Source organism: Taudactylus pleione, unplaced genomic scaffold (genome assembly GCF_031769625.1).
Source record: "Taudactylus pleione unplaced genomic scaffold, aTauple2 ptg000352l, whole genome shotgun sequence".
Taxonomy (NCBI): Eukaryota; Metazoa; Chordata; class Amphibia; order Anura; family Myobatrachidae; genus Taudactylus; species Taudactylus pleione.
Genome location: NW_028284753.1, coordinates 2,725,641 through 2,797,729, shown reverse-complemented (window position 1 = coordinate 2,797,729; position 72,089 = coordinate 2,725,641).

Below are 72,089 nucleotides of genomic sequence, written 5' to 3'. Positions count from 1 at the left end.
CTTCAAGTAGTGCTTTCCACGTGAAAAAGCATTTCCTAACCTGTACAGGGACATTGAAAAAACAAAGTTAGTTACTGGCCTACAAACTGCCACTTAACCAGCACAAATATATTAAGGGGTAAATTTAGTTTACTAAAGAGAGTTTTTAGAAGTGCATTTTAGAAGAATCATATTCTACTTACAATCACTTTCTAGAAGATAATAGCTAGAATCTGACTATTTTCTATGGACAAACAACATCACTTCTAATACGGAAAAAAAGGGGGATGGAAACTTGCGCACTGAGATAAAAAATATGGATATATGGCTCTGTAGCGAGCTGCAGTATATAAATGATAGCTGACTCTATCATAAACAATTTGAAGAAAAAGAATGAGGATATACGCGCTCAGCTATAGTTTACAATGATTGAATGCAGAATGTAAATTAAGCCCAAATGGATATGGTCAATAATCAGATTATGCTACTGAGTAACAAAATAAATGAAATAAAATGAGTGAATGTAGGATTAATTAATTTTACTGATATGGGTCAAAAGGAAGCAGTATTCAAATGATAAATATCTGCATGTATTATTTCATTACAAAAATGCCATGAAAACAAAACATCAACAGAAATAACAATTAAAAATAGATAAATCTGCCAGAGGAGCTCCCAACATAGAATAAATGCTAGCACACAATTCCTGATAGTTCAATGTCTCATAGACTCCTAGGTGTTAATTGGAGTCTGGTAACCCTGATGTTCCAAAAAATGGAAGTAATTATGAGGGAAATACAGGTAGGCTTGGCTGATGATGAATAGCGGCGTCCCGCTAAGATGTGATCCACTTATCAGTGCTGCTGGCCCAGGGTGATCTTGTCGAGGAAGGCAGTATGGGTATACGGCAATGGACGGTGGACCCCACACAAGCTGCTCAGCCTGGTGCTCTTACCAGCAGCATATCCATATTGGAGGTCTGCCCGCAGAGCAACGCTAAGGAAGCCGCTGTGAATGGGGTGGAGATTTCAAAGGTTCAGGCTGACTGACGCCGTCCCCCATGCACCCCCTCCTCAACTGGAGACTCACCTTCCTGCGCCTTGCCGATAGCAGCTCCTTCCTCTAGCTGGCACGGATTCTTCCTCCTTCTCCGGGCTTGTGTGTGTCCGTCCTCCTGTCTCTTACTTCCGGGTTGTACCACGTGGTGGTAAGGTGTACAGTCAATTGTTTATGAGTTGGTGGAAAGACAATATTTGGGGTCGGGCAGAGCTTGGGGCAAATCTCGTACTCTGGAGCAGATACATCGATGATGTAATCTTCATATGGCGAGGAAGTGAATTTTCACTGTCCAATTTTTTAACCGTGGTCAATAACAATAATAATTTTTTACACTTTACCGCAAATTACAGTAAAACAAAAGTCGAATTTCTAGATTTGAACATATTCATAGAAGCAGGGAGAATTCACACCAACACACATAGAAAGGCAGTAGATGTTAATAGCTTTATCCTGTCCAACAGCTGGCACCATCCCCCTTGGCTTAACACAGTACCCAAAGGGCAATTCCTTAGATTATGGAGAAATTGTTCCAAACTGGAAGGCTTTCAAACACAAGGGCAAGTACTTGCTGCACAATTTCTGGACAAACAATATGACAGAACGACAGTAGAAACAGCCTTTGAGGAGGCACAACATCACACAAGAAAAGATCTACTTGTATATAGACGTGACAATAATCCTAAGAAACCTGAAGAAATATTTTTTATCACACAATATTGTAGACAAGCTAAACAGATTCAGCAAATAATAAGAAAAAGATGGCCTATCTTACTTGGAGATGACATACTATCAGACTTGCTGCCACTACATCCCAGAATTGTATACAGAAAAGCACCTGATCTCAAATGCAAGCTGGTTCGCAACCATATCCCACCAGCATGTTCCAAACAGACCACAATTGACAATAATACAACGAGTTTAGGTTTCTTTTATTGTGGGATGTGTATAGGATGTAGGAACATGCGACAGCATACAACAAAGCCCACGATCAATTTTAGATCGAACACTACTAACAAAGAGTACAAGATAAAAAAACGGATCACATGTCATAGCAAAGGGGTGATATATCTATTAGAATGTGGATGTCGCAAGCAATACGTAGGGTGGACCACAAGACCCCTAGAAGTGCGTATAAACGAACATATTAGAAACATTAAAAAAGGATTTGAGGAACATAACCTTTCTCAACATTTTAAGATCTGCCATAACAGTGACCCCACATCACTGATATTCATAGGAATTGAGGAGGTTGTACCAAGCTGGAGAGGGGGGAATTATGAATATAAAATAAACGTGAGAGAACTGAATTGGATGTATGAACTCAGAACTTTTGCACCCAAAGGACACAATGTGGATAATGAAGTTAAATCCATAATTTGTAAAAAAATAAGCCATTAATCACGGATCAAGATTAATTTAATGACTAAGCAATCTCACATTAATGAGATATGGAATGCTTTTGTATATCATTACAGAGCATACCTTAATACATATCAATATCTATACTTTAGTTTATAATGAGTACCAATATACAATAAGGCAAATTTTTTTGAATAACATTTAATCTTCTTGCATGATACTTGTTGTCATTTTTATGGACTATGATTGTTTATGAGACCATTAACAACCATATTATGGAGGATGATCACCAAAGCTAATCCGTTTTGCAACAACAGCAGCATGTGATTATATTATCCACACAGACCATTTAATTATTCTGAATGTAAGTGGATCACCCACAACTGGAATTAGTCACACCATGAAGGAAGACCAATCAAAATGTACCTAATTTACATAAAACCTATCAGAAAAGGAGGAGCATTCATTTTAATCCCCAAGACTTCTGGTTCTCATTACACACATGAACTCCTGGAAAAAGGCCAACTAAGGCTGAAATGTGTTGGAGATCTATCAGCACTCAGATTCTGCCAGAACAGGACTTATCCCCACAGAGAGGCATTGCTAACACTCCACCAATTGACTTTACGCCTTACCACCACGTGGTACAACCCGGACGTAAGAGACGGAGTACAGGAGGACGGACACACGCAAGCCCGGAGAAGGAGGAAGAATCTGTGCCGGCTAGAGGAAGAAGAGGCTATCGGCAAGGTGCAGGAAGGTGAGTCTCCGGTTGAGGAGGGGGTACACGGGGGACGGCGTCAGTCAGCCTGAACCTTTGCCATCTCCTCCCCATTCACAGCGGCTTCCTTAGCGTTGCTCTGTGGGCAGACCTCCAATATGGATACGCTGCTGGTAAGAGCACCAGGCTGAGCAGCTTGTGTGGGGTCCACCGTCCATTGCCATATACCCGTACTGCCTTCCTCGGGAAGATCACCCTGGGCCAGCCTCACTGATATGTGGATCACATCTTAGTGGGACACCGCTATTCATCATCAGCCAAGCCTACCTGTATTTCCCTCATAATTACTTCCATTTTTTGGAACATCACGGTTACCAGACTCCAATTAACACCTAGGAGTCTATGAGACATTGAACTATCAGGAATTGTGTGCTAGCATTTATTCTATGTTGGGAGCTCCTCTGGCAGATTTATCTATTTTTAATTGTTATTTCTGTTGATGTTTTGTTTTCATGGCATTTTTGTAATGAAATTATACATGCAGATATTTATCATTTGAATACTGCTTCCTTTTGACCCATATCAGTAAAATTAATTAATCCAACATTCACTCATTTTATTTCATTTATTTTGTTACTCAGTAGCATAATCTGATTATTGACCATATCCATTTGGGCTTAATTTACATTCTGCATTCAATCATTGTAAACTATAGCTGAGCGCGTATATCCTCATTCTTTAACATCACTTCTAAAACTCACTTCTAAAAACTCTCACTTCAGTAAATTAAATTTACCCCTTAAAGTCCTACGTTGTATCTTTCTTGAGAATCCTGCACAAACTTCTGCTGGTAGGAGTGGATTTTCATTCCAGAAGGGGACCAGGAAGACTGCTTTCCAAAACAATTGACTGTAAAATAATCCTTTGCAAAGCTTCCGCATTGAACATTTCCCAACCTGTACAGGGACATTAAAAAAAACAGTTAGTTAGTGGCCTCAAAGTGCCACTTAACCAGCACAGATATGTGGACAAGTGTAAGATCTATGATTTAAGGCAGGGGTAGCCAACCCTAGTCCTTGAGAGCTAACAACAGAGCATGTTTTCCAGGTCTCCTCACAGAATCACAACTGTAATAATTAACTCCACCTGTGGATCTTTTCAAATGTGGTGCTGAGTAATGAATACACCTATGCACCTGCTAGGTGGTCTATAAAATGTGAACTGTTAGTAGCTCTCGAGGACCGAGGTTGGCTACCCCTGATTTAAGGCCTTACATTGTGTCTTTCTTGAGAATCCTGCACCTGCTTCTGCGGCTAGGAGTGGATTTTCATCCCAGAAGGGGACCAGGAAGAGTGCTTTCCAAAAACAATAGACTGTTAAATAATCTTTTGCAAACCTTCCGAAAAAGCATTTCCCAACCTGTACAGGGACATTAAAAAAAACATAGTTAGTTAGTGGCCTTCAGTTCAACTGCCGTTGTACCCACTGTCTACTTAACCAGAGCAGATATTGTGGACAAGCAGAACAGAGTAGCAAATGCAACTTTTAAGGTTTAAGTCTTACATTGTGTCTTAAGTGCCATGCCTGCTACTGGGAGTGGATTTCATCCCAGAAGGGATGAAGACATTGTTTTTTCTTCCCAACAGACACAGATCTGAAGAGATGTACATAACTAATGGCAGAAAAAAGAGGCAATTTGGAGGCCCTTACACAAAACTACCTTTGCTTTACTTGAGCTGCCCACCTTCCAGAGTTTTCAGCACAGCCGGGAACCTTGTCAGTGATCGTCCTAAGACTACTTCCCAAAAATGTGGAAAAGATGATGCCCATCAAAATGAACTACAAATTCTATGAGAAAGACCTTTACCGTCATAATATTGTGTGAAGAGGATAATGTATACATCACTCCAAATTATACCATCACCCAAGCCTATATCGTCATCCCATTCTGTGTTGTGTATTTATTACAGCTGCGCTCCCTGTTATATTGGGGATTCATTGTCCACTTTACTGAATGTGAGCTCCATTTTAGTCCATATCATCACCACACCCCCTACACATCTTCTGACCTGGGCTACAGGAGGAGCAGCTGCACTCTGGAATATGGTTGCATGGAGTTTCCCCTCTGCCTCGCTGATATTCAGGTAGAGGGGCCATGGGTAGGGACTGGGAGTAGGGGCACTATAATCAAAGAATGCAGTTTTAGCTGCTTTATTCCATTTTTTAAACCATATCCTCTAAATTCACCTTTGAAAATGTTTATGCAAATCTCAGCAGAGGTGTTTTGTGATGCCATGACTAACGCGCGCACACACACACACTAAAAACAGACTGATTGAATACATTTTTCATGGGTACGTGGGAGGGATAGCACCCAAACGAGGCAGCAGCCTCTTGATAAACAACACAGGCAGCACCCCTTACACACACAAAAAAAAAAAAGATTGATTGATTTACTGACTGATTGATTGAATTCATTTTTAGGGGAACTTGGGAGTGCGAGCACCCAAACGAGGCAGCAGCCTCTTGATAAACAACACAGGCAGCACACCTAACACACACACACACAAAAAAAAGATTGACTGACTGACTGATTGATTGATTGAATTCATTTTTGGGGGCACTTGGGAGTGAGAGCACCCGAACAAGGCAGCAGCCTATTGATAAACGACACAGGCAGCACAGCAGCCCTGCACACCTATGTTGCTGATAAATGTGGCTAACGCACACACAAAAAAATAGTTTTTATTTTTTCACTGGTGGTGTGGCTAACGCATACACAAAAAAAATGTTTTTATTTTCTCACTGGTGGTGTGGCTAATACGCAATTACGCACACACAAATTTTTTTTTTTATTTTGTCTTTGGTGGTGTGGCTAACAGCCACACACAGACACAAAAAAAATTGTTTTTATTTTTTCACTGGTGGTGTGGCTAACACACACAAAAAATAGTTTTATTGTCACACTGGTAGTGTGGCAGGCTAACACGCACAAAAAAAAAATGTTTTTATTTTAACACTGGTGGTGTACACACAAACATTTTTTTTTTATTTTCACTCTAGTAGTGTGTGGCAGGCTAACACACACACACAAAAAAATGTATTTTATTTTTTTCATACTGAGGGTGAAGAGCACCCCTGAATGAGGCAGCAGCCCCTTGATAAACACACAGGTAGCACAGCACCCCTGCGCACCTACATTGCTGATAAGTGTGGCTAACAGGTGCACACACACACAGAAATGAAAATAAAATACTTTATTTTTTTCACACTGGGGTTTAATAGCATCCCTGATGGACAGAGCACCCCCTGACAACTCAGCAGCACAGCCAGCCCCTACAGACAACAGCCAGCCCCTATGGAGTGGATAGGACAACAGCCAGCCAGCCCCAGAGTATATATATATTATGGACAACAGCTAGCCCCTATGGAGTGGACAGGACAACAGCGAGCTAGCCGCAGTATATGGACAACAGCCAGCCCTGCCCCCTATGGACATAAGCAGCAGCCCTTGACACAACAGTAGCCTATCCAGCCCCTATGGACATAAGTAGCCAGCCCCTGACACAACAGTAGCCAACCCCTATGCACAGCAGAACAGCACAGCACAGCTCCCAGCTCCCTCAGCACAGCTCCCAGCTATCTTCCTCTTCAATCTCCACAGCCAGAATGAAAAATGGCGGTGATCACGAGACCTTTATAGAATCCAAAACCCGCGAGAATCCGACAGCAGGATGATGACATTTTGCCTCGTTTTCAGATGTGAGTCATGCGGGCAAAACCGAGCCTACTCGGATCCCCTAAGTTTGGGTGGGTTTGGATCTCTGAGATCCGAACCAGCTCACCTCTAATCCCTAATGTGCGCCGACCCCCATGTTTTGGTTTTGCATCTGTATCTCCTTCAAGGTTTTGGATCTAGATTTGGTTTTGCAAACCACCCTCAAGTGTTTTGGTTTTGTTTTGGATCTGGATTTTTTAAATAAAAAATAGATAAAAAGTTTTAAAAACCGCTAAAATCATTTAATTTATGCAACCAAAAACCCGATATTTGGATTAAATATCCGAATTCTGAACAACAAAAAGATCAGACCCGCGACCCGGATTTACCCGGATCTCCTCAGGAAATTAGAACCACGACTCGGTTTTACCCGGATTCACGAAATTCGGGTGGATTCGGATTTCTGGAGAATCGAACCGCACATCTATACTCAGAATACCAATGCTGCAAAATTAATAATTTAAGCCAATATGTGAACATAATACATTGATAAGCTGAGTACTTTTTAGCCATTTATAGGCTTACCATACTATCCCTTAAAACCAGGACACTCTTGATTTACATAGGTTCTGTGGCTGGCTGACTTCAAGCCTGTATTTCACCTGGTTTTAGCTAGCCACATAACCTGTGTAATTCATAAATGTCCAAGTTTAAAGGCATACCACTGTAAGCCTAGTCATTTGACATGTATAGTGCAATGTGCAAATTAACCAAAGCAGAAACATTTAGTGAAGGAAATTTCAATAATCCACCTATTGTAACAAACAAGATACCATGCAATGTGTTTTCTTAAATGAGCAGCACACTGAAGGTTAAGGAAATCTCCTGATGTTAGAAGACAACTTCACTAATGTTATGTCTGTAATAAAGGACTTAATACTATTGCTCATTTTTAATATATTCTTAATAGATCAAATAGAAATACTCCTATAAACATTTGTACTGTCATTTATCCATAGCATCGCCTGTTTTACTCTGTTGAAGTGTCAGGATGTGGCCTGGGTTTGGCTGCTACTCACCTCCGCGCGTCCTTGGGCTTAGGTGTTCAGTTGCTGGGAGTGGAGGTGAGTGGTGACTGAATATTCTCCCCGGAGTCTGCTACGGCTTCTGTGCATGCATCCTGGTTCTCGGGGTGCCGGGCATGGGCGCAGCCATGTTAGTCCATATCACCTGACTAGTCTCTCCCAATGGTAGTCCTACGGTCACTCAGGACTATGATCCCCTGATCCAATGACCAGCTACCTAAGGGTATTTAAGTCTGACTCCAGGAACAGGAAACTGTTGTTCAACTTCGCTGTTCCAGTGATTGTTATGCTCTCCGGTGTTTCCCACGAATTAGCTCCAGTATGTTGTTTCAGCCCTCACGCTGACCTCCAGTATTACTTGTATTAGCTCCATGCTAAATCTCAGCATGTTACTTCAGCTCTCTCACAGAACTCCAGTGTTTCCTGTAACAGTTCCTGTGTTGTCTTTCAGTGCGCTGCTCAGCTCCCAAGCTGCCTCCCTGTGTTACATGTTATATGTACCAACCTTCAAGCTGATTACTAATTTAGCTGTCTAGCTTCATCCCTGAGTTTACTTCGCTCCTATAGTGAATTCTACTGTGACTGCATCTCAGGCTGCGCAGTGTTCCTTCCCAGTGATCCCTCCTCATGACTACCATCGCCATTCAGCATCTCATATCAAGTATTGATTACCATCAATTCTCAGTGTCTCATTCCAAGTGCTGATTACCATCAATTCTCAGTGTCTCATTCCAAGTGCTGATTACCATCAATTCTCAGTGTCTCATTCCAAGTGCTGATTACCATCAATTCTCAGTGTCTCATTCCAAGTGCTGATTACCATCAATTATCAGTGTCTCATTACAAGTGCTGATTACCATAGATTCTCAGTGTCTCATTCCAAGTGCTGATTACCATCAATTCTCAGTGTCTCATTCCAAGTGCTGATTACCATCAATTCTCAGTGTCTCATTCCAAGTGCTGATTACCATCAATTCTCTGTGTCTCATTCCAAGTGCTGATTACCATCAATTCTCAGTGTCTCATTACAAGTGCTGATTACCATAGATTCTCGGTGTCTCATTCCAAGTGCTGATTACCATCAATTCTCAGTGTCTCATTCCAAGTGCTGATTACCATCAATTCTCAGTGTCTCATTACGAGTGCTGATTACCATAGATTCTCAGTGTCTCATTCCAAGTGCTGATTACCATCGATTCTCAGTGTCTCATTCCAATTGCCAAGTTCAATCTTATGATACCATCTTCCACTGACAAGTGCTGCGATTAAAACCACAGTGTGTGTACTTTGTACCTTCATCAAGAACCATCTTTAGATATCATCTTCCAGTGACAAGTGCTGCAATTATAATCAGTGTGTACTTTGTACCCTAATCTAGTATCATCTCATACCATTCCATTGTGACTATGCTGCGTCTAAAGCTGCACCCTGTTTACTCTGTACCCTCATCTAGTACCATCTCATGAACCCATTCCTCTGTGACTGTGCTGCGTCTGAGTACCTATATAGTTACTGTATTCCGTTACTGGATCTACAGAGTGTCTTTACACTTGCGTTCAGATCTTCTGAGTTACCAAAAGCATACCAGTGTTTCATTACACTCATTATTGCAGTGACATTTCCTAGTCTCCTTGTCACTCCCAAGTACCTAACCAGGGGGCCGCGATCTGCTCACTCGATGCGGTGAAACCCATATCCTAACAAGAGGGATCACTACTGAAGACCACTGAGTGGGTTAGACTCCGCGCCTCTGGTTAGGTCTAGCCAACACCTGAGCTGACCTTTATTGAGGACACTAGCACTGTCACTCCCCTCGTTGCTTCCTAGCCATCCTAACCTCCCCGGATCCCTGTTTTTCTCAGAGGTATTGCTAACCTCAGATCATGACATTATTATTATTATTACTATCCTTTATATATATGGCGCCACAAAGGTTCTGCAGCACCTTACACAGTACATAAATGAGCACACAAGAAAAAGTAAATAGTAATACAAAACAATGCAGGACAAGGACATGGTTATAAACATAGCTGCTTAACACAAGCAGCAGGACATGAGCAACCAAGTGTTAGGTGCCGTTGTGGGGAGTTAGGAGTAAATTATACTATACGTAGGGGGTTTGAGAAGCACGTGAGGGACGAAGGCCCTGCTCATGAGAGCTTACATTCTAAAGGGGAAGGACAGACAGACAGGGGCGACACACATGGGGTAGATCAGTGCTCGAAGTGTGACGTTATACAACGGTATGGTATACCGCCACTTTGAGCACTAGACAATTTTTTTTTCAACTTTAAGCAGAGGGCAGTGCTGAGTTGGAAAGCAATGTGCATGTCTCCACCCGCTACACTGACACTGCTCACAGGCTGTCAGTGTCAGTGTGTACTAAGACAGCCCCAGCCCCTAAAGCCAGCCGAAATGTGAGCGAATGAGTGCTTTTTGTTCTATAATGTGCACAAAATTTGTACCCCATCTCCCCAACATTCTTTTCATGCCCGCTTACTACAGTGTATGTAGTCACAGATCTGAGGGCGGCTGGAGACTCTGGCAGCTGTTTGATCACTGACAGACTGCCGGCTCCAGGTGCACTGCTTCTCGCAGCCAGAGCTCACTGATCTCCCCCGCTGCTCGTGCCACAGCTACCTGGATCCTGACAGCAGAGTTTGCCGAGGCTGGAGTGTACTGTATCATGTGTCCCCGCGGGGGGGCCTCCAGGGAGTGGGGAGGTGTCAGTAGTATTGGTGCAAGCAGAGGGGGGGTTCGGGAGTATTGCCGCGGGGAGGCGAGGGGTTGGGGAGCATGACCGCGAGTGGGGGGTGTCTGGTACATCCACGAGTGGGGGGGTTCGGGAGTGCGGCCGCGAGTGGGGGAGGTGGGGCGGGCTGGGGAGTATGGCCGCAAGCCGGAGATAGAGGGGCTTGTGGCGTGGTGGTGTGTTACCGCCGTTACTCTGAAATCTCTCATTAGTGTGTCAGAGCTGTGTTAAAGAGGGGAGCTGAGGAAGAGAAAAGGGGAGGGATTGCAAGAAAAAGAAGGAAATCAGGTAGCCACCTATTTATTATAATTATTATTCATTTTTTAGAATTATTATTAACACTCAGAGGATCTTATTTCCAGACTATCCATAGTGTTAATAATACCAGACAGGTAGCACCCACCCCCTTGTAAGTGACCACACCCCCTTCTCTGGCACGCGCATAAGTACAACCTTAGATTTTCCATACCCCCACTTCAAAATTCCCACTTTGAACACTGGGGTAGATAGTGAGGATGGAGCATGGAGCAGGGGGTTAGGATATGTGCTGCGGAATGTGAGGGGCAGGCAGACAGGGGCAACACAGAGGGGTAGATAGTGAGGAAGGAGCATGGAGCAGTGGGTTAGGATATGTGCTGCGGAATGTGTGTGTATATGATGGCCTGATGTTATGTCAGAATTAAGTTCTTCATTCATCTATCTCTATGACAGAAAATAGATTGTTTATGTGTTATTTACATGAAAGATGTACAAAATAAAGTTGTAGCACTTTAATGATTGTGTGTTACATTTTAGCATCTAAATACAGCCTGATAAAAAATGCAGCTATTATGGGACTGTCCTGCCATCCTAATACAGTAGTGACTACTTTAGTCCCAGCTGCTGGGTGCTATGCCATGCTACTGTGCCACATAATAACTATATTAAGAATACAGATGGATAAATGTCTGGAGACAATTAGATTATTTATGATTGAGATACACACTAAACTATACAATTTATTTGATTAGGATATAGGACCTCATTCAGAGTCGGTCATAGCGGCCGCACGGTCGTACGGGCTACGGCCGCAAAATCCGATCGTACGGCTGGTCGATCATAAACAAAGTGACGCCCATTCGTTAGCACTGCACCTCCTCTAGCTACCGACTGATCTGATCGAAAGAGACAGTCGTAGTCAGGCGCTGTCAGTCGCTGTATGCTAATTATGTTGTGATGGTTGCGGCCGTATGTGTTGTATTGATGGTCACATATCATGTTTACATGGACTATCGATCAGCTTGTTATTAGCTTGTTGTCAATTATCTAATTAAGAGTGTCTTGCTGTTCTTTTTATTCAGCTTTTTTTCATATGTCAATAAACTTTATTGTTTTTTTTGTGGGTGTTTTCCCCGTTCTCGTTTTTTTTTCAAAATTCCATAGCAAAGTAATGTTTATTATATGTGAATGTACTGTTGCTAATTGTGTTAACTTTAAAAATGCATGCATTTTGCGTCAGGATCATTTGCACTCCTATGTTTGCAATTGCACACTGCGTGTTTTATCCAATCAAATCTGACCTTATTTTTCGGGTCACATGATTAAAGGATTGGCCAATAGTGTTTTTTTTTAGGAAACTGAGTAAATATTTTAGCCAATCATCTTTATTTTACCCCATGTATATTTAATGTTTTCTGTAAAATCGGCCATTGCCATCAGGAGAGCCGCGGCTTTTACCCGTCGGGAATTAAGCATCCTTGTAAATATTTTGGACAGGCGGCTTACAAACGCCCAGCCTCCCATTTCCAACCGCATAAAGCGTGCGGCCTATGCGGAGGTGAGGAGAGCCCTTCGCCGTGCGGGATTTAGGCGCAATATAGCGCAATTAGAGAGGCGGTGGTCAGATTTGCGCCGCCGGTCACCAGTCCTTTTGGCTAATTTGCGGGCGCGATTACGCAGACGTAAGTATGCGTTTGTATAAATTTTATAATTAGTGGACTGTTAAAAATGTCTGTTCCTTTTCCAATTCTTTTATTAAATGTAAACAAACCCTCCTGTATGTTGTCCCTATTGTCCTGAATGTGTAAAGTGTACTTGTATTGTGTAGCCGAAAGTGAAAACTAAACTTAGATTTTTTTAATATCCCCCTCACCTTCCCCATCCGCTCAACCCAGCCCTCCCTCCCCACCACCATACTCCCCCAGTAACCCTCCCTCCCTCTTCCAAAACTCCCCTAGTATTCCTCCCTCCCCTGCCCACTCATCCTAAATCACCACTCCCGTGCCCGAGTCCTCTACCCAAATATCCCCTCCCTTGGATTTTTTCAACTCCATTTCCCCTCCCACCATTCAACCAACTCCAACTTTCTCCCCATCTGGATCTCCAGCACCATCTCCATCTCCAGCACCATCTCCATCGGATGCTTCGTTGCCACGCTCTGATGGTATATGTTTTTTCATATTATGTTTTTTTTTTTTTTTGTGGAGTGTTGTTGTTATCCATGTTTTTTTTAACATATTTTTGCTGTGTGTTTGTTTTCATTTTTACAGTATGGGTGTAATAACCATTGCGCAGTAATCCTGTTACTCAATATTTTGTGCTTATGTTTTGTGCCTGGGCCCTTTTTTTTGGGGGGTGCCCAAAAATGTATGCCTTTTGGGGTTTACAAAATGCTTTTTATTTGGTGTAAAAATTGACTACATTTGGATTTGTATTTTAGATTTAAATAAAACATGTCACAGAACTTGGGAAGGTGATAGGAACCAGACTAACCTTGTTAATGTTGTGTACACTGTGTTTAAAATGTACTAAGATGTAACTTCATTAGGAAAAGTGATGTTAGCCATAGCAAACAAACACATTGTAGTTTTGGATTATCAAGAACATTCTAGAAGTGAATATGTGCAGTGTGTTTTAAGGATATGGCCATCATGACTTAAGAATACACCTCCCAGTTGTTTATAAATCATCCTAGGGTATTTTTGGTTATGCCACATAGTTAGGGTTTCAAAGTGTTTTTACACCATAAAAGTTTCTACATAATAATAATGTTGTGTGGAGTAAACTTTAGAACACACCCTAACATAATTGTGTCTACCCACTGTTTGGGACATTGAATAATGTTTAATGTTAAAATGTGGGTCATTTTTTAGATGTTTTTAACTTACAAATAAATGTTTCTGTCCACAGATCTCTCCAACATACTTGTGGGAATTCGGGAGGAGCTAACTCGGACAAGTGGCCATCTGTTGGAGGCCTACTGCTTCCTACAGCGAATTGTGGGGAGTCTGGAGCGTTTTTAGTTTTTTTTTATCTTTGTACATTTATAAGTTTTGAGATTTCAAGTAAAGTTTTTGTTTGAAATACATTTGTCCTGGTGTAATTCTGCATTTCAAATACTTTGTGAACAAAGCTGGGTGCCTTTCCATAGTGTAACTAATACAAAAATGTTTACATAAACCTTAAGAACATTTGCAGTAATGTTTTTGTTTTGTTTTGTTTGGGGTTGCCCTACATTATCCACCTCAAAATGGGTTTCAAAATACATTTACACCAAACCTTTTTTTTTGGTAAAACATTTATTAAAGAACAAACATGTTGCCAACATGCTTTTAATTGTAAATAGCATTTAATCACAGAATCACACAAAAAAAATGGCCTCAGGGTTTCCAAAAATAAAATATCTTGCTTAGTCAGACATAAATAACAAAAGCAAAACTCAAACATAATATTTCTTTTTTAACAGACAAAATAAAAAAAAAATCACAATTAACTAAATATGTGGTGGTATATCCGGAAAAATTATGTTAGTTGTCCAAAAACAGTACAGGGTATTGCCAATGGGTTCCATTAGTATTTCCGTTTTGGAAAGTGTTGTGATTTTGGAGCAAAAAAAAAAATTAGGTTCACCTTAAAATACATTTGCTCTAACTGTAAACTTAAAAATAAAGTTAAAAATTATTACCTAAAAAATCTTGAAACAACAGAATCGCGTCTGCCCCCCCCCCCCGACAGCATCACAACACCTTCCTCCTGGGGCCATTCTCTGGCAAGGCATCCTCTGGCTTCATGGGTACTCAACTCCTTATTGCAATGTTGTGTAACATCCCACACAGGACCACAATGCAAGAAAACATATCCGGCAAGTACATGAGTGCACCACCAGAGTGATGGAGACACCGGAACCGGCCCTTTAAATGGCCGATACAGCGCTCCACCACCTGCCTGGTGGCAGTAAACGCGGCATTATATTGAGTTTGTGGCCCTGGTGTGGGATTCAAATAAGGAGTCAGCAGCCAGGGCGTGCAAGGATATCCACTGTCACCTGATGGAAATGGGACACCAAAAGATCCATAAATTGTCAATGAAAACATGTTTACACTATTACTATAGCTACATACTGGATTTATACTTACCAAGAAGCCATGCATCACTAGCTTGTAGTGTGCTTAATTTTGGCCAAATCCCTGAATGCTGGATCATGTACGCATCATGGCTGAAGCCTGGAAATTTGGCATTCAGGGAGAGGATCTGGAGGGAGGCATCACATAGCACCATTACATTTAGTGAATGGAAATGTTTACAGTTCCTATAGATTTGTTCCCTGCATGCAGGGGGCTGAAGTGCTATGTGAGTGCCATCCACTACCCCTATGACGTGTGGAAAGCCTGCAATCTCAAAAAACTTCTGCTTTACCACATCAAGGGCTTCCGTATCCAAAGGCATACTAATAAAATGTGCTATATGATTGAAGAATGCATCTAGCACACGCCTCAGGATCCATGAAAATGAGGGCTGGGAGAGGCCACCCACCAGCCCCATAGTGGTTTGGAAGGACCCTGACGCACAGAAATGTAACACCGCCAACAACTGTGTAAGTGGTGTGATTGCTGTAGGAATGTGAATCTGACTTTCTAGATCATTCTTTATTATTGAAAGAGTGTCTAGGATAATATTTGGAGGCAGGCAATAAGTGGTTACAGCCACATCATCAGGCATTCCAAAAAGGGTGACACGTGTTCTATATATCTTGGCCCTTGCACACCCCCTATGCCTACGCCCAGGAGGAGGCTGAGGAAGGTTGGTGGGGGGCAACATGGCCACTATTAGCTGGCCCACATTGCTCTGTAAAGTTACAATAAAAATAAAACAGTGTTGTTGAGAAATAATTTTCAATATTTTTCCAAAAATACTTAGCTTAGTAATAATGGTGCATATTCTTACAGGGTCGGGCTGTGCCATCTTCGGGAACCCCTACAGGTGTTGTTTGTGTATGGGTTTTTATTTTATGGAAGAAAAAGAAAATACAATTTTAATTAAAAAACACCACTATTACTACTATTATTGTTAAAACAATCCTTATCTTTGAAATTGGGCAATATTAAAAATTGAAAACATTATAATTGTTTTATCAATAAAAACCACAAATGCATTATTAAATGTAAAAATGACAGCATAAAACACTTCATTATTAAATACAACAAACTTTTAGGTTTGTAAAAATAGACACTTACTTGAATCAAGTACAAACTGGACTGTTAAACACCTAAAACAAAACAATAGAACATGACAATAATTGTTTGTTTAATGTCCTTTTTTTGGTTTAAAATACCAAAAAATAAACAAAAAGCTTGCAGTAGGCTGGCACACTTACTGGAGTCTGCAAAGAACGTTGTTAGTTTGTTCCTCAAAAAACACGGCCACCCAAACACACAAAGTAACCGGGTTTGGGAAATGTATGGACAAACAAAAATTCAAAAATAACCCACCACCCAAAAAAAACCTCAAAAAAACCCACAACCAAAAAAAAATTAAAAAAAAACAAAAAAAACCCACCACCCCACTCAAACAACACACACAAGCACCACTCAAACAACACAAACAAGCACCACTCAAACAATTCCAAACACTGTAAACACTAGCAATCCCTTCCTGCACCACAAATCACTCCAACTACAACCCACAAGTAAGGGAACATTTGGCTTTGCCTTAAATAAGGCCAAAAAAAACACGATGATTGAATAATGCAGGCAAGGTGTGCATTGTACGTATGCAAATAGGGATACACGGGTAACCAATCCAGGGATGCGCTCACAACTAGCCCAACCCACGCAGTGATTATGGAATGCAGGCAAGGTGTGCATTGTACGTAGGCAAATAGGGATGCACGGGTAACCAATCCAGGGATGCGCTCACATCTATAAAATAGTCATCAAAAGCACTATTATTCATGCTCTCTCACAAGTTTTGAAAATGGCAAGCGAGGAGCATGGTGGGCAGAGGACAAATGAGGCAGGTAAGTGTTAAACACATTTAAAAAAAAAACACAATAACAGTTCATATCTTCCACAAATGCCTTTTTGAAATTAACAAAATTCAAAAATATTGTAGGTGCTGGGAATCCACTACTACCACCAGAGGAGGAGGCGGGGCCAAGCAGGCCAAGGCCCAGAAATCCACCATTTTCAAGGCTAGAGCTTGAGACATTGGTGACCATGACAATGGATAACCTTGTCCTTGCCCCAAGAAAAATAGGGGCTGGAGCCAAAGACAGGATTTGGGAGGAGATATCCAGGGCTGTTAATGCTGTGGGGACAACCCACAGAACCATGAAAGTCGTCAAAAAAAGGTAAAAAAATTATATTGTGAGTGTACTGAAGTCAAAAGCGAGATCTTAATTAAATAAACTAACCCTTAAAAAATTCCAAATCACATTGTCAGATGGACTGATTTCAAATACCAGCTGAAGAGGAAGCTACGGAGTAGGGTGGACCATGCTGCTGGGACAGTTGGTGGTCCCATCCCTGAGGAGCTGACCTTGACGAGGTTGGGGACGTTGGCTCAGGGATGTGTGACGGAAGAGGAGATAGTCGGTATGTCCACTATGGACACTGACATGGCCGACTTCAACGCTCCACATGTGCAAGAATGTAAATATTTTTAGGACTCAATAAAGTATAAAGCTAAAACGTGTATGCGTTTTTTTGTCAAAAAAATACAAATGTTTTTTTTATTTTTTTTCCAGACTCAGAGGAGGTAGTGCCTGCTATTGAGGTCAGGTCTGGGTCCAGCACAGATGGAGACTCTGCAGGGGAGGATCAAAGAACTCCATCTGGGGACCCTGTGGAGTCTACTCCAGGGCAACCATCGGACCGAGCAGTGCCTCTCCTCACCAGGTTGGTCTCGAACTCAGGCGAACAGATGTGTTCTTCTGAGGATGGAGAGCACTCTGGTGAGGGTGGTGGTGGCCCTGGAGACCATTGCTGGGGCCATAGATCATTGGGCCAATACCCAGGAGCAGGCAAACCCACCTGCCATGATGGAGCGAGACTCCCTTCCTCCCAGGACCACCACCTCTCGCAGCCCAACAGCCACCCCCGCAAGTATGGAGAGCCCTATGCCTAGGCCTGAGGAAATACCATCTACCTCTGGCCAGGCCAGTCGGCGGGTTACACGCCAGTCGGCTGTCCGTAGCTTACCTCTTCCTCCGAGGCAGCCCAAACGACGCAAGTAGCCCTGGATATCTCCTCCCTCACCTCTTGTCCAGTCCCCATATTTCTTGTCACCAATGTCTCAAGCTTTTTTTTTTTTTATTAATTTTTTTTTAGAATTGTGTTTTTTATTTTTTATTTTTATTTATAGGCAAATGTTGCCCTAACAATTGTAAATAAAATTGGGATTAAAGGCTAATTTCCTAAAAATAAAAAAATAAAATAAAAATGTCTAAATTTAACTATATCAATGTATACATGGTTTAAAAAGTATGGTATCTGAAAAGGCTGCTACGCAAAACACAATGCTAGATGTTTTAAAAAATGTCCTAAAAAAATAAGTTAAAAAAGCACAAATAAACAGTTGTGTTACGAATTCCCTAATGCACACGCAAGTGAAATTATTTACAAGCTAATTAGCAGTGTTAATAGTTACAATGCACCAATCTTAGCTGCTTGGTTTGTGTGGTTCCAATTAGAAACATCACAAGTAACATCGGATTAACGATTGTACTGTTGTGGTTTACGGACGCTTCTTGCCTACCTTAGCCTGGACGATCATCCTGTTCGTAGAGTGACGTTGTCAAGCATCCGCAATTCATGGTCGTACGAAGCAGATAATTTATGCACTCCCCTAAAACGCCTGGAAATGCTGAAGCACGCCTCCGTTTGCAGACCACCACCCCCGTATACACCCACAAACGGACTTTCCTGTCAATCAACTTTCGCAAGCCACTTCCGTTTCAGAAGCCCTACGACCGACAGTATTTTGCATCGGTAGAGCTCGTACGCACATGCACACAGCTAGCCGTGCGCAGGCGCAGAAAGAAAAACATTGGATGCGTACGACCGTGCGGCCGCTACGACCGACTCTGAGGTCAGTCCCTATGAGGTCCCTAATCTCAACTTTGAACTTTGAGAGCCACAGCATCTTCCATTTTTTAGTGTGCTTGGTTTAAAACAATGGTTTTCAACCTCAAACCTCAATCTTTCTTTGCAGGTCATGTTTTGAGGATTTGTCTGTGGAATCAAATGAGATAATTAATAGCCCAACAGAATAGATTAATTCACCTTTGCATGTTTAAAGAAATACACAAAACATGATCTGTTGGTGGCACTTGAGGACTGGAGTTGAGTACCCCTGGTGTAAAAGATGGACAGAAGGCTCTCTAAGCTTGTAGAGAGTGAAAATTGAGGATTTGCTGGAAGTTTGGATCAGTTTAGGGACAAGGGTGTGATTTATTTAAAATTATGTGTTTTAGTCTAATGGGAATGTAGGTAAGGGATGGGTAGATATTATTTTCTATCTTTTCACATACCTCCTTTATCAGATTCATCTGCTATAGAAGTACTGAGCTTACAATTGTAATTTGTATTTCCTTGCTATGTTTATCCCTACAATCTGTCTGTCCCTTCTTATTTTTCTTTATGCTCCATTCATTTCTGATCTGCTTTTCTTTTATATCTTTTTCCTACCTTTCTTTGTATTCTGTTTTTCCTATTTATGTCTTTCCTTGCTTTCTCTTTTTCCTTTACTGTCCTTGTGGTGCCAGCCCATGTCCCCAATATATGGTGAGCCACTTCCAGCTTTTTTCTGGGCCTCCTGCTTTTGAGTTTCAGCTGCTCACTGAGTGTCTGCGAGACTGTGTCATTCCTGGCTCCCCATCGTGGCTCCCTTGTGACAGTTTAAATTTCCACTCTTGCCAACTGCCCCACCCTTCTTCTGCTGTCTCAAGAGCTGGGACTAACGCCATATGGCTTGTACTTGGGCTAGCCTGGACTTACTCTGCAGTCTTCGCACGGTACTCTGGATTGCAGCAAATGGGCCTGCTCTTGGCTAATCAATCCCCTCTGACAGTTAGGTGGGGGAGGGGAAGTGTCCATTTTTAAGGGCTGTGACTGCCCTTGACTCTGGCAGAAAATTGCACCAGGCCCTCTGTAGAGACCCTTGTGGATCTTTCTTATCCTGATGGCTGCTCTGATTCCTCTGAAATGTGTTGTGTGGGATACTGATCTTTCAAGGAGGCTCTGAACTTTCCTTTTCTGCAGTTGCATACTGGGTAAGTTTGATGTTGAGTCTGCATATTGCTTGCACTCTTTGCACCTGGATTACTTTTTTTATTGTGATTTTTCGGAACATTTACTATTACAAATACATCCTATGTGTTCTTCTTCCTGTGCATATTTTGAGAGGTTCAACATGTTCCTATACTGATACATTGTCTCAGGGACCAGCGAATACAGGGTAGCTCATTGCCTCAAAAACTTCCTTGTGGTCAGGCTGGCTGCTTTCCCCCATTGTACATCTCTTGTTCTTGATGAAGGGTTTATTTGCAGTCTTTGACATCCCCATAGTTGCTGACAAGATGAAGAGCCTGGTGACTAGGTTTGTTTACCTCCATAACAAAATTGATACTGTAATCTGTTGTTGCCACCTTCTGGGAATGAATGTATAGAATCTTTGTGTGGCTGTGGCTGTTAGTAATGTTATGCTTTGTCTGGCCTAAAGTTTACTTGGTCTGCTGATTTAGGTGTCCATAGGCTTCACCACTTCATTAGGTTGTCTGCTCAAATTGAACAGAACCTAGTGGTATTACATTTTGACTTTTCCCATTGTCATTGAACTGGAATTGTGGGAGGTGTGATTGCAAAATAAAATCATAGTATTCTGGCATGACAACTTGTGAGTTGTATAGGCTAGAGGTTCCCAAATGCAGTCCTCAAGGCTCCACAACATTTCAGGTTTAGAGATGTCCATGGTTGAGCACAGGTGGTAATTAAGTCATCTGTGGTCAAGCATGGATATCCTTAAAACCTGGACTGTTAGGGTGCTTTGAGGACCAAGTTTGGCAACCTCTGGTATAGGCCATCAATCATCCGTAGGCCACCTCCCTGCTGGCTGTATACCTGATTAGTCAATCGATCCTTTGTTGTCTCTTGTAATATTGTGTTTATTTCCAGTCATGTGCCAGAGGTGGAAAATTCTATTGCGCACATGATGTCCTATTTTTTTTTTTAGTTATGTAAAACTTAGGAAATTGGTGACGAACTCTGCAGCAGTTGATGAGCTTTGTTCTTTTGTTTGGCAGGTTATCAGGTCAGCAGGTATGGGCTAACCAGTACTTTACAGACCTATTAGTCCGCTTGAGAGACCTGGAAGAGGTATATAGTCCTGTGGACATAGATGTCAGTTGATGCTGACTCTTTCCTCTGTGCACATGGGTGGCAGCTCTAGAGGGGTTGTTTCTAGATATCTGGACAGGTGAGTTAGATTATGTTAATATTTCAAAGGTTGACACGAGAATGTCGACGTGGTTGTAATGTTGATATTGACCATGTTAATATTCAGCATTTCGACACTGATGTAATGTCGACATTGTTCAAATGTATCTTTGTGTAATTCTATCTCTAATCCTAACCATAATGCTAACCCTTACTGTAACCCTACCACTATCACTAATGGTAACCTTCATGCTTACCCTAAGCCTAATGAAAATGTTGACATTCTATCAATGTCGAAACACTTTTGTAGGTGTTGACATTCTTGTTGTATTGTATGAGGCTTTCATCATATGTGAGTGGGCTTTTGCAATGGTTTAGTTGGTGATGCAATCATTTTACGCAAACTTCCACAATTAAATAAAGACCAAATGGGCAGGGTTCAATGAATTTCTCTTGGATCCTGTAGAGACACACAGATCTACCCACTGTTGTTGCCAACTACATCATACGTAGGGTTGCACCCCTGGGTGGGGTGTTCTTTCCTAGTACAGATGGCACCCCTTTAACTAAGTAGCAAGTCAGTTGAGTCTTCAAATACTGAATTTCTCTCCTTATTCTCTTGCCCAATGAATTTGACACCCATTCATTTTGCATTGTTTACTGTGTTTGCAGTAATTTGGAGTGAAGAGCACACTGAAAAAAAATCCACTCTGGTCAAGGAGCTTGCTTCCAGGGAAAACTCATGGAGGGAGTCTGCCAAATCTTCCAGATAAAAAAGTCACAGACCACCTCTTACCATGCTCAAGGGAATGGATCCACCACATAACAGGTTATTCCCATTAATTATTGCTGTTCACACATCCCATTAGGGAAATAAAATATTTGAAATTCTCTGATCCTGAGATGTTAGATGAATGGACTCTACATGGGTGAATGAAGGAGCAATGGTTGGTGGTGGCTGAGGACGGCTTGTGAAGTGGGTGAGAAACAGATCAGATATTGGATGCATCCCCACCCAGGAAAGATTTCCTCAGGACCCTTTTACATGGGGCAAAAAATATTTGTCCAAGTTAATCATCCTATCAGTAAGTTCAGTACATGGTGGCAGGTGTTACCATATGTTGCCAAGTTATGGGACACTTTAGACACCCTGCCTATGAAATGGTTCCAGGAGGCTGGAGTGCAAATTCTACACTGCAGCATGTCTCTCTTTCCAGACCTGAGCCCATCAGTGCGTGGAGTAGATAAACCAGTCGAGGCTCCTGAAGTGCCTGCCAATGACTGGTTGGTACCTTCACTCACTAAAGAATGTACCACCCCTTTGGCTGAAGAGGACAGTCCCTCCAATGCTTCCTCCCTGGCACCTCTGCTGATAACATTAAAACAGACCAACTTTGGTCAGTCTGGTGCAGGCTACTAGCATTTGTCTGGACACACCTCATCTATGTAGCTTCTACAAAGGAAAAAGAGGAGTAAATGAAAGGGCCAAGATTGAGTCAGCACTATAAATAAGGAAATGACCTACCCAGGTCTGGATTAAGGTCTGTGAGGGCCCCTAGGCAACAAACGTGGGGGCCCCCATTAAATGTGGACAAACTGGGGGCATGCACAATGGGGACCTTATGCAGAGGCCACAGTAGTGGTGCCCCTTGTGCAGTGCCCCCAGTAATGTCAGTGCTCACAGTAGTAGTGTCCCATATGCAGAGCCCAGAGTAGTAGTGCCCCCAGGAGTGGTGTCCCTTATGCAATGCCTATTCAATACCCCCATTAGTAGTGCCACTTGTAGTCATGTCCCCAGTAGTTATGCCCCCTATTGTAGTTCTCCGAATATTAATGACCCCTTTATAAATGCCCCAGTAGTAGAGCCCCGAATAGTAATGCCCCCGTTAGTAGTGCCCCAGTAGTAATGCACCGCACCCAAGTATTAGAGCCCCCAATAGTAATGCCCCCTGAGTATTTCCCCAGTAGTAATGCCCCCCAAGTATTTCCCTATTAGTAATGTCCCCCGAGTATTGCCTCCAGTAGTAATGTCCCCCGAGTATAGCCTCCAGTAGTAATGTCCCCCAAGCATTGCCCCCAGTAGTAATGCCCCCAAGCACTGCCCTCAGTAGTAATGCCCCCCAAGCATTGCCCCAGTAGTAATGCCCCCCAAGCATTGCCCCCAGTAGTAATGCCCCCCAAGCATTGCCCCCAGTAGTAATGCACCCCAAGCATTGCCCCCAGTAGTAATGCCCCCAAGCATTGCCCCCAGTAGTAATGTCCCCCGAGTATTGCCCCCAGTAGTAATGCCCCCCGAGCATTGTCCCCAGTAATAAAGCTGCCTGCACACAAAAAAAACAACAACTAATACATACCTTAAACCCCGCTCCCATATCCACTGCTGTTGTCCGGTCCACCCAGCTGCTCCTCTGCACTATGGGAGAGACATCATGACATCTCTCCCATGGTGCACACTGCGTGAGCCGGAAGTCGGAGCTCACGAGTGAGCTCCAGCTTTGGCTGCTGCTGAGGGGATTGAGCCAGGTGCCTACTGGTTACTAGCAGGCGCCCGGTAAATTGACCCTCTCTGCGGCGCCGGGCTGAGGTGGGCCGGAGGAGGCGGAACTGGTTCAGTCTCCTCCGGCAAACTTTAACCTGGGTGTGGGAGCCCTTTACGTGTGGGGGCCCAGGGACGACTGCCCATGTTGGCCCCCCATTAATCCGGCCCTGTACCTGCTCCTTGTGCCTGTTTTCGTATATGTGTGTCCTCATATAACTTCCCTTCTGGCCGGACATTTGAATGGTTTTGCATGAATCAAAAATGTCTTGTGATAAGCTATCAACATTTGTGAGATAGTTTACTATAGGGTGAAATTGCTTATGTGACTGAATACGCATTAGACTGCATGTTCACTTGTTTGCCAGGAATTACTTGATTTTGTTAATAAATTCTGGTGGCATGCTAGCATTGCTATTTTTGATGGGAGAGTCCACATTGCGTTATGATACACCTGAGCAATTACATAAAACTTCTAGAACCACACTACAGAGGTCTTTAGCCTATAACAACTGCCCTTTTTCAATAGAGAGAGATGATCTCACTGGTACTAAGATGCCACCAGGTCTTAAATTCAGGATTGTAGAGTAACAAATGTGAGTACAATGAGACTGTATAATAAACTCATGTTTTTTGACAATGACAGCAGGAGCTGTAACAACAAATAGCTTGATAATGGTACTTGCAGTTATATGACACTTTTCCAATATTAAGTAAAGTGATACTTAACAATAGGTGATGCAGGGAGCAGGAGACCTTGGATTAAACTGGATAGCACACAGAGATTCAGGATACCAGCAGCACAGAGTATTCACCAAGCATTCAGATCAACTTACACCAAGGCATGAAGCTATAACTGACAAAGAAGTGGAGGCCTGGCTCCTGTTTAACACACACACACAGACCAATAACAAAACACAAATTAAGACCAACCCCCAGCAAGTGAAATGAGTTACAGGTGTACTGCTGCACATAGAATAGCATCTAGTGAGAATCCCAGCAATTAAACACCAGCTGCAGATATTTCTTTGCAGCATTTAATCAAATACATTGGCATCCCAGTGTATCAGTGTCTCCTAGCAATGACCAGGACCAGCATGCACAGTGGTTACTGGTGTTCAGACCTCCTAGCAACCAATGGGACCTGTGCAGGTAGTGAAATGCTGCGCTGCCCACTGCAGCTCCTAACACATTGGAAGGGTTTACAGCAAATACTATGCTGGGATAGTGCATTTTAATATGCTAAGTGTACTTGATTTAAGTTGTTACACCAGCAGCACTCAGTGGACATGATTCAGAGGTAAAAGCAGAAGCATCTTTTGGCAGTCACCAGTCTTCAGCTTTATATAAATGTTGCTATAAACTCCTTCCCTTGTGTACATATGTGCTGCCAAATGTGCAAGAACTGAGATGTCCACTTTCAGCGTCTGTACACGCAGTAATACTGTAGCAATTGGTATGTCCTTAGAAGCACCATCGGATGCACCATCAAAACTTGTACCATCACTATCACCTCCTATGTCTGTAGCTGTGCATCTGTATATGCAGCTGCTGTCATTGACATGCCTGCAACACTCCCATAACACGCCTATTAAACAGACCATTTTTGGATTTCTAGCCACCTCCCAGTCACCGCCCAGGAACGCCCATCACTTTACCACAACATTTCTGATACCGTGCATCTCAATTGCAGCAATGCCTGTGAGTGCTGTTTTAGGAATTTTCGCACATGTGCAGTGCAAAAAATCACTCAGCTACAAGAATATCTGCATTGCATGTGGCTCTGAATCAGACACTGTATCTAATGGCAGGGATTGAATTTACACATTGTTATGGGCTAAAAGCCTGATTCAGAGATGGACAGCTGACTGATATTGAGCTCTAGCACGGCTTTGACCAATAGAAAATAAGAATGCAGCAGTGTGTGGATGTAGAGGGGGATGTAGAGGGGGAGTACATCAGGGCCGGCTCAAGGCATGACCGACCATGACCTGTCAAGCAGGGGCGTCACCCCATAGAGTGTGCACCCCTCCCAGCCAGTCCCGATTTCAGCGGGACAGTCCCTACTGTTCCACCCACGGGACGAAGTGTCCCGTGGTCGGCAGGTTGGGCACCTCCACCACCGCAGCTGTGTGGTGGTGCCGGCCCCCGGAGAAGACGAATGGATGCTGCGCGCAAGCATGTGGCATCCATTCAGTGCAGGAAGAGAGCTGGGGGCAGCCTAGCTACTGATGTATAGTGCTTGGCTCGCAGCCAGCCTGACATTAACGGGAGGCGTGCCATACAGGCACACCCCCAAATAATGTTTTGTTCCCCGTAATTTTAGGCACCAGGCAGGCTGGCAAGTCTGTGGCTGCTTAGGCTTTTGGGGGGGATCCTACGTCATTTAAAAATAAAAAAAACTTTATACTAGATATTTATGCAGAAACATACACAAATCACACTGATCTGTGTATGTTTCTTTCAAACTCGCAGCTCAGGAATTGATCTACGGTATTTGAAACATCAATTTATCAGTGAGTTTGCTACAAACTCACCCCAGATTGTAAACTGGATTCTTTGTAAATTTGCGAGTTGCAATTTTTTCATGTAAAGTACTTTCTAGTTTGGTTGATGGTGAGTTTAGTCGAGTTTGCAAATTCACATGAGTTTTAACAATGAGAAGAGGAAACTTGCTTCCAAACTCACACTTGTTTGGTCTTAGTAAATTTGCGAGTTTGAAAAACAGGCTAAACTCGCATGATTTTGCAAACTCACGCAATTCTTAGTAATTTACCCCTAGGTGTTAAATGGACAGGAGTGGAAGTAGAAGTGGCTCCTGCAGCTTGGACAACAAGTAGTATGAGGTCAGATAGGCTTAAAAGAAGGAATCTGTTTCAAGTGAGTGCGTAAAAAATTAAAGGTTGGGTGGTAGGCTGGTCAGGTGTGGAAGGGAGTTCTGTAAGTGAGGAGCAGAGCTTTTACCTCCAGAGATCCTGAATTGATGCCTGTCTAAGTGGTCTACATGTTGCAAGTCCAACTGCAAAGAACCTGAGACGGGATCATTTCATAAAGCAGAGCCTGACTGACATGGACCAAAGATCATTACAATCTGGAGGAGTTGGAGAAATTAATGCCCAGCAAGCCTTGTCACGTCAGCTGCATGTAGCGGTGGTCACCGCTCACATTCAAGCCGACCAACAACCTCTTACACTTCAGGCCAGACTACTACATGATACAATCTCCGGACCATATGTACTGTATGTTTCAATAAGCATGACCACACAGACTTTGTTTCACAACTAAAGTTGTACAACCAGTCGGTCAATGAATGTGAAGTATTTATATAAGAAGCACGCTGTACGATTTATTGAAACTGGGACGCCAGTTTCATTTTTCTTATAACACTCGATTGCAATAGCAAGGCTGTTGAATGAACTAATTATATTTTGCACAAAAACAGAAAATTAAGTGTCATATCTGAAAGAAAGTATCTGGAAATACAAGATCTATCTAGTATAGAGGAGAGAGATACAGTTGCATATTGCATACATTTGTCAACTTTTGCATTTTTTATACTTTTTATTGATGTTTCCTATAATATACAAAGAATGTTAATAAAACCAAGACTGGTATGATAAAATCAGCCTCCTGTGCTTTGTATCAGAGAGCAAACAGCTATTTTTGTAAAAGTCAATTATTCACCTTGCGCAGTAACAATACAATCCAGTAGCTTGTTAAAAAGTTTTTTTCTTTCTTTGATCCTAACTAGACCAATGTTGTTACTAGCTAGCAGGTGATGTATATACTGTACCTATATAACAAACAAACTACTATTTAAATTACACTCGTGCCAGGTATTGTAGTTTAAATACTACACCATTTACATTTTTGGGGAGCAACCCAGGACAAGTTTTGGAGGCAGGAGTGAAAGATGGTTATCAGAAGGAAAGAAAGGTGAGGTCACATATAGCTCAAGGAGGTTAAGCAGTAGTGTATCTTGTGACACGTTCAGCAATGTATGGAGAAGAGATGCTGGTGAGTGCTGATATGTGATTATGTGCATCTGGAATTTAATCCTGAGTTTTTTTAGAGTGTTGGCCATCCGCGGCAGTTCTCGATTTTGGAAATAGTGAGCACGTGGCAAGCCAACTTTGTGCGCCATGTTGAACCAGTTTAGGCTGACCACATCGCTGTACCACCTACTTGCCATGCATTATATGAAACTATTTTGAGTGACACAGGGAGTGCTTGGCAAAAGAGGAGCTCAGCTTCACCACAGTTCCTGCAATGACTTCCCTCATTATCCTTCACCACTTGCGTACCAGAACTGTGAAAGAGATGTTTTTACTAGACATATGCAGAACCTCTCTACAAAGATACTGCAGTATGTAGGCTACAATGGCTAATGTCCAGGGGTGCAGAGAGGAGGGGGAAATGGGTACAAATTACCTGGACCCAGGCCTCTCTTGGGACCTGGGAGTACAGATTCCTGTAGGTATAATCCCCAAATGATGTGGCACTGCATCCCAGAGCGTTATAAGTACACAGTGAGGACGGGTCGCCACAATTTTTCCAGTGGCAATGCCCCCCACTACCCACCAATGTTGCCATCTGAAGGTGACATAATCTAACAGAGCCAAGCTACGAAAATCTAAGCTTTTCAGAGCTTGGTAAATTGCTCCAGACTTCAATCCCAACTGTAAGTATGAGTGATGGTACTGAAGTATCCTGCCTTACTTAGTAAAATGCAGGAGATAACTTTGTTATCTGTATTCAGCCTTCTATAAAGTGCAGGGATATTTAAATAATGTGAAGACCATGTTTTCCATATGATTTTAGGGGCTGTTAAACTTGTTAATAGTCCCCTAAGTAAGAGAAAAGTAAAAGTGAATATCAGCTATAGTACTAGCATACATGTATTCACAGAAAACATGGTAGCTACAAAGCTCTTAGCCTCTAATGGTTAAAAGTAAACATAAAAAACATAAACATGATTAAAATGTTTAAAATTTTCATGAAGGTGTCTCTTCAGAGTCATGATTCTGCCTAGATAGTTTAGGCAATGATTGACTATTTATCAAAGTTATTATAGGCAGGGCTGTTGAGCAAGGGGGGGGAACGAGTACTAATTAACCGGGCCCGCCACCGTCCCCCTCTCTCTTACCTCCCAGCAGCCCAGAACATGCTGCTGTGTGCTGAGCTGCAGTGGGAGACTGCTCGCGGCTGTTGAGCAACAGCCACAGCAGTCTCCTATGCCTGTGGGGGGTAGCAATCACACTGATTATGCCCCCACTGGCTTTGTGCCAAGCTGAGGGGCACACATCACCCCCCTTCCTAATGCGCAGTGCCAGCAAAAATTATTAAAAATAAAAAAAAAAATCCTAAGGGGGCATGGTCACGCCTCCAGCAATTAGGCCGCGTTCCCTTCCCCGAGCCTAGCACAGCTCTCAATGCCCCTGATTATAGGCAAATGCAGGGTGGAGGAGTTCAAGTTGCCAGGAATCCCCCTGCAGCTGATATTATTATCAGAATCAGAGGTGTCGCATGAAGCCATAGCACCTGGATCCTATAGCAATTTTTTTTGCAGCTTATCCATTATGATTATAAATTATATATTCTTTGCACATCTGTCTGTTTAGGTGACATACAGGAGTAAATTGTCATCAGCATATAGTAATTGTTATGAATTAAAAAATATACAGTACATATTTTTTAAATATTTAGTCTCACTAATCCTAATGGTGTATGCTATAATGTGTTATTTATGATGGCTGTAATTCATTACTAGAGCAGCCTAATAGTATAGTATTCTCCTTGGGAGGGATCAGAGAAGGCTGGTGGACAATGCCTTAGAATTAGGGATGTGCGCTGACCCCTGTGTTTTGGTTTTGGTTTTGGACCTGTATCTCCTTCGTGTTTTGGACATGGATTTGGTTTAGCCAAAACCTCCCTTGCGTGTTTTGGTTTTGGATCTGTATTATTTTTTTAAAAATTAATAAAAACTGCTAAAATCACATAATTTGGGCTTTTTTCTTCTTCGGTGTCCATTGGGAAACACAGGGATACCATGGAGATATTATGGTTGGAAGACCAGGCACCAAACAGTTATAGCTTAGGTTCCCAGAATGTCCTGGGTCCTCCTCCTCCATAGGACTTCAGTTTGTTTGTTTGGTGTGGCAGGATTCAGAGGCACCTTTTGTAAAGGGGACTGCTTAGGCAGTCCTAAGCTTTAATTTTTTTTTTTTATTTTACTTGATGTTTTCTTGAGTTGGCAGTACTAAGCGTCTGTATTAAGAAGCACAGGCTATGACTCCATCTACCTCCACCGGGCTGCAACATCATTAATTGTGCTGGTGATTTCGGCGGGTCGTGGCTGAGCTTAGCTAGCAGCAATGCTGCAACCTGGACTACAACGGATGCTCGGAGATGTCAGGTAAGGCAATTCTTCGATTGCGGGGAATCGCGCGTGGCAGTCCTTGCTTCTGGTGTAGATACGCACCAGAAACCGCTGCTGTAAGTACTAGGGATTGTCCGCATCCTTACTACTCCATGTGGGGCCTTATCATCTGATGCCGGGGACGAGCAGTAGACGCATATCTGCTGCCATGAGGCCAGCGTACCTGGTTGGTTAATGCAGCTTAGGGGAGGTAGGTGCTCCCCCAGCAGCTCCTCCCCTGACCCAGACGCAGTCCTAATAAATAGGTTTTGTGCATCTGGGTTGCTCTGCCTACCCTCCACCAGTCTGATGATGCACAGGTCCTCTCCAGGATTTACATCTGGAGATGACGATCATCTATTTACTGTGGATGTTACTTCTTTTGGTGAGGGCGGTTAGATCAGTCCTAGATATACAGGATGATTAACCAACTCAAAGTAAGAACCCTCCAATGTTTAATCACCACCAGAAGGTAGTTGAAATGGTAATTCCTGAGTCTGAACAGCTCACTGAGTTTATTGAGGAGGCATGGAGAACCACTGAATAAGCGATTTTATGTTGATAAGAGAATAAAATCATTATACCCATTCCCACCTCCGGTATGCGCTAAGTGGGAGGTACCTCCTACTGTGGATGCTCATCGAATGCATCTAATGAAAAAGGCTACATTGCCCGTTCCATCAGCTTCTTTTCTGAAGGATTCCGTAGATAAAAAGATTGAATCTTGTCTTAAGGTGATTTTTTTTCATCATCTGGAGCGGTTACACGTCTGGCTACAGCTGGAGCCTGGATAGCTAAAGCAGTTGAAGAATGGATAGGGGCATTGGAAAATCCTCTACCAAATGCTACCAGAGAACAGATGATGAATATCTCCTATATACAGGAAGCAGTTTCCTATCAGGGAGGAGCTGCAGTGGATGCTGGAATATTAGCTTCTAAGGCATCAGCAGCATCCATACTTGCACGTAGAGCACTGTGGTTAAGGTCTTGGAAAGCTGATGCAGCATCAAAAAGGGTGCTGGAAGTCTTACTTGTTCTTTGGAGCAAAGCTGAATCTCTACTCTGGCGGCGTCAAAGTCAGCAGGTCTGCTATCTACGTCATATAGTAGAACTAACCAAGTCTATTTCAGTCTTTTGTCCTCAATGGAAAACCAAAAGACAGACTTCTTCCAAGCCGAATAGTTTTCGTAAGTCAAAACGAAAAACTGGCTAGACAAGACATTCAGCTTCTAGGCCATACAATAAGCCCTCACCCTTATGGAGCGGGCCTCCTCCTGTGGGATCCCAGGGTGGGGGACTGACTTCTTCAGTTTGCGGTTTGTTGGCATCAAACAACTACAGATGCCTGGGTCTGAGAAGTGGTCTCTCAGGGGTATGCCCTCACTTTTCGGGAGACACCCCCATTAGAGGTTTTTTGCCACAAAGCCTCCATCAGATGTGAGCAGGGCCTTGGCTTTTCAGGAGGCAACTCACTCCCTGCTGCAGGCAGGGGTGATAACTCCAGTCCCTATTTCTCAACAGTAAGGGGTTATTATTCAAATCTATTGTTGGTCCAGAAACCAAATGGGACATATCGCCCAATATTAAATCTAAAAACTCTCAACAGGTTTATCCATGTTCCCAAATTCCTCATGGAAACTCTCTGGTCAATTATTTGGCTATGGAGTAGGGAGATTACATTGTTTCCCTGGATATTCAGGATGCATATGTGCATGTTCCAATTATCCCATCCCACCAGCAATTTATAAGGTTTGCTGTCCATCAGCATTTCAGGCTCTATCCTTTGGCCTTCTACGGCTACCCGGGTATTTACCAAAATAATGGCGGTCAAGACAGCCTATCTCATGTGTCAACGAGTCAGAATACTGCCATATCTGGACAACCTTCTTATATTGACACAGACTCTAGGGGTGTTGCAACAACATCTTCAGCTGACCATAGCCTGCCTACAAAGGCACAGCTGGATCATCAATTGGAAAAAAGCATCACTTTCTCCAACACAGCAGATGATTCATCTGGGAGCATTGCTAGATTCTCAGGCACAAATGATGTTTCTGCCAGAGGACAAAATTGTGGCATTATCAATGTGGATACACAAACTGATATGCAGGCAAAGAGTATCTATTCTGTCAGCAATGCAGATGCTGGGATCAATGGCATCGACCTTCGACATGGTGGGCTATGCTCAGTTCCATTCCAGGCCTCTGCAAAGGTTGATTCTCTCCAAGTGGAATGGACAGTATCATTCAATATGGTCCCAGATGATCTTTCTCACCTCAAAGGTTCATCACTCCCTCTTGTGTTGGCTAAAAAAAGAGCATGTAAACAAATGGCACCCATTCTGGATTCCAAATTGAGTGCTCCTCACCACGGACGCCAGACTTCGCAGATGGGGGGCAGTGACAGGTCATCAAACCTTTCAGGGGAGATGGACAGATCTAGAAAGTCATCTGCGTAAAAAATTACAATAAAATAAAACTTGAGGAAAACCTGATGGATGTAAAGGGACTAGAACGAGAAACCCTCTTACAATACAAAGAGAAATATTGCAATAAAATAGATAAAGATGTCACCTTCATCACAGAATTTTCAGGACAAACTAAACTTATAGAGAAATCATTAAGAAAGCACTGGCATATACTGATGGCGGATGAAGAAATGAAAATCATCTTTTTCCATGCCACTCACCATCTACCTTTCCTTCATTGGAGGCAGTTCTCTGCACCACAGAATAGAGAACTAGAACAATATAATACATAGAGGATTAGAGTAAAACGCACATACTGTAGGCGTATCTCTTTCCCTATCGCTTTATCCCAGAGACAATAGTAATTGCACTGTATTGTCTTACATGTTTTGTAATGACTATTTTTTTTATACCAGTATTAGTTACATTGATAATACTTGTATTAATTGTGATGTGTTATCTTAAATTAATAAATATACCTTTTTCATATAACATGCTAGGTACTTTTTATTTCTGTATCTGAAAGTGAAGCGCTAGAGGTATAATATACTTCTTCTCCATTCAGCGCTGATACTTTTGCCTCTCAGGATGCTTCCTTTGTGTGACGAGTTCTCCTTTCTGCTCAGGAGCATCCCCCACCCTAGGGGAACTGCTTTAGGATGTCCCCATGGTATCCCTTTGGATACCTATGGACCCTGCAGAATAAATATAGAGTTATGGTAGACTTACTTAGATAACTAATTTTCTTCAAGGTCCATAGGGTCCACAGGGCACCCACCCTGAGGCACCTGGCTTCATTGGGTGTTTTTCTTTCAGTCACAGATTTCCTCATCTTGTGTAAGAGTGTTTCTGGTATGTGATTGTTCTTCCTTTTCCGCTTTCCTTCTCCTGCTTTTAGGCTTGCTAACTAAACTGAAGTCATATGGCTAGGGGTGGGGTATATATGGAGGAGGACCCGGGAGCCAAAGCTTTAACTGTTTGGTGCCTTGTTTTTCAACCATAATATTCCCATTGTATCCCTGTGGACCCTATGGACCTTGAAGAAAAGGAGTTATCTAGGTAAGTCTACCATAACTCTATATTTTTGTTCCTACAGTATTATTAACCTCAATAACATTATTTTCTACTAATTTCCAGTCAATTTTGACCACCTTACAGCTCACAATATTGTTTTCATCTGGTTTAGGCTGAAAATTTGCACCAAGCTAGCTGGCTGACTAAGCTAAGCGGCAGCAGTGGGTGGCACAAACACGTGGCAGTTAAACTTCCAACATGGCGCATGGCACATCAGGAAACAAATGTTTTTATTATTCAAGAGGCCTGAGGGAGTTGGAGTATGTAGTTGAAGGCAGGGGAAGAAAGCTGCACAGAGCAAATGCAAGATTTAAGATTAAAGGTGTCTTTTTTCCCAATCGACACAGATCTGAAGAGATGCAAAGAGCTGTTAGTAAGCAAATTGTCAGCTCATGTGATGCAGTGATGGTTTCTCCTTCAGGTTCGCCAGCAAGTGTATCTGCAGAGAAAAAACTAAACTTTCCCAAAAGACCCACTGATGATGCAGATGAGTCAACACAACCAAGTTTTAATTTCTGGTCGGGTCTAAAAGAATTGCCTACAATTAATGAGACCTCTACCATGACTCCATCTGATACGGTCACCATTCAGGGAATGGTTGAGGACTATTTAAAAAATTTTAATGACAGCATTCAAATAGGCATTTCAGACAGTCTGTTTGACTACTGGTAGGGGGCCCTTGCACAAACTGGCTTTGCTTTACTTGAGCTACCCACCCTCCAGTGTGTACTCAGAAACAGTTTTCAGCACAGCCAGGAACCTTGTCAGTGATCGGCATAGGAGGCTACTTCCTCAAAGTGTGGAAAAGATGATGTCCATCAACATGAACTACAAATTCTATTGCAATTACATCCAATAATAACAACTGTAATGGTGGATACCAGTGGGGACAAATTAATATTGTGTGAAGATGATGTTCACATTGATGAGGGTGAGGAATTGGATGATGATGGCGACAACATCTAGCCTCTGTAAAGCCAGTTTGTGGACATAGAGATCATTGCCAGCAATGTCAGCTGCCAATTGGTATCATATTTTGTGGGGACCCAAACAAACCAATTGCTTCATAAATGATATTGCTGATGAAGGTGCTGGTGGTGAAGATGCCAGGTGCTTGGATCTAGCAAAGAGAAGGGAGCTATCTGACACTGGACTGCTTGTTGGTACTTTTTTAGCCAAAGTTTCTGAATTTTGAAAAAACTTTTGGGTGGATGATGCAACAGGGATGAGGTTCCTAGATGGTTAAGGTTCCTATCTCTACTTTCTCTGGCTTTACAAAGGGTACAGATGGCTTGACAATTGTTGTCTGGATTTGGGTCAAAATAATTCCACACATAAGAAGTGGATTTTTTTGTCTTGTGCGCAAGCATGACAATGGGCTTTTCTTTATCATGGGCAACAACTGTTTCTTCCACTGGTTCCTGATTTACACAAACAACATCCTCATCAACAACATCCTCATTATCAACATAACACACTTGCACTATCATTTACAGTGTCACAAGATTTTTTATGAATAAGAAAAGAATAACACACTGCACTGCCACTTAGAGTAATGTCATAATGTATTATTCATTATGCATGTTATTTAGCATTTTGTTGTGGTCTTTTAGTCGGCGTGTAGACTAATCATTTATTCATGATTGAGGAAAGAAGTGAAAACTTGAAAAATACACTGCGCTATCACTTATAGTGTCACAATATTTTTATGAGTAAAATACTGCACTACCACTTACAGTGTTACAATATTTTTTATGAATAAGAATAACACACTGCACTATGACTTATAGTGTCACAATACGTGTATGATAAATTGCAGTCTGGCTGGCATTGTCACCGAACAATAACAAGCGCAGCTAAGTTGTTAACACACACACACACACACAAAAAAAAGGATCTCTTTTTTATTTTTTGAGGAATGATAATTTTATTTCACTTTTATTTTTTTTACACTGGGGAAAAGCACCCCTGGATGAGGCAGCAGCCCCTAGATGAACAACACAGCACCCTTTATGGACAACAAAGCACCCTTGCAGAGCAGCGGAGTGCAGATGGAGCACCTTCAGAGTCGGGTTGGCAGTGTCACCGAACAATAATAACATAACTAGTTATTAACTAGTAAATACCTAGCACACACAATAAAAAATAAAAAAAAATATATATATTTTAACTTTTATTTTTCTTACACTGGGGAAGAGCACCCCGGAATGACAGAGCACCCCAGGATGACACAGCACCCTTTTATGAACTGCAGCCCTAGCCCCTTGATTGACAGGACAACACAGCAGCACCCCTTTATGTACTGTAGCCCGAGCCCCTTTATGGACAACACAGCAGCAGCCCTTTATATACTGCAGCACCTGCCCCTTGATTGATAGGACAACAGTGAGTGACACAGCACCACCCCCACTTTATATACTGCAGCCCCAGCCTAAAAACACTGCACCCTTGAACAAATAGAGACAAGTCACTGACAGCAACAATGACTGCACCCTAGAAGAACAGAGCAAGTCTGCTCTGTACACTATCCACAGTCGGAGTGAAAATGGCGTGATCACCCGGAGTGAAAATGGCACCGATCACCGGGACCTTTATAGAATCCAAAACCTACGAGAATCTGACAGCGGGAGGATGATGTTTTGCCTCGTTTTCAGATCTGAGTCACATGGGAAAACCCAAGCCAGACTCGGATCTCGCCTCGGATCACAAAGTTTGGGTGGGTCTGGTTCTCAGAGAGCACATCTCTACTTAGAATACATTTACATATATATATATATATATATATATATATATATAAATAGTAATCCCGGCACTCACTGAGGTAATTTAGGTAAAGGCGTGGGTGCCCTCCATAGACCACCGGGTCCCAAGTAACAAGCAAAGAGTAATGACGGCACTCCACGACTGATGATGAGATCAAAAACTTTTAATGTTCCAACGTTTCGGGCCAATGCCCTTCGTCTGGGATACAGTGCACAATAAAACATACAACATTTAAATACACAAACAATTAAAATTTTACCTGCCTCAGGTGTCGGAATGCGGCAGCGCCCACCAACGTCAGTCTAACGCGCCGCGCACGCATCAAAGCGTCGCTGGAGAGTGACGTAACAGAAAGGGACACAAGCCACTGCCAAAACACCTGGGCGGCCCCAGTTGCCATAACAACAATACACATAATTACAAAGACATACACAATCACTGTTATACACATTAGGACATATTCCACATATAGGCAATAAAGAAAGTAAGTTTATACATCTAATTAAATACAAACGCCATATAATGAAACTATACAATTAACAAACATAAGTAATCAAAAAGTTGTTTAGAGCAACTTAATGTATCAATAATCACTATTAGACCCAAACAAATACGGCAAAAGCTATAGATAAAGATATCGCTACAAGAAACACTGTAGCCCAAGGGATTCATTTAGTCCCCGGGGCGCCATAGTATCTAACTTAAATATCCACCGACATTCGGCCTGTAGCAACCTTTTGGCTCTATTGCCACCCCTGATGCTGTGTGGAATGTGATCTATGATCTTAAACCGTAGATCACTAACACTGTGCTTCAAAGCAATCCAATGCCTGGCGACAGGTTGATCACTGACTCCTGTATTAATACCAATACGAATGGCCGACCGATGTAGGGCCAATCGTTCCTTAATCTGTCGTTCCGTCTTGCCCACGTAGTACAAACCACATGGGCAAGACAGTAAATATACAACAAATGTAGTACTGCAAGTGACAGAGGCTCTAATGGAAAATTTCTTGCCTGTATATGGATGATTAAAAGTATCTCCCAAAATCACTGACCTACACGTAATGCAACCTAAGCAGCGATAATAGCCATTCTTTGGTGACAAAAAGTGTTGCGGCTTTTTCTTTATCTTAGCCACATCCAATTTCACTAAGCGATCCTTCAGATTTCTTCCCCTAGTAAAACAGGGCATAACCTTAGAATTCCTCAAAGAGGGTAAATCCTTGTCCGTGTTGACCACTGACCACAAATTTTTAACAATTTTTGTAGTCTCGGTACTTCTAGTATTAAACCGGTTAACCCATGGTATGACATTGGAGACTTCATTAATAGATCGTTTAGATTTTAACGTTTCCTCTCTAGGAATACTCATGACGATATCTTTTAAGTTACATAATTCAGCCTTGTCATAACCACGGGACACAAACTTATTAATCATTATATCCATCTGATACATTGCTTGCGCAGGATCACTGGTAATACGTCTTACCCTTAACATTTGTGAATAGGGCAAGCCTCGGCGTAATGACAAAGGATGAAAGCTATCATGCCTTAAAATAGTGTTCCTGTCAGTAGGTTTGACATATAAATCTGTAGTAATCATACCTTGTTTAATGGAGATATTAACATCCAAAAAATGTATGTTATTCGCATCGATCTTATAAGTCAATTGTACCTCATGTCCTGACTGGTTATGCTGATCCAAAATATTCTGCAATTCTTCTTTAGTGCCTGACCACAAAATGAGTAGATCGTCAATATATCTACAGTATAGAATAAGCTTACTAGAAATATCTGGAATGTCACGAAACAGATGTTGTTCAACCATACACATATAGGCATTAGCGTACGATGGGGCCACATTTGACCCCATCGCACAGCCCAATTTCTGTAGATAGAATTTATTATCATATATACAGTAATTCCTAGTGAGAACTAATTCTAGTAATTTCAGAAAAAGACTTTTAGGGGGTCCTGTATATAGGGGGTTATCATTAATCAATGATTCCACTGCTCTGAGACCATCCTGATGGGGTATACAGGTATACAGACTAGTAACATCTGCACTGCAAAGAAGGGTGTCAGGGGGTAACACATCCAAAGCTTGTAATTTAATCAGTAAAGATGTGGTATCCCTCAAATACGATGGAGTATTTTGTATGCAAACATTAAGGTAACCATCTAGCATAACCGATATAGGTTGGTATAGCGAACCCATAGCCGAGACAAACGGTCGACCAGGGGGATTCACCAGCATTTTATGTACCTTTGGCAGTGTGTAAAATAAGGGTACAATAGGATACTCAACTGTCATAGCTGCTTTCATTTTACCAGTGATCATACCTTCAGACACAGCTGAATCCAATATTGAATCCAACTCACTCTTATAGAGTAGAGTGGGATCTTTCGGCAGTGACTCATAAACATGTTCATTGAGTAACTGTCGCAAACATTCATGGTCATATACACATAAATCCTGAACCACTATAGCCCCCCCTTTGTCCGCACTACGAATTACCACATCAGATCTTTTTTCTAACGACTTTAGTGCAAGATATTCTTGCCGTGTCATGTTATTAGCAATGCGATGTGTAGGGGACAAAAGGCCAACCTGATGGTCAAGCAACCGTGAGAATGTTTGTATTGAGGAATTGTTGGTAATAGGATCAAACTTAGAATGTGGTTTGAATTTATTCAATGATTTTGGTAACGCATCAGCATCGATGTTTGGGGTTTTATCCTGTTTTCCAAAAAAGTCTTGCAATCGCAATTTACGATTAAGTCGAAAAGCATCCACTTTCCATTGGAAATCTTCAAATTTGTTAGTCGGTATATATGATAATCCCTTTGCAAGGACACTCTCTTCAGCAGATGTCAATGTAGCTGACGATAGATTGAAAATGGTATTTATCTCTTGCGAGGTGGTCTCCTTGTTACATCTTTGCCTCTGGCCTTGCCTACCACGGCAAGTGGATTTACGACTGGGCTGTTGATGGCCGCCCGAGTAGTCACCCCTAAAGGGTGTTGGTGATTCCGTGCCGGAGCAGATGGTGTGCTCTCCGCATCACTCATTGATGTGGAGGATTCACCCTGTTGCATAAAGGCTCGTCTATACCTGTGAGGTTTGTGAGCTGGTTGGTTACCTCTAGAAGAATTATTCAGCCAAGAGTACACTCGATGTTGTTGGTAATCAAGTTGAACTTTTGTAAGTTTGTCTCTTTTAAATTTAATGAGATCTGCTTTATATTGGTCAACTTGTTGTTGAATTTTATCAAGCCAGTTAACAGCAGTATCACGGGTTAATTTCTGCTTATGTTCTTCCTCAAATTTGTTCAATTTGGCTTTGGTCTCATTCAATTCTTTAGTCGACTCCTCCACCACTAACAAAATGAGATCCAGTGAGCATTTAGTAAGAATACCAACCCATTTCCGACAAAATGGTACACTGTATCGACCTATTGTCGGCATATTACGGATCCTAAAACCCCTAGGAATCTGTTTGGCTTTATAATAATCAGACAACGTTATAGCATGGTACTGATAATCAAGTTCACGTTTTTTTAAACGGAACCATTCTTTATACAGATCCTCCGTTGGAGTTTCAAAATTAGAATCGGTAAACTGATCTTTACACAATATTGCGTCTGCTTCAGCCTCTGAATAGCTAAAGCTTTCTGTAGGATCAATTTGTGTAAATAAATTGTCAAGTTCCATATTTGGCTCAGTCACAGACATTTATCAAGAACCATCAATCTATATGCTCAGCCTAGTGTATGTCCACAAACAGTTCATAACCCACAGTTCTTCATATACAAATGACAGCGGTGGGCAGTAAAACTTAATCCCAGCGTATTTATAAGACAAGTGTGGTGCACTGGATAGATAACTCACACAGTCCACGTGTGAAGAATCCAAATGCAGAAATAGTAATCCCGGCACTCACTGAGGTAATGTAGGTAATGGCGTGGGTGCCCTCCATAGACCACCGGGTCCCAAGTAACAAGCAAAGAGTAATTAAAAAAAAAATTTTTTTTTAATTGTTTGTGTATTTAAATGTTGTATGTTTTATTGTGCACTGTATCCCAGACGAAGGGCATTGACCCGAAACGTTGGAACATTAGAAGTTTTTGATCTCATCATCAGTCGTGGAGTGCCGCCATTACTCTTTGCTTGTTACTTGGGACCCGGTGGTCTATGGAGGGCACCCACGCCATTACCTACATTACCTCAGTGAGTGCCGGGATTACTATTTCTGCATTTGGATTCTTCACACGTGGACTGTGTGAGTTATCTATCCAGGGCACCACACTTGTCTTATAAATACGCTGGGATTAAGTTTTACTGCCCACCGCTGTCATTTGTATATGAAGAACTGTGGGTTATGAGCTGTTTGTGGACATACACTAGGCTGAGCATATAGATTGATGGTTCTTGATAAATGTCTGTGACTGAGCCAAATATGGAACTTGACAATTTATTTACACAAATTGATCCTACAGAAAGCTTTAGCTATTCAGAGGCTGAAGCAGACGCAATATTGTGTAAAGATCAGTTTACCGATTCTAATTTTGAAACTCCAACTGAGGATCTGTATAAAGAATGGTTCCGTTTAAAAAAACGTGAACTTGATTATCAGTACCATGCTGTAACGTTGTCTGATTATTATAAAGCCAAACAGATTCCTAGGGGTTTTAGGATCCATAATATGCCGACAATAGGTCGATACAGTGTACCATTTTGTCGGAAATGGGTTGGTATTCTTACTAAATGCTCGCTGGATCTCATTTTGTTAGTGGTGGAGGAGTTGACTAAAGAATTGAATGAGACCAAAGCCAAATTGAACAAATTTGAGGAAGAACATAAGCAGAAATTAACCCATGATACTGCTGTTAACTGGCTTGATAAAATTCAACAACAAGTTGACCAATATAAAGCAGATCTCATTAAATTTAAAAGAGACAAACTTACAAAAGTTCAACTTGATTACCAACAACATCAAGTGTACTCTTGGCTGAATAATTCTTCTAGAGGTAACCAACCAGCTCACAAACCTCACAGGTATAGACGAGCCTTTATGCAACAGGGTGAATCCTCCACATCAATGAGTGAAGCGGAGAGCACACCATCTGCTCCGGCACGGAATCACCAACACCCTTTAGGGGTGACTACTCGGGCGGCCATCAACAGCCCAGGCGTAAATCCACTCGCCGCGGTAGGCAAGGCCAGAGGCAAAGATGTAACAAGGAGACCACCTCGCAAGAGATAAATACCATTTTCAATCTATCGTCAGCTACATTGACATCTGCTGAAGAGAGTGTCCTTGCAAAGGGATTATCATATATACCGACTAACAAATTTGAAGATTTCCAATGGAAAGTGGATGCTTTTCGACTTAATCGTAAATTGCGATTGCAAGACTTTTTTGGAAAACAGGATAAAACCCCAAACATCGATGCTGATGCGTTACCAAAATCATTGAATAAATTCAAACCACATTCTAAGTTTGATCCTATTACCAACAATTCCTCAATACAAACATTCTCACGGTTGCTTGACCATCAGGTTGGCCTTTTGTCCCCTACACATCGCATTGCTAATAACATGACACGGTAAGAATATCTTGCACTAAAGTCGTTAGAAAAAAAATCTGATGTGGTAATTCGTAGTGCGGACAAAGGGGGGGCTATAGTGGTTCAGGATTTATGTGTATATGACCATGAATGTTTGCGACAGTTACTCAATGAACATGTTTATGAGTCACTGCCGAAAGATCCCACTCTACTCTATAAGAGTGAGTTGGATTCAATATTGGATTCAGCTGTGTCTGAAGGTATGATCACTGGTAAAATGAAAGCAGCTATGACAGTTGAGTATCCTATTGTACCCTTATTTTACACACTGCCAAAGGTACATAAAACATTGGTGAATCCCCCTGGTCGACCGATTGTCTCGGCTAGTGGTTCGCTATACCAACCTATATCGGTTATGCTAGATGGTTACCTTAATGTTTGCATACAAAATACTCCATCGTATTTGAGGGATACCACATCTTTACTGATTAAATTACAAGCTTTGGATGTGTTACCCCCTCACTCCCTTCTTTGCAGTGCAGATGTTACTAGTCTGTATACCTGTATACCCCATCAGGATGGTCTCAGAGCAGTGGAATCATTGATTAATGATAACCCCCTATATACAGGACCCCCTAAAAGTCTTTTTCTGAAATTACTAGAATTAGTTCTCACTAGGAATTACTGTATATATCGTGACATTCCAGATATTTCTAGTAAGCTTATTCTATACTGTAGATATATTGACGATCTACTCATTTTGTGGTCAGGCACTAAAGAAGAATTGCAGAATATTTTGGATCAGCATAACCAGTCAGGACATGAGGTACAATTGACTTATAAGATCGATGCGAATAACATACATTTTTTGGATGTTAATGTCTCCATTAAACAAGGTATGATTACTACAGATTTATATGTCACACCTACTGACAGGAACACTATTTTAAGGCATGATAGCTTTCATCCTTTGTCATTACGCCGAGGCTTGCCCTATTCACAAATGTTAAGGGTAAGACGTATTACCAGTGATCCTGCGCAAGCAATGTATCAGATGGATATAATGATTAATAAGTTTGTGTCCCGTGGTTATGACAAGGCTGAATTATGTAACTTAAAAGATATCGTCATGAGTATTCCTAGAGAGGAAACGTTAAAATCTAAACGATCTATTAATGAAGTCTCCAATGTCATACCATGGGTTAACCGGTTTAATACTAGAAGTACCGAGACTACAAAAATTGTTAAAAATTTGTGGTCAGTGGTCAACACGGACAAGGATTTACCCTCTTTGAGGAATTCTAAGGTTATGCCCTGTTTTACTAGGGGAAGAAATCTGAAGGATCGCTTAGTGAAATTGGATGTGGCTAAGATAAAGAAAAAGCCGCAACACTTTTTGTCACCAAAGAATGGCTATTATCGCTGCTTAGGTTGCATTACGTGTAGGTCAGTGATTTTGGGAGATACTTTTAATCATCCATATACAGGCAAGAAATTTTCCATTAGAGCCTCTGTCACTTGCAGTACTACATTTGTTGTATATTTACTGTCTTGCCCATGTGGTTTGTACTACGTGGGCAAGACGGAACGACAGATTAAGGAACGATTGGCCCTACATCGGTCGGCCATTCGTATTGGTATTAATACAGGAGTCAGTGATCAACCTGTCGCCAGGCATTGGATTGCTTTGAAGCACAGTGTTAGTGATCTACGGTTTAAGATCATAGATCACATTCCACACAGCATCAGGGGTGGCAATAGAGCCAAAAGGTTGCTACAGGCCGAATGTCGGTGGATATTTAAGTTAGATACTATGGCGCCCCGGGGACTAAATGAATCCCTTGGGCTACAGTGTTTCTTGTAGCGATATCTTTATCTATAGCTTTTGCTGTATTTGTTTGGGTCTAATAGTGATTATTGATACATTAAGTTGCTCTAAACAACTTTTTGATTACTTATGTTTGTTAATTGTATAGTTTCATTATATGGCGTTTGTATTTAATTAGATGTATAAACTTACTTTCTTTATTGCCTATATGTGGAATATGTCCTAATGTGTATAACAGTGATTGTGTATGTCTTTGTAATTATGTGTATTGTTGTTATGGCAACTGGGGCCGTCCAGGTGTTTTGGCCGTGGCTTGTGTCCCTTTCTGTTACGTCACTCTCCGGCGACGCTTTGATGCGTGCGCGGCGCGTTAGACTGACGTTGGTGGGCGCTGCCGCGTTCCGACACCTGAGGCAGGTAAAATTTTAATTGTTTGTGTATTTAAATGTTGTATGTTTTATTGTGCACTGTATCCCAGATGAAGGGCATTGGCCCGAAACGTTGGAACATTAAAAGTTTTTGATCTCATCATCAGTCGTGGAGTGCCGCCATTACTCTTTGCTTGTTATATATATATATATATATATATATATATTAAAATGATATTAGGTTATGCACAAAAGTAGTTCACTGGATTCACACATAATAGTTCGGTCCCAGCATAAAGTGATATTTGATGTAGTGCAGCTTCATCCAAAAACCATGGGCAACAGAGTTACATTCATGCAGGAAGAAAATAGAGTGCACATGTAAGTATATTGTAAACACAGTTTACTATAGAAAATAACTCACATACATCTTAGAAAACAATCTGCAGCATAGTATGAACTCAGCCTCAGACAATCGCCGGCATCTCCACGACACACAGCGTCCACCACGGGACTGACAGTATCGCACTGCCACACAAATGTCCAGCAGGATGACCACGCGCCGGGTCGAGCGTCTGACATCACCGCGTCCGCTGTAAGGTAAGCCATTCCCCTCTTGTACTCGTGCACTAATTGGCTAGATAGCGGCATTGGTTGATACTGATCTCAATTAAAAACTACAATGCACGTTTAAAATAAAGCATAGGGTTGTATACAATTTGGAGCGAAAAGCCATTATCACATTTTTTTTGCGATAATTTTGCTGTTTTTTCTCTTCATATTCAATTTTATTCTGTTTTCACCTATGCAAAAGGTCAAGGCACTGAAATAGGCGATACTTTTTCTCCACAGAATAGCAGGTGAAATAAAGTGTAAAATCTATATTGTGGGGTGCAGAAGTTGTGAAACCACTCAAAACCCTTGGTACACCGCCCCCCCCCCAATGGCCAATTCACCCAAAAAATTATTTAAAAATGCCAGGAACACCTCACAAAATGCCTTTGAAATTTGGGGCGAAAATGAAAAAAGTGAGGGGACAACTTCAAAAACTAGTGAAATAAGCTTCTGGGGGCGCTCTAAGAAGGGGCCAAGTGTTTTTGGGATTGCAGGTGCTTGTATGACGGAGGAATTGCACTTTTCTAAAACTTCACTTTAGAGACATTAAAATATTCTAGTACCCATTTTCAAGCACCCCAAAGTTGAATAGACTACCGTACTTATTTTAACCAAAAAATACTACTTAATGCCATTCTTCACCACTTTCGCTAATAACAAGGATTTCAAACAACTTCAGTACCCCAAATAGTTTTCTTAGGGCTATTGGAACACTTCTACATTGATCCCCAATGTTACTGCATCTTTTTTGGGGGGTAAGACTGATTTCCCCAAGTCTGACAGTACTTTCCGCCTGTTCTGCATTAGCCGATTGCTGTTTACGCCTGTTTAGGAATTGAATACTATGGAAAGCGGGGACGCACGCGATAATTTTTCGCATCCAAAACAGGCAATGTAGGTGAAACTAATTGAATATGGCCCATATTAGCAGACAAAATTGACAATAATAAAACAATAATAAATCATATCCAAATACAATAATTGCATTAAATATACTAGCAAGTTTTCACTGTCTAAGAATAAAACAGGCAGGCGCCATTTTTCTGTAGTCCTGTTCAAGGGACACAGAATTACTATTGCCTTTAACTCTTATCTAATATACACTAAAACTAATTAAACTACATGTAAAATTCAATTCATAGTTACTTCAAAAAGCAAAAATATCACCATATAATTTCCACAGGCGCTGAAATATACATCAGTTCTGTGTCAAGGTCAGAACTCCTTGGGATGTCCTCAAGATGAACCCAAAAAAGAAAAAAACACAGGCAACAAATAGTGAAGTATATCCAGATAGAGTAGGTACTTTCAAGATCAACAAGGTACTCCTACCAGCTGTTGTGGTCTACCAATTTAGTAGACTGTAGTCATTTATTAACATAATTCTCCCATCTACATCTTTTACAGTTCCATAGTGTGTCATAGGTTGTACATAAAAATCAAAGGGAATAAAACTATATAGTGTAATATAGTTTTAAAAAAATCGACACAAATACAAATAACAAATAGTCTCTCACCAAGTGTCAAAGTCTACATAAAGTAGACACATAACATCAATAGATACATGAATGTTAATCCCATATATACAGATACAGGTTATGGATAAGTCTCTCATCAGATTATTTATTACCAGTTATTTATATAGCGCACACATATTCCGCAGCGCTTTACAGAGAATATTTGGCCATTCACATCAGTCCCTTCCCCAGTGGAGCTTACAATCTATATTCCCTATCACATGCTCACACACATACACACTAGGGTTAATTTGTCTTGGGAGCCAATTAACCTAGCAGTATATTTTTGGAGTGTGGGAGGAAACCGGAGTACCCGGAGGAAACCCACGCAAGCACAGGGAGAATATACAAACTCCGCACAGGTAGGGCCGTGGTGGTAATCGAACCCATGACCTCAGTGCTGTGAGGCAGTAATGCTAACCATTACACCATCTGTGCTGCCATGTCCACTAAGGTAGACAAATGGGCATGGGTAATGAATTCCTTAGGCATCCCCAAAGTCCATTACCAAAAATCCCAATGGAGAATGATATCAAAATAACCTGGATCCTAATGTAACCAACACATTTCAGTTTTCATCTGAATCTTTTTCATAGTTACTTATTTATATAAAATACATAAAATCATATACATAATCTACCATTTTAAGACAGTGGCAACATAGTTCAGATATATTTTAATAATCATAAATATAATACATAATAAAAATTCATATTTTTATAAAAATAGTATTCATAAAACCAAAGCAAGTCATAACCCTGTTGAAGAATCAACCCCTCATATAGCAACAACATCGGATCCCACAGCTCAACATCAATGTGTCACAGGTAGAATAATTCCTCAGCAGAAATAAAGCAGAAAATGCGTTATATCATAAGTTGCATTCAGTCCCATTGGAACCAAAGTACCCAGGGAATATATCCAAAAAGTCTCTCTTTTAGCCAACAATTTCTAAACATCCCCTCCTCTTTCATCTAAAACAATATGCTTGATAGCTTTAAAAGAGAAATCATCATGGACTGCGGCAGGCTTATCCACAGTGGGCCAACTTATTGACCCGATTTCTCACAAACCCCTGTCTCACTCTGCAGCCATAACTACTTTCCCTTTTATAGTTGCCTTTGTTTTTTCTTTTCTTCAGGTCCAACATTATGCTAGTATAGTTTCAAAACAGATTCTGGCTGGGGACTGGGGCAACCCTCTGAACGATTTGTTGATACGGTCTCCTTTATCTAAAGGTGCTATTTCCTCATATTACAGATTTTTCAGACCTCCTGTTGAATATTCTTCTCTATATACAGGTTTGGCTTAATGGCTGGAGTGTTTCCCTTCTTTAATTGTAGACAACCCTTCTTGATATGTTAATGTATTCTGTTAACACCTTTCCAGCAGCCAAATATATATGGAAATGTACCTCAATATTTTCCATTAGTCATATATTTCATCCCATAGAGGATTTTTAATAGATATATTGCTTAATTCCCACTGCCCTAAATGTCAGCAATACTCAGCTGACTTGTATCATAGTTTGTGGGCCTGCCCCTTTGTAAGAAGATTTTGGTTATGGGTTTTGCTACTGATCATTTAATTAATTACGCTCCTTTTACCCCATAATGGGCAATATTTGGAATATTACCTACAGATGCTAGGATTCCTAGAGACGTTAAAAAATTACATTTGGCAATTTCATCAGAAACAAAACGATTCTTCACTTGTTGTTTATCTGGTATATATAGACAGTTGTGTTTTTACAGTATTATTAATTTTCCCGTAATAAGCTACCTGTGAGTTTATTTCTGAGAACCATGACTTCATTAAGAGATGAAAAAAAGGATTAGACATTTTGAGGAATGCCATAAGAGATTTAATGAATGTATGGATTTTAGACAAAATAGTACAATGAATCGTTTGGTTGTTGATTGTGATTTAGATGCCCTATGTGCTCAGTCTGAGAAATTCCTAATGAGGGAAATGAAGTTGAGCTGGGAGATCACTACCTTAGAAAATTCAAAAGAAAAGTATTCTCATTGGTGAAAAATTCTTTTTATCGATAGCTGATTATCATTTATTCCATATGCACTGACACTTTATTAATATAGTGAAATCCACAACCAGCACTTTAACAAATAGAAACATCTTGTATTTATGAAAAAAATATATATTTTTGTCATGTGGAGTATCTCTTATATGATTGCATGTTAGTGTTTTTATCCGATATTTTATTTTCGATACACCTTCTTGAAACTGTTTGCCCGATTGCAGGGTTTATGTATAAAATAAAGTGAAATTTTCATTCATCTTGGTTTCACATCACATTATATCAAAAAGGGGAAGCACCAGTGAACTACTCACCCTGTGTTTTGTGCACTACTTGATTTGTCCTTTCGGTGAAAGGACTTGAATATCTCTAGGCTGCAAGAGAGACTTTTTGTTGCTCATCCCCAGGAGCGCCTTTTTCACTCATCCACAAATTTTTTTTATACCTTAGAAAATTATTTGGATAATAAAAGGATACCGCGAGGTTTGAGGATAATGAAAAACCCGACCTTTGGTAATGATAGAAAGGAATTTTTAGAAACCTGGTTCCAAATGTTTTTAACTGCTCCTTTGAACTTTGATTGATTATCAAGGAACTAAAATGGGAAGTGAACTTGATGTGGAATTGAGGAATTAGAAAGTTAATTAGAACCAATTAAAGATATTAAAGAATATAAAGAGTTGAGAAAACTGAGTGAAAATAAAATTAATAAATTCTAAAATTGGGTTATCGAAACCAAAGTAAGGAAATATAAAAGGGATCTGACTGATTATAAAAATGGTAACATTAGAAACTGGCCCCAAATTAATAGGAATAGGTGAACTGATGGGATTTAGAGAAGAAAAGTGGCAGAATGTGCCAATAAAGAGGTTTAATAAACCTCGGCAAAAATACGAGATTTGAATTACCAGTGTATAATAGATTTAACACTTTTAATTCTCCTGTTCAAAGTGATAAGAATATTTTTTTTGGAGAGAGGACGAATTGGAGAGACAGGAAAAGGGCTGCAGAAGGCATAGCTTTGAACAGTCCTATATGGAGTCAAAAAAGAAAACAAGAAGATTCAGGCGAGGTAAAAGAGGAGGAAAGAGGAAACAAGATGAGGAGAAGCAATCACCCGTAGATAATGGTAATTTTAACCTGTCTAATTATGAATTAAATTCTAGTGAAAGGAGATTATTATCAAAGGGTTTGTCCTTTGCTCCAAATAATGGACCGAACTGGTTCGAACTATTTGTGAATGCAAGCAAATTCACTAGAACTCTTACCTTAAAAAGACAATTTGTGAAAAATGAGGATAGATCTGAGGATTTATCAGGTGTTTATAAAAAATCTAATACTGTTTTGAAGGCCAACTTTTACCCGTTCGAGTCTAGGGGTAGCTTTAAGGAGACCTACTCTAATCTTATAAAAAAGACTTTGAGAAACTATGTAGTAGTAGAGGAAAAGGGAAAGGTAATATTAAAAAAGATGAGAGACTTGCTATTAGTAATTTGGAGAAAAATAATAACATTGTCATTACAAAGGCTGATAAGGGGAGTGGGATTATTATTTTAAATAGGGCGGATTATTTGGAAGAGGCTTTGAGGTTGCTTAATGATATAATGACCTATCTTAAGGTTGAAATGGATCCCATGGATAGAATTAGATTACTGTTAGAAAATGGGATTTCAAATAAGTGTATAAGTAAAGATGAGTTTAATTATATTTTTAGAACTCTGAAAAATACTCTAGCTCCTAGTAATTTATGTAATCCTAGTAATGAGAATTGGTTGGGTCTAAATAAAGGTTTTTTTTTCCCTGCAAAAATGCAAGATATGTAAATATGCGAATAAAGAAAGGAGGACATTTTGGAACTCTGATAATAGTAAATCATGGGTAATAAAATGTCGCATATGAAATGTTTGACTACCCATGTTATATATATATGTTGGAGTGTAAATGTGGTAAATGTTATGTTGGAAAGACGAAACGTCTATTAAAGATCAGGATTTTAGAATATACCAAAAATATTTTAAATAACATACAGATTCATAGTGTTCCAAATATTTTTTCAATTGTTGTAGTTCCAAGCTAGATGATTTCTCTTTTAAAGCTATGGGGCATGTTGTTTTAGATGAAAGAGGAGGGGAAGTTTTGAAATTGTTGGCTAAAAGAGATACTTTTTGGATATATTCCCTGGGTACTTTGGATCCAATGGGACTGAAAAAAACTTATGATATAATGCCTTTTCTGCATTAATTCTGCTGAGGAATTATTCTCCCAGTGACTCAATGATGTTGAGCTGTGGGCTCCAATGTTATTGCTATATGGGAGGTTGATTCTTCAACAGGGATATGACTTGCTTTGGTTTTACGAATACTATTTATATAAAAATATGAATTTTTATTATGTATTATATTTATGATTATTAAAATATATGTGAACTAGAGGTGGCCACTGTCTTAAAATGATAGATTATGTATATGATTTTATGTATTTTATATAAATAAATAACTATGAATTGAATTTTACATGTAGTATAATTAGTTTTAGTGTATATTAGCTAAGGGTTGAATCTTATAGTAATTCTGTGTCCCTTTTACAGGACTACAGAAAAATGGCGTCTTCCTGTTTTATTCTTAGACAGTGAAAACTTGGTAGTATATTTAATGTAATTATTGTATTTGGATATGTTTTATTATTGTCTATTTTGTCTGCCATTATGATTTATATTAAACAAGCTTTGTAGTTTTTTATTGAGATCAGTATCAACCAATGCCGCTATCTAGCCAGTTAGTGCACGAGTATAAGAGGGGAGTCACTTTCAGATTAAACCACACCCCCTGACGAAGTCCCAATAGTGACGAAACACATTGGGCGCGGCTTACTTTACGATGGACGCTGTAATGTCAGACACTGGTCCTGGCGCATGGTCATCCTGCTGGACATTTGTGTGACAGTGCAATACTGTCAGCCCCATGGTGGACACTGTACGTTGTAGAGATGCCGACAATTCTCTGAGGCTATTGAGTTCATACTATGCTGCAGATTGTTTTCTAAGATGTATGTGAGTTATTTTCTATAGTAAAGTGTGTTTACAATATACTTACATGTGTGCTCTCCTTTCTTCCTGCATATATACAGTATACGCCCATGACTTCCAGCGCATAGCTGCGCAAGCCTGTGACATCACAACTGGAAATGTGCACAATAAGATAAGAAATAATAAATATATATATAGATAAAAACAACCATATGTAGTGAAAATAAATACTGGAACAGGGAGCATACTGTATCACAAACCAGACGACTATACACACACGCACATGTGAATGCAGATACTAAAGCTCTCAAAGAGCAGGCTGTAGAACAAAAATAAGAGAATAGGAAATGTGAGGACTAAAGTGTCATAATAGTGATATAGTCATTCTACTTCTTCCACAGATAGCATTAATTTAGTAAAATACTAATGTGTACAGATTTAACAGAAGCCAGAGCAACCCATGCTCACAGGTATGAAAAGTAACTGGCAGGTTAAGATAAATCATAAGAAGCAATTCTATGATAATGATTCATTCAATCCTAAGGGTGACACAGTGTTCAGGGCGAAGATCCATCTTGCTTCAAGACGCCTTTGCTCTATCCCCTACTCTTGATGAGGGGGGGAACACAGTCAATAATTTGGAATGCAAGAGTTGCCAATCCATGGCGGAACTCTTTAAAGTGGCGGGCCACCAGATGATCTTGATCCTTGCCATCTAGGGCTGCTCTGATGGCAGATCAATGTACAGCCATCAGCTCCTTAAATTGAGGCATCGTTTTTCCCTCAGATAGTAAGCTGCAAGGGAACCTAATAATGTAGACAATGAATCTAGATGTATAAGATAGAACTTGCTTGATCTGGTTTCTTTTCCCTGAGTGTGGATGTGTGAATGAATTGTCTGCCTCAAGATAACTGCATGTGGTGCAGTTAATGCAGTGGTAGCACCCTGACTTGTGACTCATGAAATGTCCTTTGGCTACATTATCCAGCCCTGAGATGTCTATTTTGACTACCCAGTCTTTGATATTTTTAGGGCATTTGTAGCAGGTGTCGAAGTCAGATAATTGGATATTGGATATGATCGCTTGCAATTGTTATCTGACGATTTAGCCATCCATGGTCTAATGACGAATTGCTTGGACGCTGCTCTGTGTCAGTGCAATTCCGATGCGCACAAATATATGTTTATATTACTACAAGGTTTAGTTGGAAGACAGGTTTTGATGTGTATGTCTGTGAGTGTTTTGAGAAACTCCACATGCTAATACAATATGCCTGTGACAAATAATTAAAAATGTAACACAGTCTGAATGCAAGTTTGAAAATCATTGACAGAGGCCTGCAGGTCATTAGCAATTGTGTGCCTTTTTGTTCGGTGCTGTTTTGGTTCATAGGAACTGATTCCTGCATTCTAATTAAGTGGAGAGAAGCCTGTCGCAAGCTACCAGACCGGGTGGCAAGGGCAAACAACTAGGGGTCTCCCCCTGCTTGGAAGCGAACCTTGCTGCTTGTGACACGTTTTACTGTAGTTTGGGCAGCTTGTTGAAGTATGTCAGAAATGGATAATATATATATTAATCCATCACAAATACACTGAATTACATAACACACACACACATAGACTTACATGCATACACATACGCATGCACCTTTGAAGTGCGCATGAACCCACACATACGCGCAATGCAAACTAGAGAAACTACACTATATTCTTACACTTACACATACAATAACTTATAAAAAGGTTACTTCACATTAAACGTGATATTAGAGGTTTTAGTAGCATATAATTATGTTGTGAAATGTATGTATATGGTATTATAACTATTAGATATGTCATGTTTGTTACCATTCTAAACCCGTTTATTTGCAGATCTTCGGTTCTATCGGCAAGGAGATCGCAGCAGGCATTCGCAAGATATGAATTATAGGTTAGAATATATCTCTGTATGTAGTGTTTTTTTATTAGTTATTCGGAGGGAAACCTACACAAAGAAGCGGTTGGAAAGCTGATCCATAGCTCTGATGACACCATATGAACTAACCAATGAATGGAGTGACCTGAAGCAAGAACCAATGAGCATCTGTTATTCTGTGCCTTTGTTGTCACTGAAACCTGTACCGAATATATGCTTGCGAGCTGGGGCCGTAGTCAGTCATTTCTCTATATCCTTGGGTGAAGGTGACCGCAGATTCAGGATTGAAATACTGCATACTGGGCCAGTGTGCACGCGTATGTATCGGTTTGTGCCTTTTGTATTTACTGGTTTAAGCGCTAATTGTGTTAGATCTAAGCATGTAACTTTCTTTTTATTGCAATATAACTTTTTGTGCGTTGGAACCACAATTGGATTGGAAAGCATGTATTTCTTATACAACTTGTATCGCTAAATAGAGACATTTAGGGTGTATAGATTAAGGGGTATTCATACAGGGCATCATCATAGTACTGTACCTGTTAATGCAGGGAGGTTGGGGTCTTCAGCTACCAGATGGCAGAGGTTTGTTTGCAGATTTTTTGATAAGAGTACTCAATGAGTTGAGTTGAATTAACCCAAGTAATGTGATTATCTAACGCTGCTTGGGTCTATGGCATAGGGTTTCCTGTCTTGGAATAGATAGCACCTTCCTTTTAATGTTCACTAAATTGGAGGGACTGTACCCTCTTGAAACAAATTGCTGGATCATAGTATCCATAGCTCTTTATTTTCTACCACTGGGTCATTCATGATGCTGTGGGCTCATAGGAATTGTAAAAATGGAAGACCCAACTTAAGTGACTGCGGATTGTAACTTTCAGCCCTCAGAATCGCATATTTCTGTCTGTTAGCTTCTTAAAGATGGTGGTGTGTAAAATCGTATTATGCTTAGTGACCAGTACATCAATGTAATGTATCTGGACTGGATCAATATTCCAGGTGTACTTAATATGTTTGTCCTGTTGATTGATGACGGCCATATAGTCCTCAAATTCTTCTTTGAAACCTGTCCAGATAATGAAAAGGTCATCAATATACCTGGTATAAAACTATATATATATATATATATATATATATATAGTAATATATCAAGAAAAATAATGTGAATGCACTGGTAAACATATATCATGGACCGCAATTGATATTCAGCATTAATGTACACTATTTATTATAAATGCAAATATATAAAAATCACATGAATCTTAGCATATAAAAGAGAGTATCTCAATAATATCTTCATTGTATACAACGGTATATTTTATTCATTCAAGTAACATTGAATACATTTATACATTTAAACATATAGATATATTTATATGCACAGTTCAAAATAACAATGTATCAGTATTGCATTTAGCTTCAGCATTGATAATATCAAATGAACATCCAGTTGTGTGTAATGTTAGTTCTCATATAGAGATGGAAAAGACTGCTATTTTTTCCCCCAGTGGGTTATATCTGTATCAATTGTAAAAACCGTCACAATATGGAGTAGAGAAACCCCATTCGTTGGAAGAAAGGCACACTAACTTAGTTTTATAGTCCCTCTTTCCTTGCCATCCTACAGCCTGATACAAGCCGTCCGTAAGCTGTTAGGTACGGTACAGTGTAAGGATCCGGGGTGACCGGTAACTTTATACTCACAGGGGTAAATTTACTAAAGTGAGAGTTTTCAGAAGTGGAGATGTTGCCCATAGCAACCAATCAGATTCTAGCTATTATTTTCTACAAGGTGCTAGTTATCTCCACTTCTAAAAACTCTGACTTTACCTAAATTTACCTCTCAGTCTCTTATTTTCCTGGCCAGTCCAGCAGTCTGCTCGTGAGGCGCCAATTGCCGGCTGCTGGGTGTGGCATTATTCAGGATCCGGAGTACTGTATGCAAAAGGTAGTGACTATCTGGTTCCTGGTTCCTGGTTCCTAATTAGTATGCAGTGGACACGCTTTCACAGCCTCACCTGTTAATCCGTATTACAGGGCTGTAGTGTCACAACTCCCAGATGGTTATGGATGCGGCCCATATTAGGGAGTTGGCTAGACCTAAGCCTGAGGTGCGGAGTCTAATGTGCCGGCAGTATTCACCAGGGACACTCGCAAGAAGGTACGTCCGACATACAGGTCGCGGCCCTCAGGATAGGTTCCCTTATACAGGTGCTGGTAAACTCCGGATGAAGCGGAAAAGACGTATAGCTTAGTCGACAGGCCGGGTCAGAACCAAACGGACTTAGGTGGTGCCAGGGAGCAGGGGTAAACAGGTCACAGGGAATAGCCAAAGTCAAAACCAGATATCAGATGCAGTACCAGGGGTCAGGTGAAATCAGGGTCACAAATGAAGCCAAGATCAGGAACAGGTAACGGAATATCACAGGAACACTGGAGTCTGGTAAATGAGCCTGATAGCAGTGGTGGTTTTCGGCACAAAGGAGCCACAGGTTAGAACTGAACTCTAGGAAGCAACACTTTGCTCAGGCACAAGTGGGAGTTCTCACAGGGGATACGACTCTGCTGCAAGTCCCTGATAGGCTGCTGAGGTCAGCTGAGGCAGGAGCACTCTCACTGGAAGAATGCTAGCAGCTGCCATAGTGCATGATTGTGATGTCACTGCATGGTTCCCGAACAAGGTCAGGCAGAAATTCTTACCTGCAGAAAATGGCAAGGTAAGTCACACAATGTGTGCAGAGTGTGACATGTAGATACGGGCCAGCAGACAATTTAGTTGTAGTTACCAGTCCTTAGTTGATCAGTGAATAACATACAGTACAAACGCAATAGCCTGTCCATTTGCAATCCTGAAAATGCACTCCTACGTCTTGAAGCAAGATTGAACTTCGCCCTGAACACTGTGTCTCCCACAGGATTGAATGAATCATTATCATTGAATTACTTCTTATAATATATCTTTACCTTAGTACAACACGGGAAACAGCTGCACCAGTTGCAGATCCTGCCTCTTTTAAAAATACCAAAATTAATTTAGCAAATTCAGCATGTTATAGAGGGGTGCAGTTCAATGTAGTCGAACAGCAGTATTAACAAAAAGATAAGTGTTTTGAGCGCACTGGTCTGATAAAGATCCCTTCTACTTACTAAAGTAGTTGATTTTGAATATTTCACCGTTTATACACAGAATATTTTAATCAATTAATTGAATCTGTGAGGGATGCCTCACTGTTAGCATTTCTTCTATGCTCCTATACTAATACACCATGTGTGTTACCCCCGTCTGCTATATAATTTGAGGGCTTAATATATGCCCAAAATGCAAGGGGAATTTAATAATGAACAGATAGGTTTGTGTCTCTGAAAAAGTATTTCTTGCCAATTAAATGGCTGACGTCTGAAACTGATATTAATTAGAACTAACACTTGTGAACTGAACTGCTAGTGCTCTTACAAGTAAAGGGTGTCTAGCTGACTATCAAAACCTATACTTACAAGGGATCTTATCCAATGCTACAATCTGAATAACACACACAGAAGACATAGTGGAATGTTTTGACCACAATATTACAGATCTGTAAAGAGAATAAAGTGCTTAAATCAAGTGAAACAGTAGAGGACAAAATAAAGTTCCCTTCTACTTACTAAAGTAGTTGATTTTAAATATTTCACCGTTTATACACAGAATATTTTAATCAATTAATTAAAAGTTATATTTTAATGATATCTCAGACCAGTGCGCTCAAAACATTATTATCTTTTTGTTAATACCAATATACCTTTACCTGCCAGTTGCTTTTCATACATGTGAGCATGGGTCGCTCTGGCTTCTGTTAAATCTCTACACATTAGTATTTTACTAAATTAATGCTATCTGTGGAAGACGTAGAATGACTATATTCACATCACTATTATGACACTTTAGTCCTCACATTTCCTCCTCCCTCTTTTTGTTCTACAGTCTGCTCTTTGAGAGCTTTAGTATCTGCATTCGCATTTGCGTATGTGTGACAGCTGGACCAATGAATTTTACATACTCTGAGGTATGTATAGTCGTCTGGTTTGTGATATGCTCCCTGTCCCAGTACTTATTTTCACTGCATATGTTTATTTTTATCTATATATTATTTATTTGTTGTTATTTTATTGTGCACACTTCTAGTTCTGCAGTCTGTTACTCCTGGAGGACGGACGAGGTGCCGCCGTACACCAGCAGTCCAGCCAGCACATACTCTTTTTATTGACACTAGTTTCCCTATGTTGCTATGGGCTGGTCGGGCACCCGATGGCGTCATAGTCAGGCGCGGCTATGCGCCAGAAGTCACGGGTGGCAGCGCTGACAGCGTGTTATTGGTGATGGCTTACAAGGTAACACTTGTGGTTGATTTTTATGCCTGATGACAGTTAAATAAACCGAAACATTGCAAAGCTGTGCATTGGTTTACTGTGTTAACAAGTCGAGGAGTGCAACCTGCTGCTGGGGATATCTATCTATTTGTGGTTGTGGACCAAGGCCAATTCTCTGCTAAGGGTGAGTGCCGGTTCAAATACTTTGTGTATATATATATATATATATATATATATATAGACAATAGTCCGGCACTCACATGAATCCACAGTCCAAAAAATGCTCAGGTGCCTCCTAATGAAAGAAAAATATACTGTACGAAGAAGTGGCACTCTGAGACTTGAAAGCAGATGACGAGTGATGTTTATTCCATAGGCTGGAAAAGAGACCAACGTTTCGGGGCCACACCGCCCCTTTGTCAAGGTGAGTACTTGACAAAGGGGCGGTGTGGCCCCGAAACGTTGGTCTCATATATATATATATATATATATATATAAATATATTAGGGGTGAGCGGGTTCTGATTTCTGAAATCCGAACCCCCCCGAGCCCCCCGACCCGAGGCCGATCCGAGTCAGGCTCGACTTTTCACGCCTGACTCGGATCTGAAATCGAGGCAAAACGTCATCATCCCGCCTTCCGGGTCTCGCGGGTTTTGGATCCAATATAAGGTACCCGCATCGGCGCCATTTTCTCACTCGGCTGTGGACAGTGAATAGGGAGGGTGGGAGTTAGGGCTGGCTGGGCTGTGTAGTGTAGTGTAGTGTAGTGCAGTGTAGTGTTGTGCTGTGCTGCGCTGTGCTGCTGTTGTCCATAGTGGCTATGTCCACTCCTCCAAAGTCTACAGGGGCTGGCTGTGTTGTGCTGTGCTGCTGTTGTCCATAGGGGCTGTGTCCACTCCTCCAAAGTCCATAGGGGCTGGATGGACTGTGTTGTGCAGTCAGTTGTCCATAGGGGCTGTGTCCACTCCAAAGTCCTGTGCAGAGTCCCAGTCCTAAAGGGGTGCTGTAGTGTTGTCAAGGGGGTGCTCTGTCCATCAGGGGTTCTCCCCCCAAGTGCAAAAAAAAATTATATTTTTTCTGTGTTTGTGAATTGTGTGCGCAGTAGCCGCACGTGCATCAACAAAGTAGTGCCAAGCGTGCACCTGTGTCATAAGTAAAGGGCCGGCTGGCTTGACCGTTAAAGGGTGCTGTAACCCCCAAAGTGCACTCCAAACAAATTAAAAAATATTTTCTGTGTTTGTGAATTGTGTGCACTGTGGCTGCACGTGCATCAACAAATGAGCAGCACCAAGCGTGCGCCTGTGTCCCATACGTAAAGGGCCGGCTGGCTTGTCCGTTAAAGTGTGCTGTAACCCCCAAAGTACACTCCAAACAAAATAAAAAAATATTTTCTGTGTTTGTGAATTGTGTGTGCAGTAGCCGCACGTGCATCAACAAAGTAGTGCCAAGCGTGCGCCTGTGTCATAAGTAAAGAGTTGGCTGGCTTGTCTGTTAAAGGGTGCTGTAACCCCCAAAGTACACTCCAAACAAAATAAAAAAATATTTTCTGTGTTTGTGAATTGTGTGCGCAGTAGCCGCACGTGCATCAACAAAGTAGTGCCAAGCGTGCGCCTGTGTCATAAGTAAAGGGCCGGCTGGCTTGTCCGTTAAAAGGTGCAGTAACCCCCAAGGGCACCCCAAACGAAATAAAAAAATATTTTCTGTGTTTGTGAATTGTGTGCACTGTGGCTGCACGTGCATCAACAAAGGAGCAGCGCCATGCGTGCGCCTGTGTCCCATAAGTAAAGGGCCGGCTGGCTCATTTCTTAAAGGGTGGTGTAACACACAAAGTGCACTAGTCTCCAACAAAATTAAAAAATTATGTTCTGTGTTTGTGTGCGCCTTAGCCGCACGTACAGTCAGGTGCATAAATATTGGGACATTGACAGAATTTTCATATTTTGGCCTCTATTCACCACCACAATGGCTTTGAAATGAAACAAACAAGATGTGCTTTAACTGCAGACTTTCAGATTTAATTAGAGGGTAATTACATCCAAATCAGGTGAACGGTGTAGGAATTACAACAGTTTCTATATGTGCCTCCCACTTTTTAAGGGGCCAAAAGTAATGGGACAAACTAAACAATCCTAAATCTAACTTTCACTTTTTAATACTTTGTTGCAAATCCTTTGCAGGCAATTACAGCCTGAAGTCTGGAATGCATAGACATCACGAGACGCTGGGTTTCATCCCTGGTGATGCTCTGCCAGGCCTCTACTGCAAATGTCTTCAGTTCCTGCTTGTTCTTGGGGCATTTTCCCTTAAGTTTTGTCTTCATCGAGTGAAATGCATGCTCAATCGGATTCAGGTCAAGGGATTGACTTGGCCATTGCATAACATTCCACTTTTTAGCCTTAAAAAACTCTTTGGTTGCTTTGCAGTATGCTTCGGGTCATTGTCCATCTGCACTGTGAAGCGCCGTCCAATGAGTTCTGAAGCATTTGACTGAATATGAGCATATAATATTGCCCGAAACACTTCAGAATTCATTCTGCTGCTTTTGTCAGCAGTCACATCATCAATAAATACAAGGGAACCAGTTCCATTGGCAGCCATCAATGCCCACGCCATGACACTGATGAGGTGGTATGTTTTGAATCATGGGCAGTTTCTTTCCTTCTCCATACTCTTCTCTTCCCATCACTCTGGTACAAGTTGATCTTTGTCTCATCTGTCCATAGGATGTTGTTCCAGAACTGTAATGGCTTTTTTAGATGTGATTTGGTAAACTCTAATCTGGTCTTCCTGTTTTTGTGGCTCACCAATGGTTTACATTTTGTGGTGAACACTCTATATTAACTCTTGTGAAGTCTTCTCTTGATTGTTGACTTTGACACATATACACCTACCTCCTGGACAGTGTTCTTGATTTGGCCAACTGTTGTGAAGGGGTTTTTCTTCACCAGGGAAATAATTATTCTGTCATCCACCACAGTTGTTTTCCGTGGTCTTCCGGGTCTTTTGGTGTTGTTGAGCTCTCCGGTGCATTCTTTCTTTTTAAGAATGTTCCAAACATTTGATTTGGCCATACCTAATGTTTTTGCTATCTCTCTGATGGGTTTGTTTTGATTTTTCAGCCTAATGATGGCTTGTTTCACTGATAGTGACAGCTCTTTGGATCTCATATTGAGAGTCGACAGCAACTGATTCCAAATGCAAATGACACACCTAGAATCAACTCCACACACTTACCTGCTTAATTGATAATGAAATAATGAGGGAATAGCCCACACCTGTCCATGAAATAGCTTTTGAGTTGATAGTCCCATTACTTTTGGCCCCTTAAAAAGTGGGAGGCACATATAGAAACCATTGTATTTCCTACACCGTTCACCCGATTTGGATGTAATTACCCTCAAATTAAATCTGAAAGTCTGCAGTTAAAGCACATCTTGTTTGTTTCATTTCAAAGCCATTGTGGTGGTGAAGAGAGGCCAAAATATGAAAATTCTGTCAATGTCCCAATATTTATGCACCTGACTGTATATATCAATATAACATAAATGGAGGACCAAACTTTCTCCGATAAAAATAAAATAGGGAAAGATCAAGAACCACTTCCTCCCTCCTAGTGCTGTTGCTGGTGCTGGGAGTTGTTCATCATCCCAGAGAGGAAGTAGGAACACCACTACTTTTACTAAACAATTGACCCTCCAACAGTCCTTAGCGAAAAGGATGAAGTACGACAGCAGTCATCCTGAAGCAAAACGTATAACTGAGGCATTGACTGCTATGTTTATGTTAGACGTCCGTCCGGTATCCGCCATTAGTGCAGTGGGATTTAGACAATTGATGGAGGTAGTGTGTCCCTGGTTCCAAATCCCGTCTAGATTCCACTTCACTAGGCAGGCGATACCGAGACTGTACAGAAATGTCAGAAAAAGTGTCCTCAGTGTCCTGAAAAATGCGGTTGTACCCAATGTCCACTTAACCACGAACATGTGGACAAGTGGAACAGGGCAGACTAAGGACTATATGACTGTGACAGCCCACTGGGTAAATGTATCACCTTACGCAGCAACAATAGCAGCGTCACCAGTAGCAGCATCTCAGAAACGCCAGCTCGTTCCAAGGCAGGCTACGCTGTGTATCACTGGTTTCAGTAAGAGGCACACCACCGACAACCTCTTAAAGAAACTGAGGGAAATCATCGCCACCAATATTGTGCGGGCATTACATCTGGGCAAATTCCAGCACGTCCCATGTTTTGTTCACACAATAAACTTGGTGGTACAGAATTTTCTGTAAAGCAACAGGGGCGTGCAGGAGACGCTTTAGGTGGCCCGAAAAATTTCTGGCCACTTTTGTCATTCAGCGACTGCGTGCGCCTGTGTCATAAGTAAAATGTCCGTTAAGGGGTGCTGTAACCCCCAAAGTGCACTCCACAAACAATAAAAAAAATCTTTTTTTTCCTGTCTTTGTGAAATGTATGCGCAGTAGCCGCACCTGTATCCTCAAAGCAGCAGCGACAAGCGTGCGTCTGTCTGTTAAAGGGTGGTGTAACCCTCAAAGTGCGCTCCACAAACAATAAAAAAATTCTTCTTTTTTTTCTGTCTTTGTGAATTGTGTGGGCTGTAGCCGCACCTGCACCCTCAAAGCAGCAGCGACAAGCATGCGTCTGTCTGTTAAAGGATTACATCGGTGACAGCATCCAAGTAGGCATGTCAGACAGTCCATACCTGTACTGGCAGGAAAAAGAGGCAATTTGGAGGCCCCTGTACAAACTGGCTCTATTTTACCTGAGTTGCCCCTCTCCAGTGTGTACTCCGACAGAGTGTTTAGTGCAGCCGGGAACCTTGTCAGCGAAAGGCGTAGGAGGTTGCTTCCACAAAATGTGGAGAAGATGATGTTCATCAAAATGAATTATCAACTCTTCCAGGGAGACCAGACTCCAGAACGTACAGAGGGACCTGTGGTGGTGGATTCCAGTGGGGACGAATTAATACTCTGTGAGGATGAGGATGTACACAACACTGAAGAGGGTGAGGAATCGGTGGATGAGGAGGATGAGGACGACATCTTGCCTCCATAGAGCCAGTTTGTGCAGGGACAGATTAATTGCCAGTTTGTTTTGTGTGGGCCCAAACGAACCAATCATTTCAGCCACAGTCGTGTGGCAGACCCTGGCGCTGAAATGATTGGTTTGTTGAAGTGTGCGTGTCCTGTTTATATAACATAAGGGTGGGTAGGAGGGCCCAAGGACAATTCCATCTTGCACCTCTTTTATTTATTTGCATTATGTACTGTTTGGGGCCTAGTTTTTCAAACTGCCATCCTGTCTGCCACTGCAGTGTCACTCCTAGATGGGCCATGTGTTTGTGCCGGCCACTCGTGTCACTTAGCATAGTCATCCAGCTACCTCAGTGCAACCTTTTGGACATAAAAACACTATTGTGAGGTGTGAGGTGTTCAGAATAGACTGGAAATGAGTGGAAATTAAGGTTATTGAGGTTAATAATAGCATAGGAGCAGAAAAACCCACACATTCTGTGATTTTAGCTGTTTTTATGCTTTTTTAAAAAAAAAATACAGATCCAAAACACAAAACCCAGAACCCAAAACACCAAAGGGTGGTTTTGGCAAAACCAATCCAGATCAAAAACACGAAGAAAGATCCAGATCCAAAACCAAAACACAAAACACGAAAAGTGGCCGGTGCACACCCCTAATATATATATATATATATATATATAGTGCAACCCAGATGGCGCACCTGGCTGTAGTAGTGGCCTGTAGTAAGAGTTCCACTGACTCCACCCTAGCTACACCCCTGACCAGAATAGTAGTAGTATATATAGTACAATTTTGCTACAACATGTAGAGTAAGGAATGGAACAAAGCTGCTGAGCGTGCCCCGCGGCAGCGACTTCTCTTACCAAGTGTGCTGTCTGTGCATATGATAGCTTGATCAGCACAGCAGACCAGAGAGATATCTGCCAGTAAGAAGATATATTAACATAAGACAGTAAAATGTATGCTTAGAAGGCTCAGTTTTGTTTCTTACTGGTTATATTGGGTATGGTATGATATGTATACATGGTCATAATGTCGACATTGACCATGTCAACATATCATAACTGGTGGCTCAGCAGTGACTCACATGCTCCTGATGGCTGCAGCAGTGTCTTCTAGGTCTGGCCATTCTGGTGAGTATCTACCCTGTCCCTGACCCTCCCTCTAGAGCATGAGAATGTTATAGTCAAGGTGTCTAGGCAAAGGGGCAAATATCCTTAGAGGGCAGCATCCCACACCTTTAATGACAGCCTCCTTACGTGGTCACACAAGTCTATGCTGGTATTCAAGTTCCTATTCCCCTTCGCCTATACACCTTGACTATAACATTCTCATACAGCATAAAGCATAATACCCAGGGGCAGAACTATGGGAGACAATGGAGGCGCCTGCCACTGAAGGGGCACCTCCTCCATTGTCCACAACTTATTCACCCTATTTAGGGCTGTAACGATGTACCTGGAGTGTACCGTCATGGCCGCCCAATACATGGCACTCCTTCCCGGCACCTGAGAAGCCACCATACACTAGTGGAAGCTCCTGTGACAGGGTGGGGGGCAGCAAATTATAACTTGCCTTCGGGCATCTGGGATGAACTTACGCCACTGATAATACCCTTGTGTATGCATGTCATTTATGAATATGTTTGTTGCTATTGTCTACACACACCTCACAAGCTACCAAGAGTGTGAGACACATATTAACATTAGTCACACCCCAGGGAGGTTCACGGTCTACTCAGGATCACAAATATATTCTAGATGGGATGTAGTGAATTTACCTCTGAACGGGATACCGGCGGTCGATATTCCAGCTACGGCGTCCCAACTGCCGGTCTCCCATACCCAAACCATTGCAGATATATAGAGCTGGGTAACTCTAATAAACAAATTGAAGTGCTAATTATGCCCTCTTCATGGGCTGGCCACACATGCTCTAAAATCAAGCATGTGGACCCCCCCCCCCCCTCTAGAAATCATGTGTTTGCCCCAGGATATGCATGTTATTTGACCTTTTTTATTCAGGACTAATACTGCTCATTTGACCTGTTATCATCATATCCTAACAATATTATATGGTATGTTACAACACAGCTTAATAATTCAATGACTTGTAAAATACTGCTTTGATAGTCAATACAGCATGGCTACATAACACCACACTCTTATGAATGAAAGTTCTGGGATGTGTTTTGTTAGACAAGTTCCTCCCACTAATTTGTAATTGGCTGCTGTAGTCACAAAGCTCCACATGTTTGCTGCTGATAGTGTGAAAAGATACCTGCCTGGTAGCAGCTGGCAAACATGAGGAATAATAGTATTGGTGAGCTTAGCTGCCAGCTTTAGGAGTCCCTGCTGCTGTGTGCTGACCAAAGAATTTGCTATGCACGGATACTGTACAGGTAAGTGTTTTAAAAGTGATTGTGTGTATATGTTAGATCTACTGTACAGTACTGTACATTCTACCTATTACATTCATATGAATGTAAAAGATAATTTCAACAGTATACAGCAATTGCTTTTCACTGATATATATTATATACTGAGTTTTGTATAATTGCAAATACTTAGTGGTGTGTTTCGTTAGTGCATTTGTATATACATGCATGTGTACATTTATGTATGTTGCAAATGTGTGTATATGTGTATATATATATATGTATATATATATATATATATATATATATATAAATAAAATACAGGTCCCACTGCACACAATGAAAACTAGTGAAATTGTTGGAGTGCCTGGCACATAGATGTATTCTAGAGGTTCAAGCAAGGACCCAGCACATCCACTATTAAATGCAAGAAAAGACTTTATAGAAAAATCAGCAGCATACTTAAAGTGCATACATAGAATGTGTTAACCAGAAATCATCTGTAGGCATGACGGGATAATGAGGTACAGGGCTGTAGGCTGTGTGTTCCCACTGAGGATGATGGACTGGCAGTTTTTTTAACCACCCCGGCTTGTACTGTACCTCATTATTCCGTCATGGCTCCAGATGATTTGTGGTTAACACATTCTATGTATGCACTTTAAGTATGCTTCTGATTTTTCTATAAAGTTTTTATTTTGCATTTAATGGTGGATGTGCTGGCTCCTTGCTTTAACACACATATATATATATATATATATATATATATATATATATTATTCAAAGGACGTTCTTCACTTAAAAGGGTGATTTCAGAAATACACAGGGTAAGTAAACAAACAGTGCATTGGCCAATGAGTTGCCTGCACCTACAGTATGCCTATATCTGCTGTGTTCTGGTGGTTAGTCATGGAGCCTGCATTTCAGAATTACAAAATATGTGGAAATATGAATCTCTTGCCTTTGTTTTGTACAAGACCTTCTGTTCTGTATTCTCTTGGTCTTTCACAGAGCTGCTTAGATGATGAAAGAATCCTAATCTAGATTCAGCAGAATACCTAAATGCAGCAGATACAAAACAGAGCACAGACCTTGGGTGCTGCAGCAATTGTTAATATGATGTCAGACATCTTCAGTGCAAAATCCTTTGTCCATCATATTACCCTTCATTTGTATTTATCACGTAAAACGTGTTACTGTACTCCCAAAAGTGTCTGCTTGGCCCCAATAGACCCTTAATTAGAACAAAAGCACATGGTTTTCCCAAGGGAATTTTAATAGAAGTCCATATTGGTAAATTGCGTAGTAGTTATGTCAGTATGAGTGTGTTATGACACTTTCGTACAGTGGACAGTATGTGTTCTTTTCTGTTTTGAAGTCAGTTGAGATGGATGCACATGGCTATGTACATGTGTGCACAACAAGTAAAGTTCCACATATTACTGTAAGTGTCCTTTTAAAAAGTTGTTTTGAATTAGTAACAATAGAGGATTAACAAACTGTAGAGCAAGCTAATATGATTTTGCAACATTGCCTATTTATTTTCTGTAAGTGCTTCTATTATCAGAGTAATAATTAAATTTTACATTATGGACAATATTTATAAATTAGGTAGTTACAGAAAGAAAATCTGGAGGCGGGTGTCACACATCTCTCTGTGCAGTCACAGTGGAATTAATCTTCTTTCATTAATCCATCTGAACAGAACAGTTTGTGCATGTACCGCAAATATGAAAACTATTAATTATGCAGATTATGACTACAGATAAAGTTGTGCGATATCTGCAATTTGAATCCACTGTAGATTTAAAATGTAAAATTTCTGTTCAGAAATTCACTTATTAGCCTTGATAAAGATGCCGCAAACCCTAGTGTGTGCATGTGGTAGGGAATAGAGATTGTTAGTTCCACAAGGGCAGGGACCTATGTGAATGACTGAAATATTCTCTGTAAAAGTGCTGTGTACTGTGTGTGCAATACATATATAATTGTCATGAATAAAATAATACCATTTTCTGTACTCCCCCATCCCTCATCTTTATAGCCACTATTGTGCCCATCTGTATATCAATGTTTGTGCTCCCTCATCTGTATAGCCATTATTATGCCCTCCTGCCCATCTGTATATCAATGTTTGTGATCCCTCATCTGTACAGCAATTATTGTGCCCTCCTGCCCATCTGTATATCAATGTTTGTGCTCCCTCATCTGTATAGCAATTATTGTGCCCTCCTGCCCATCTGTATATTAATGTTTGTGCTCCCTCATCTGTATAGCCATTATTGTGCCCTCCTGCCCATCTGTATATCAATGTTTGTGCTCCCTCATCTGTATAGCCATTATTGTGCCCTCCTGCCCATCTGTATAGCCATTATTGTGTCCTCCTGCCCATCTGTATATCAATGTTTGTGCTCCCTCATCTGTATAGCCATTATTGTACCCTCCTCCGCATCTGTATATCAATGTTTGTGCTCCTTCATCTGTATAGCCATTATTGTGCCCTCCTGCTCATCTGTATAGCCATTATTGTGCCCTCCTGCTCATCTGTATAGCCATTATTGTGCCCTTTTGCCCATCTGTATAGCCATTATTGTGCCCTCCTGCTCATCTCTATAGCCATTATTGTACGCTTCGCAAACATCTGTGTATCCATTATTGTACCCCATTAGCGTATTCATTGTTATACTCCTCTATCCCTCATCTGTATAGCCATTATTGTGCCCTTTTGTCCATCTGTATAGCCATTATTGTGCCCTCCTGCTCATCTCTATAGCCATTATTGTACGCTTCGCAAATATCTGTGTATCCATTATTGTACCCCATTAGCGTATTCATTGTTATACTCCTCTATCCCTCATCTGTATAGCCATTATTGTGCCCCCACCCCATCTGTGTATTCCTTGTTATACTCCCCATCTCTCATCTGTATAGCCATTATTGTGCCCTTCTGCCCATCTGTGTAGCCATTATTGTGCCCTCCTGCCCAACTGTATAGCCATTATTGTGCCCTCCTGCTCATCTGTATAGCCATTATTGTACACTTCGCCACATCTGTGTATCCATTATTGCACCCCATTTGCGTATTCATTGTTATTAGGGGTGTGCACCTGCTACTTTTCGTGTTTTGGTTTTGGATCTGGATCTTTCATCGTGTTTAGGATCTGGATTGGTTTTGCCAAAACCACCCTTCCGTGTTTTGGGTTCTGGGTTTTGTGTTTTGGATCTGTATTTTTTTTAAAAAAAGCATAATAACAGCTAAAATCACAGAATTTCTGTTTTTTTCTGCTCCTATGCTATTATTAACCTCAATAACCTTAATTTCCACTCATTTTCAGTCTATTCTGAACACCTCACAATAGTGTTTTTATGTCCAAAAGGTTGCACTGAGGTAGCTGGATGACTATGCTAAGCGACACGAGTGGGCGGCACAAACACATGGCCCATCTAGGAGTGACACTGCAGTGGCAGACAGGATGGCAGTTTGAAAAACTAGGCCCCAAACAGTACATAATGCAAAGAAAAAAAAGAGGTGCAAGATGGAATTGTCCTTGGGCCTTCCCACCCTTATGTTGTATAAACAGGACATGCACACTTTAACAAACCAATCATTTCAATGCCAGGGTCTGCCACACGACTGCGGCTGAAATGATTGGTTCGTTTGGACCCCCACAAAACAAGCTGGCAATTAATCTGTCCCTGCACAAAGTGGCTCTACGGAGGCAAGATGTCGTCCTTATCCTCCTCATCCACTGATTCCTCACCCTCTTCAGTGTTGTGTACATCCTCATCCTCACAGAGTATTAATTCGTCCCCACTCAGGTAAAATAGAGCCAGTTTGTACAGGGGCCTCCAAATTGCCTCTTTTTCCTGCCAGTATAGGTACGGACTGTCTGACATGCCTACTTGGATGCTGTCACCGATGTAATCCTCCACCATTCTGTCAATGGTGACACTATCATATGCAGTGATAGTAGACATGTCAGAAATTGTTGGCACATCCTTCAGTCCGGACCAGATGTCCAAACCGGTCCTTAACTTTTGACACAGGCGCACGCTTGGCACTGCTGCTGTGTTGATGCACGTGCGGCTACTGCGCATACATTTCGCACACACAGAAAAAAAAGAATTGTCTATTTTTTGTGGAGTGCACTTTGGGGGTAACGCCACCCTTTAACAGACTTATGGGACACAGGTGCACGCTTGGCGCTGCTCCTTTGTTGATGCACGTACAGAGCACACAATTCACAAACAAATGAATTGTTACACCACCCTTTAACAGACAGCCGCACGCTTGTTGCTGCTGCTTTGAGGATGCAGGTGCGGCTACAGCCCACACAATTTACAAAGACAGAAAAAAAAGAAGAAGTTTTTATTTTTTGTGGAGCGCACTTTGAGGGTTACACCACCCTTTAACAGACAGATGCACGCTTGTCGCTGCTGCTTTGAGGATGCAGGTGTGGCTACTGCGCATACATTTCACACACAAACACAGAAAAAAAGAAGATTATTTTATTTTGGTTGGAGCGCACTTTGGGGGTTACACCACCCTTTAACAGACAGATGCATGCTTGTCGCTGCTGCTTTGAGGATGCAGGTGCATCACAAAGAAACAGAAAAAAAGATTTTTTTATTTTTTTTGGAGTGCACTTTGGGGGTTACAGCACCCTTTAACGGACAAGCCATCCGGCCCTTTACTTATGACACAGGTGCACGCTTGGTGCTGCTCCTTTGTTGATGCATGTGCAGCCACAGTGCACACAATTCACTAACACAGAAAATAATTCCTCCACCATTCTGTCAGTGGTGACAGTATCATATGCAGTGACAGCAGACATGTCAGAAATTGACATTGTTGGCATGTCCTTCTGTCCGGACCAGATGTCCAAACCCTTGACTTTTGACACAGGTGCATGCTTGGCGCTGCTGCTGTGTTGATGCACGTGCAGCTACTGCGCATACATTTCGCACACAAACACAGAAAAAAAAGAATTGTTTATTTTTTGTGGAGTGCACTTTGGGGGTTACACCACCCTTTAACAGACTTATGGGACACAGGCGCACGCTTTCTGCTACTCCTTTGTTGATGTACGTGCAGCCACAGTGCACACAATTCACAAACACAGAATTTTTATTTTTATTTTGTTTGGAGTGACCTTTGGGGGTTACAGCACCCTTTAACGGACAAGCCAGCCGGCCCTTTACTTATGGGACACAGGGGCACGCTTGGCGCTGCTCCTTTGTTGATGCACATGCAGCCACAGTGCACACAATTCACAAACACAGAAAATAATTTTTTATTTTGTTTATTTTTTGTGGAGTACACTTTGGGGGTTACACCACCCTTTAACAAACGAGCCAGCCGGCCCTTTACTTATGACACAGGCGCACGCTTGGCACTACTTTGTTGATGCACGTGCTGCCACAGTGCACACAATTCACAAACACAGAAAATATTTTTTTATTTTGTTTGGAGTGACCTTTGGGGGTTACAGCACCCTTTAACGGACAAGCCAGCCGGCCCTTTACTTATGGGACACAGGGGCACGCTTGGCGCTGCTCCTTTGTTGATGCACGTGCAGCCACAGTGCACACAATTCACAAACACAGAAAATTATTTTTTATTTTGTTTGGAGTGCACTTTGGGGGTTACAGCACCCTTTAACAGATGAGCCAGCTGGCCCTTTACTTATGACACAGGCGCACGCTTGGCGTTACTTTGTTGATGCACGTGCGGCTACTGCGCACACAATTCACAAACACACAAAAAAAATTTTTGGGAGTGCACTTTGGGGGCTTACACCACCCTTTAAGAGGTGAGTCAGCCGGCCCTTTACTAATGGGAGACAGGTGCATGGTCAAGGCAGCCGGCCTTTTACTTATGACACAGGCGCACGCTTGGTGTTACTTTGTTGATGCACTTGCGGCTACTGCGCACACAATTCACAAACACAGAAAAATTTAAAAAAAATTTTTGGAGTGCACTTTGGAGGAGCACCCCTGAAGCACAGATCACCCCCTGGACAACACTACAGCACCCCTCTAGGACTACAGCCTTTATGGGACACTGCACAACACGATCCTGCCAGCCCCTATAGACTTTGGAGTGGACACAGCCCCTATGGACAACTGACTGCACAACACAGCCCAGGCAGCCCCTATGACAGCAGCACAACACAGCCCAGCCAGCCCCTATGGACAACAGCAGCACAACACAGCCCAGTCAGCCCCTATGGACTGAGTGGTCACTGCCCCTATAGACAACAGCAGCACAACACAGCCCAGCCAGCCCTAGCTCCCACCCTCCCTCTTCACTGTCCACAGCTGGAGTGAGAAATGGCGCCGACGCGGGGACCTTTTATAGAATCCAAAACCCGCGAGATCCGGAAGGCGGGATGATGACGTTTTGTCTCGATTTCAGTTCCGAGTCAGGCGGGAAAACTCGAGCCTTACTCGGATACGACTCGGATCGGGGGGACTCGGGGGGGTTCGGATTTCAGAAATCCGAACCCGATCATCCCTAATTGTTATACTCCTCTATCCCTCATCTGTGTAGCCATTATTGTGCCCCCACCCCATCTGTGTATTCATTGTTATACTCCCCATCTCTCATCTGTATAGCCATTATTGTGCCCCCACCCCATCTGTGCATTCATTGTTATACTCCCCATCTCTCATCTGTATAGCCATTATTGTGCCCTTCTGCCCATCTGTGTAGCCATTATTGTGCCCTCCTGCCCATCTGTATAGCCATTATTGTGCCGTCCTGCTCATCTGTATATCAATGTTTGTGCTCCCTCATCTGT